Source organism: Gracilinanus agilis, chromosome 4, assembly GCF_016433145.1.
Source record: "Gracilinanus agilis isolate LMUSP501 chromosome 4, AgileGrace, whole genome shotgun sequence".
Lineage (NCBI taxonomy): Eukaryota > Metazoa > Chordata > Mammalia > Didelphimorphia > Didelphidae > Gracilinanus > Gracilinanus agilis.
Window position 1 is genome coordinate 928,735 of NC_058133.1, and position 70,257 is coordinate 998,991.

The window sequence follows — 70,257 nt, forward strand, 5'->3', positions numbered from 1 at the left end:
TTGGGGCATCTTCTGGCTTCTCGGAGTCCCACCGTGAGTGCCATCTCCCTCTTCAAATGGCCTTATTTGTGCTTACTTCGTGCCCCCTCCCTCAAGTAGAAAAGAGCCCCTCGAGGGCAGGAACAGTTTAGTGTTTGCCTCCCTCCCTCTTCTGTGCTTTCATACATCCCCCCCAGGACGTTTGACCTTGAGGCTTCCCACCGCCACAATGGTCTCCCATTGCCTTTAAGGCGGATTCCTCTGTTTAGCTCTTGGATCTCTTCCTAGTCGGGCCTCCTGCCTTTCCAGGGTCCTCAGTCCTCTCTGGGTTTGCGCCATATTGGACGCCCAACATGGTTCTCCATGGCGCTGTCCATGCCTGGAAGGTTCTCCTTGACCCCCGCTCTTGGAGGCCCCAAATTCCCTCAGACTGAACTCAAGGGTGGCCTTCTCCAGGATACCTTTCCTGGTCCTTCCACCCCCTTCCCCAGAGGTGGTTATCCTTTGTCAGTGAAGTGCCTTGAGGCAGAGACCTCAGCCTAGTGCCTGGCACGCGGTGCTTAATAGCTGCTCATTGATTCCGGTCTCTGGGCCTCAGTGTTTTTATCTGCAAAATGGGTCCTTCTAAACCTGTTGTCTCCTCTGTAAAATGAGTGTACTGAGACCTATAGAACCCATTTGGGGACGCCATTCAATTCCATTGAGAACCATTTTTCAGGATGTGCCATTCAGTGGAGGCCGGCCATTTCTGCCCAGGGGGAGCTGAAGGGGAAATGATGGTGTTCCTCTTCCAACCCTGCGTCCCTCGGGGGGCCCCTGACTGCTTCCACAGCAGCTCCCCAGGATGCTGCGCTTCTCTGGGACATTTCTAGGGCTTCGGGTGAGGCCATGCACTGCCCTCACCACTATCATCCCCCTGGAAAGGAGGAGGGGAGGCCTGGGGAGCAGAGGCCTGGACAGATGCCTCTGTGGCTGTTCTTCCAGAGCTCCTGCCGGGCCTCTTGGAATCTCCAGGAATGGGTTGGGAAAAGGCCCCAAGCCGGAAGCTAGCCAGAAGGAGGGGCTCTTGGGAGGCAATTTGAGAAGGCTCCGTCCTCCCCGGCCGCACGGGCGTCCTGAGCACAAGTCCTGTAAGCTTCACTCCCAGCCAGCTGCCAAAGGCATCTTCCTCATGGGCAGAGCAGCTCTGGCCAGGACACACCCTGCTTGGCGCCTTTCGGGGCTCCCTGGTCCCCCAGGGCCAAATGGCCCAAGCTGTGGCTTTTAAAGCTCCTTGTGCCCGGCCCCTCTGGCCCTTCCAGGCTCCCGAGCGGCCCCTCGGCCCTCGGTGGCCTCCCTGGCCCGGGGACGGCGGCCTCCTGGCCAACTCTTCTCTGGGTGGGGGGAGCCCCTTCTCCCCAGCTCCCTCTTTCTACGGGGGCGACCTTCCATGCTCCTCCTTCATTCTAGGTCCTCGTTCTCTGTTGAGTCTCTCCTAGTAACTTCTCAGCCATCCCGCCCAATGCTTTTCTGGGCCGGACGGCACGATCCTGGACTGACTTTTGTCTGTCTTTACACACTGCCTGTTCCATGGAGCCTGGCACGTAGGAGGTGCTTAGGAAGTGCCCGCCGATGGACCGGCTGAGCCCCGGAAGTCTGACACTGGCAGAGGGAACTCCCTCGTGAGGAATCTTTCTCTACCAGAGTAAGCCGATCCCTCCTTCATGGCTTCTCAGCTTGGAGAGCAGGACTTGAACTCGGCTCTTGATCCACCCTCCACCCACTGCCTCGTGGACACACAAGGACCCACACTTCCCCCACACAGGCGTATGCAGGAGGGGCCTTCGTACACTCTGTCCTAACTAGCGATGCCAGAAAACTCTCAAGCAAGTTCCAGCTAACACTCTGCGTCCCAGACACTGCCCAGGGCAGAGCTACAAAGAAAGGGACCAAATGCTGGTCTAACCACTGGCCTAACGCTCACGGGGCGAGCGAAAGAGGAAGGAGGCCGAGAAGGAGCCGCTGGGGAGAGAGGAGCAGAACTGGAGGAGGCACGAGAGGCCGGGGCGCTCATCGGGCCACAGGGAGGCCCAGAAAAGGAGGCCCGAGAAGAGGCCGTTGGCCTGGACCGAACAGGGCGAGTCAGAGGTCACTCTTGTCTGTGGAGCGGATGGTGGGAGGCCAGATGGCCGAGGCTTTAGAAGAGGGCCAGAGGGCCAGAGAGGGCTTCCTCAGGGAGCTTAACGAAGGGAGGGCCCTGGCAGAGATGGTTAGAACAGGGGCTTTGCTGTTGTGGCTTTCCTGGGTTGGGGGAAGAGGGGGGTGTCTGCAGGCAGCAGGAAGGGAGCCCAAGAAGCCTGGGGAGGGAGGGTGGGATAGTGGGGACAGTCTGCTGGGGAAGCTGGCTCAGGACCAGCACTCGAAGGAAAAGATGGAAGAGAAATGGGAGCTATGGAAGAAAGAATGGCAAAGGCAGTTCACAGTTTGGCACAAGAAGGCCAAAACCTTGCCTGAGAATTAGGATGGGCCCCCTCGAGGCACCTGGGGGCGCTGCAGGGGGGTGAGAGCCAGACCCAGAGGCAGGAAGCCCTGAGTTCAGCTCCAGCCTTGGATGGGTGACGCTGAGTAAGTCGCTTCAGAAGTGCTTTGTGTCTAATTCCTGTTTGCCTCCGTTTCCCCAAGGGAATTTTGTGGGGATTCAAGCTCAGCTTTGTGCCTGGCACAGCGTATTCCCTTCTGCCCTTCTTCCAAGCCTTCCTGCTGAGAAGACCAGAGCCCCATAGAAGCTCTGAAACAGCCACACGTAAGCAGGAATGAGCAGCGTCTGTTGTGCGACACGCGTGGGCACGATCCACGGGCCTCCTCCGAGCCCTGAGGTCGCGGGGGGCAGGGAGACGTGTGGGACGAGCCAGGGAGAGGAAGGGAAGAAGAGAAAGGGAGGGGAAGGGGCACGATTGCCTGGATCGGCCCAAGCAGGCACCCAGACAGACGAGGAGGAGAGGCCTTAGCGCGGGGCTGACCCTGGGACCCGCTGATCAGAGCCAAGGGAGGGAAGAGCCCAGACGCAGAGCTGGGCACAGAGATGCCTGCTGCTGGGCCGGGGTGCAGAGGCAAAGGAAAGAAAGGAGAAGAAGGGGTTCGGGGGCTCTTTGGCTTTTCACCTGTAATGCGGGATCCATGCAAGATCTTTTGCATTTGCAAACTCAGCTGAGGCAATCCGGGCAGTGAGGGGAGCGGAATGTTGACCCAGCAAGTGCCTGTCTCAAGAGCTGGGACTATAAACGTCCCTGGAGACCAACCTGGGGGTTCGGATTTCCTTGCTCTCTCCCAGACACCCAGCTACCCCCGGGAGGAGGGACTTGGTGGGAGGTGGAACGTGGGAAAATTAGTTAGCTTAACCTCGCCAGAACACCCCTAAACCAGGTCACGACCCTCCTTTATCAAGCTGGTTGGCCTCTACATCAGGGCAGTGGAATTTATCCCGGGCCGAGGGGCTGGTTCCCTCAGCCTGATCTTACCTTCTGAGACCCTCTGCCAGCACTGGCCATTCACCCATAGCAACAGCTTTTCCAGACTTCAACCCACGTCCCTCAGTTTATTTCTTATTTTTTTATTTTTTTTAAACCCTTAACTTCTGCGTATTGGCTCCTAGATGGGAGAGTTGTAAGGGAGGGCCATGGGGGTCAAGTGACTTGCCCAGGGTCACACAGCTGGGAAGTGTCTGAGGCCAGATTTGAACCCAGGACCTCCCGTCTCCGGGCCTGGCTCTCCATCCACTCTACCCAGCTGTCCCCTTCCCTCAGTTTCCCTTTGTGTTAATAAACCCCTTGGCCTGATTCTGAGAGTTTCAGTGATTCATTTATATCATCAACCAGGGCCAGGGGTGGAGGAGAAGGAGGGTAGTTATCACTTGTTTCCAGAGGGCTAGACCAGGCATCCATTTTATTCAGGAAGTGAACCAGGTTCACTTCCTGTGGGCTTCCGGTTGGTCACCTCCCTCCTCACGTTAAAGGAGCCTCCAGACAGCGGGGAGACTGGCTGGTCATCTCAGTTCCGGCCCTCGCGTCCCTGGCTGTCCCAAACAACAAATACTGGTGGCGGGGGCTCCCCGGCCCAGGAGACTTGCAGGCACCACCAGCCCCCCTCTGTTATCAGCCTTGTTGAGCCCCTTTATCGCACACTGCCAATGCTTTGGGATCCCAGTTGGGGTTTTCTTTGCAGAGACTGCAGGGATTGAGCCATTTTATAGCTGAAGAAACGGAGGCCCACAGGATAAAGTGACTCGCCCAGGGTCACCCAGCCAGGACGTGTCTGAGGCCAGATTTGAACACAGGAAGCTGAGTCTTCCTGGCTTCAGGCTGCACCGGGGTGGGGGCGGGGGGGGGTTAGTGAAATATGACAAAGGAGAGGCGCCGTCCACGCCGGAGGGTCGTCCAAATATTCGCATCGTTTGGAATTCTGCAAAGAAGGCCTTTGCTGGCGAGCTCCCATCAGGACGCCCATCCCCAGAGCGGAGGGTCGCCAGAAAGGCCTGTGGAGTCCCAGACGCTCAGGGCAGCCCTTCGGCCGTGCCGAACTGAGGACGAAGTAGATGCCGAGCGGCGGGGGGCGAAAACGGCCTGGGGTGCGCGATGGGCCGGGCCTGCCGGGAGCCCAAGAAGACTCGCAGACTTCCGCCGAGGAGGAACGTCAGCCAAGAGAAAGGGACGGCTCTGGCGGCTGTCGCAGCCGCGTAGCTCTGGGACGGGAGCTCGGGAGGAGGCTCGCTTCACCCGGCATCTTCTCTGCCCCCTCACCAAGCTCGGCGGGTGGCTGCGGGGCAGCGCCTGGAAAAGGAGACGGTCCCCAGCGGACGAGGCCGGCCACGAGAGCTGCGGGATGGCCGTCTCTGGGCAGCCGGACTCGGCGCTGGCGTCTAAAATCGCCCTCGAGGTGGGACGTTGGTCTGGGCGGCTGCGGGGCTGAGGAGGCTCGTGCCAGCCTGGGCTGTGTGGACGCCAGGGGGACGGTGATAGGCCAGGAGCCGAGGGGCATCTCTGAGCTGGCACGTGCCCGGCAGCAGGGGATGGCTAGGTGGCGGCTCGGAACACGCATCCTGACGGAAAAGACTGAAGGACGAGGCGGACGGCAGAAGGGGACGTCGGGACTCGGCGCGTCCGTCTGTCTGACTTGTTGGCCGGGGGTGGGGAGCCTTCGCCCACGCTGCATGGGCACTCCGCGGGCACCGCCAGGCACCCAGGCTGTTCCTGGGCCCTCCCTCCTGCCACAGGCCAGGCGTCTTCTTCGTGGCTCACACGTTTCCCTCCGGGCACCTTCTCAGGGCTCCCTCGTTGGCCAGAAGCCGGCCATAGTCCTAGAGCTGGAAGGGAAGCCCTTATTTCACAGAGGCAAGTCGTTGGGGTTCCCCCTTTGTTTCCAAGAAGACCCACAATGCCATGGGGCGGCGCAAGAAATGGTTTGGGGCGAGGCAGTCACACGAGGCCATCGGCCTCGCCCTCTCTCCTGCGGAGTCAGTAATGGGCCCGAGACTGGCCAGGCAGACTCACGGTGGGCAGCAGGATTTGAATCCAGACCTTCTGTCTCTAAGGCCGGTGCTCTTTCCACGCTACTCCGCTGGAGCCTCCTCGCACCTCCCAGGCGCTTCTCCGTTGCCTCTGGGGGCGCTGCCTGGGGTGTGCCCCGACTTGTGGGAAAAGTGTTCCATCCCCGAATCCCAGATTGGGAGGGACTTCGGCCGCTTCGACTCCGTCCCCTCCGGGAAAGGGAAATGGGCTGGAGCCGGTCAAAGGGAACGTCCCCCGCACGCCTCCTCCGCAGCGTCTGGGGCCTGGAGTTCAAATTCTCCCGCTCTGCTGCCTTATCTGGAAAATGGAAGCAATGCTGGCCCCGAGGCAGGCGGGCAAACCTCTGCACACTTTTAGGGCTTTACAATGTTGGGATGAATTCCGTAGAATTCCTGTTGTGGTTATCGTCGGTGACATCTGGAAGTCTGGGGCAGCCACCCCGGATCACGAGCCGTGTGCCCCTGGGCAAGTCACTTCCCCCCACCGCCTAGCCCTCACCTCTCCTCGGCCCTGGAATCTACGCACAGCAGCCATTCGAAGGCAGAAGGTGGGAGTGAAAAATTGTCTCCGATTTTAGCCCAGAAACATTTATTAAGGGCGGACCGTGTAGACGCTGGGAATGCAGACACAGGCAGGAGAGGAAGGAAGGAAGGAAGGAAGGAAGGAAGGAAGGAAGGAAGGAAGGAAGGGAGGGAGGAAGGAAAGAGAGAGAGGAAAAAGGAAAGAAAGGAGGGAAGAGAGGAAGGAAGGTGGCTGGTTCCTGCCCTCAAGTCGCTTCCCTTCTAAGGGAGAAGCCATTAAAACAAAGGGGGGGGGGAGAGCCAATGGAGCCGCCTGCAGAAGAGCCTGAGCAGCTTCCTTAAAAGGAGGCGCCCAGTGGACAGGGAAGGTGCTCGGCCCGAGCGGAAGGGAGCTTCCAGGCGGCCTGGAGAGGACGCGTGTCTGTACCGGCCTCTTAGCGGCTGCCTCAGAGAAGGGGTCCCTCGACGTCGCCAGGCGTGGCCGCTCGGGGCTCCAGGCCTCGTCCTTCCGGGCAGGCACAGGGAGCTTCTGCTGCCCCAGAGGTGCCGGGCGCCTGGGGCACTCACGGGAAGAAGTCCAGGCCAACCCCCGTCTCTTGCTTTGATGTCTGACACAACCCCAGAACCATACGGGAGCCTCGAACCCGAGCCTGGGACTCCTGGGAACTTCTTGGGGAGGAAAATGCAAGGTGGCAAAAAGCCTCCATGACTTAGAGTCACAAGAGGGGGGCCCGGAGCCTGGAAGAGGAAGGCTGGGCTGGGCCAAAGGGGAGACTTGAACTCATGTGGTAGAGCCTGAGGATGGTGAGCGGGGCAGCCCTCTCAGGTCAGTGCCTAGAGCTGCCTAGAGCACTGCTAAGTTAGGGGACTCGCCCAGGGTCACACAGCCAGGCTGTGGCAGGGGCAGGCCCTAAACTCTGCCCTCCATCTGGAGGAACTCCTCAATAGGGGCTGGCCACGCGCTCGGGCAGCTCTGGTGGGGCCCTCCGCCCCGTGCTCGACTGGCTCTGATCCTCGGCAGGGCCTTTGGCTTCTCCAGCCTCCTCTGCCTCTGGTCGTGCCCGGCGCCCCGCAGAGGCCATCTAAACCCTCGGGACGCCCGCTCCATCCATGGGCGCACATGCCGCTCCCTCTTCTCCAGGGCTTCTCTCCTGCGGAAGAAGGAAGGTTCCAAGGTTCCGTGTCCTCCGGCAGGCGAGTTGTTGGGGTCTGGCCGGCTCCCACGGCTCAGCCCAGCCTCTTCTCAGGAGCCGAAGGGCTCGCTGTCTTCCCCCCGTACAGCCTGGTGTTTGCCCCCTGCAGGAGGGGAGGCTCAGTGACGCCCCCTCCCTCCCCAGCTGGCTGCTCGCTCTCCACCCCTACCACCCCCGCCCCAGCGCATGCGCTGAGCACACCCCGGATTGGCCAACGTCAGAATGGGCCTGGGTGCTCCGCTCTGGGCCGGCCGCACCACCAAGCGTGGTAGAGGGTCTGGCCCTCCCCCAAAGCCGCTTCCTTCTTTCCAGGCTGGAGTCGCTTTTATCCACCCAGACTGGCTCGCCAGCCTGCAGGCAACATTCTCAGGGAGGACAAGAGCAGGCGAGCCAGGCCTGCCTTCCGGGCCTTCCAGCCTAGCCTGGCCACACAGCACAGAACTCCCCACTACGAAGGCCTCCCGTGACTAGGAGACACGAATCCCCCCTCCCACCTTCAAAGAGGACTGGCCCCTCCTCCCGGCTCTGGGCCCTTGTGGCACTCGGGAGGGGGGCAGCCAGTGAAGCTGGGACGCTTGAGAGAGGCCGCCTGGGAAGGATGAACTCATCAGGGGAGGAGAATTTCCATGGAGAGCAATTGAGAAATTCTCCAAGTGGAGCTGATCCACTTTACAGGTGCACCTGCAGGTGCACACACATGTACGTAGGTCCAGAACACGCATGTCACGTGGCACAAACATGCCACACATGTGCACGAGCATGTGTGGATGCCTGTGTGTGTCTCCCTCTTAGAGGTGGATAAAGGCCTGGAGTCAGGAGGGCTGACCTCGCTGGGGGACCCTGGGCCAGGCCTTGGGCTCTCTGGGGGGACAGCAGGAGCCCCCACGTTTCCCATGCTGACAGCGTCACGCATGAACCCCGGGGGGAGCCCTTTGCTGCCCTTTCAGGTCGGCCCGCTCGAGTTTCTGGAAGCGCATCTGGGCCTTCCTGGAGCTCCCACAGGGCACCCCTGGGAGCCGTGGAGGCGGTCAGCCGCTCCGGGCGGCCTCATTCTTGTCTTCTGCAGATGGAGGGGAGGAGCTGGGTCAGAGGCTCTCCTCAGGCCAGCCCTCCCCTTGTGTGCCTCCTCGGCCTCAGCGTCCTCGTCCGTGAAATGGGCCACCTCCCAGGGTTCCGGGCAGGCTCCCTCCGCTGAGATAACGGACATGAAGGGGTGAGCCTGAGGCGGCGCTGCAGGGACAGCCTGGCGCAGTGGCTGGAGAGGTCAGAAGGAGTCTGGCTCCAGCCCTTCTGGGGGCCCTGCACCATCCTAGCCTCCCGGGGCCCCGGTAGCCCTGCCTGCAGGCCGCAGAGGCCCAGAACCCATTATTTATTCCTCCCTTCCGAGGGTCTCCCTGGTCTCCCCGAGCTCCGGTCCGGCCTGCGCTCTTCCCGTCTTGGGCAACGGCGCCCGGCACGCTCGCCGGGTCCCCGGATGTTCAGCCATCCGCATGCCCCGGGGCATGCCCTACGCCCAGCACTGGGGGAGCTCGAAGGGCCGAGTCTGAGCCGAGGGGCCCCCCTTAAGCCGAGGCCCTCGAGCTGGTTTCCCGGGTCTTTGGGTGCGGCCCGAGTCGTGGCCCCGAGTTCGGAAAGCGTCGAAGGGCTCCAGGACCCGGGAGAGGGGAAGGGCTGCGTGACGGCTGCCCCCGCTTTCAGGAGGAAGTCCAGCCTGGCTAGAGGGGCCCCGAGAGCCACCCTGGGGTGGGGACGCCCAACACCCGCTAACCATGGCGGCAGCTGCTGCGACCTCCCGAGCTGCGCCCAGAACCGCTATTTCGAGGGTCCTTGTCACGTGACTTTTCTCGGGCGCTTCTTCCCACTGAAGGTTCCTCTTCTACCGGCCCATTTCTGGTGGCGCCCCTGGAAGCCCGGAAGGGTCTCCGCGCCGCCCCGGCCGGGCATCTGAGCTCCGGAAAGCGCAGAGGCGGGCACACGGGGGAGGCCCCGAGCGCCGAGCCGCCGGCCTCTCCACACCGGGAGCGTCATCACTGATCTGAGTGCGTGTCCGAGGGCGGCGCCCGGGCCGGAGGCTGGCCCTGGCGGTCTCCTGCACGGCCTCTGAGCGCGCCCCACATTTGGCTTTTTAACGGCTTAACCCAGTCCCTGCCCTCGCCATGCCGGCTCGCACACGGGGCCTCCTTTGGAAAAGGGATGCTGGACGGGCAGGAATTGGACCTGTTGTGATTCCGAGTCCTGGGAACGAGGAGAGAAGTCCAGGTGTCGAGGCAGGAAGACCTGAGTTCAAATCCTTCCTTGTGTTTCCTGGGTAGCCCCCGGCAAGTCGAGACCTCCAAACTGTCCACGTGGGCGAGGATGAGTCTAGAGAAGGCCGACTCCGCCCTGAGTCCCTGCCTCGGATGCTCTTTTCTTTCTTTTCTAACCCTCCCCTTCCCTCTTGGAGTCAGTACTGTGTATGGGCTCCTTGGTGGAAGAATGGTAAGGGCGGGCCATGGGGGTCAAGTGACCTGCCCAGGGTCACACAGCTGGGAAGTGTCTGAGGCTGGATTTGAACCCAGGACCTCCGTTTCTAGGCCTGGCTCTCCATCCACTGAGCCACCCAGCTGCCCCCTGGATGCTCTCTCCTTAAGGAGCCCCAGCTTACTAGTCCCTGCCCTCTGGGTCACCCTCTGGCCAGCAGCTCCTCCTTAGAAGCCTTCGTTTCCCTGAACCAGGAAGTCCCCGACGTGGCCGTTATTTTCTCAGCGTGAGGCATGGAGCAGGCCGAAGAAATGCTCTACTGGCTCAGCCAGCCAGCCGGGCCTCCCTCCCTCCATCCCCCACCGCCTTCGGTGCTTTCCTTGCGGGCACGCTGGGAGGCCCGAAGGAGGCGACGCACGTCCAGGGCTCTGCAGACCCGGCGGCCGTCACTCCTTCCGTGTGGGGGAAGGAACCCTGGAGGTCCCGGCGCCTGCCTTTTCTGGGAGGGGGCTGGGCTGGGGAGCCCGTTTCTGTGCCCTTCTGTCGCCCCATTAAATATGGAGGGAGAGGAAATGGGGAGCCATCTGTGTTCCACAGCGAGAGCAGCTTTTAGCGGCTGCAGCCGCGGGCGGCACGAGGTCACCTTCGCTTCTCCCACCGGTGGCGCGTCTGCCTTTCGGTATTTCACACGATCAACAGACCCTCCCGCAATGCCATCTCGGGGAGGGCAGGGGGAGACGAGTAACGGAGCCAGGCCGAAGCCCGGCTTCCCGACGAGCCAAGGCAGGTCTAGCTTCCCTGCCAGCACCCAGAGGCCCCGCCCACGCCTGCTCCCCCTTTTCCTTTTCCTTTGGGAGACCCTCAGAAGACCGGAACTGCTTTTGGCTGCATGGGGCACCCCATGATATCTACTAGCTAAGGAGGTGTGCAGGGGCGAGTGGGGCCAGGCTCGGGGACCTCCTCCCCCACCTCCCGTTCGTGCGGCTGGGAGGCCGGTCGAGACGCTTCCTTGCTGGTGTAGGCCAGCAGCACCAGCGCAGGAAGTGCACTCGGTCTGTGCTTTGGAAAGCATCAGATCCGGTGGGGAGCGTCTTGGAAACAACCTGTCGCTAGTCAGGAGAGGGCGGCTCTGGAGCAGCGATGGCGAACCTTTTAGAGGCCGAATGCCCAAACTGTGGGGGGAGGGAGGAAGCACGCCGTCGGGCTGCTGCTCAGAGGAGAGGTCACGTGAGAAACGTCCTCTGGCCTGCTCTGGCACGTGTGCCGTGGGTTCAGCAGCATGGCTGAAGGGAGTAGGGAGGGAAGCCTGGCGGCCACAGACAATAGCCGACAGGCCAGTAGCCATGCCGCCGCTTCAGGGGCCGCATGCTGACTTTCTCCCCAAGGGCAGCTAGATCAAGCTCATCTCTCTGAGGAAAGAGCCCGTTTTGGTTTGGGGTTGGCGACCCTCAGATCTTTTTTTTCCCTCCCAATAGCCCGGGGCTCCTCGCGGGAAAGTCTGGCTTAAATGCCCCCCTCCCCCCCCCCCCAGCACTCGTTATCGAATGAAAAAGGCAAAAAGAAGCACACAAGGACACGTCAGCTTAAAGGGAGCCTCCCCAAGCCATCAGCGACTTTCATTTGAGACAGAAAAAGAAAACCACAAGGCGAGAGTGTAGAAAAACCAAGCCAGCGCCGGCCTCGAGTGTCAGTAAAAACCCCTCGATAAAGAAATACTGTCGAATTGCGTGAAGAAAGTCGTGGAAATGAGCTCCTGGAAAGCCACCTCCGGGCTAGCCGAGGCCGCCTTCTCGACGCCCTACACACGCGGTTCAGAAAGATGGCGGGAGTCGGCTCTCAGGGTAGGACGCAGGCTGACGGGCCGCGTCCTCTTGGAGGTGTGACTGTCAAGGGATGGCGGAGGCCGGAGAGAGCCCGACTGTCGTCCACCTGGCGGCATCACTGGGCTGGATCCCATCCGGGTACGTTGGTGTAAAAAGGGCAAACAAGCCAGGCGCCGCCTTACTTGAGAGCCACACCTCGCACCTACGTATTCGTTCAGGGGTTTAACCTCTTGAGCGCTGGAGTGCCGGAGCCGTCCTCAGCCCCTCGGCCTGGCCAGCCCCGGGTGAAGTGGAAGAGGCCGAAGGCAGCAATCGAGGCGACGGCAATCACAGCTTTTGGCATTCGTTCTTCAGAACCCGGGTTTGGTCTCTGGGCGGTTGGTAGCAAGTGATTCTGGCTTCCAGTCCGGTTGAAAGAAGTGGATGTTGAATGCCCGGGCCCAGCTCTCAAAGACCCGCTTCTCCGTGATGAACCGGTGATGGCTCCCCTTCCGGCCCCGCTCGTGGGAGATGTACATCGTGCATTCGTCAGGCCCCGAAGGTTCGTAATAGTGATAAGGTACCGACGGGTGATTGGGGTCCCTGTGGGAAGGAGAAAACACCGAGAGTAAGAGGCTGAAGCCAGACAGCTTCCTGGGACGGGCGGGCAAAGGGTGTGCCCGTTAGGGAGCAGACCAGCTCGCGCAGTTTCCCCCCTCGTTAGACCAAGTGTTAGCAGCTGTCATATCAGACATTTAAGCAAGAAGCATGTGGAGGGATTCTGTGCCGGCAGCTCTCAGCAAGGAGAGATTCCAAGGGGATTGTTGGACATTGTGGCCGTCAGTGTACCACGAAACCCTACTCTACCAGTGGGGGAAGTCACCGATGCTGGCCCTTCTCTAGCGGCCAGGCGTGGCTCATGAAAACATCGGGAAGCACATTATGGAGGAAAGAGCAGAAGTGGAATATTCAGCCTGAAATGTGAGGATCTCGAGTCAGATCCCAAATGGAGCACATTTTGGATTTTTTAAATTTTTTTAGTTTTAGAAAAATTTCCCATGGTTCCATGATTCCTGTTTTTACTTTCCCTTCACCCCCTTCACCCCCCCCCCCAGCTAATGCGCATTTCCACTGGTTTTAACATGTGTCATCAATCAAGACTTATTTACATATTATTGATAGTTGCTCTGGTGTGGTAGTTTCGAGTCTACATCCCCAATCATGTCTGCCTCAACCCAAGTGTTTAAGCAGTTGTTTTTCTTCTGTGTTTCCACTCCTACAGTTCTTCCTCTGAATGTGGGCAGCGTCTTTTCCTTAAATCCCTCAGAATTGTCCTGGGTCATTGCATTGCTGCCAGTACAGACGTCCATTACATTCTATTTTACCACAGTGTATCGGTCTCTGTGTACAATGTTCTCCTGGTTCTGCTCCTTTCACTCTGCATCACTTCCTGGAGGGCTTTCCAGTTCACATGGAATTCCTCCAGTTTATTACTCCTTTGAGCACAATAGTATTCCATCACCAGCAGATACCACAATTTGTTCAGCCATTCCCCAATTGAAGGACATCCCCTCCTTTTCCAGTTTTTTGCCACCACAAAGAGCGCGGCTATAAATACTTTTGTACAAGTCTTTTTCCTTATGATCTCTTTGGGGTACAAACCCAACAATGGTAAGGCTGGATCAAAGGGCAGATATTCTTTTATAGCCCTTTGAGCATAGTTCTAAATTGCCAGCCAGAATGGTTGGATCAGTTCACAACTCCACCAGCAATGCATCAATGTCCCGATTTGGCCACATCCCCTCCAACATTCATTATTCTCCCCTTCTTTCATTTTAGCCAATCTGCTAGGTGTGAGGTGGTACCTCACAGTTGTTTTGATTTGCATTTCTCTAATTATTAGAGGTTAAAAGAGATAGGGAAGGTCATTACATCCTGATTAAAGTCAGTATAAACAATGAAGAAATATCAGTACTCAATATGTATGCACCAAACGGTATAGCTTCCAAATTTCCAAAGGAGAAGCTAGTGGAGCTCAAGGATGAAATAGATAGCAAAACCATACTAGTGGGGGACCTCAACCTTCCCCTATCAGATCTAGATAAATCAAACCAAAAAATAAATAAGAGATAAGAGAGGTGAATGAAACCCTAGAAAAATTAGAGTTAATAGATATATGGAGAAAAATAAAGATAGACAAAAAGGAATACACCTTCTTTTCAACAGCACATGGAATATTCACAAAGATAGACCATGTAATAGGGCATAGAAAAGTGGCAAACAAATGCAAAAAAGCAGAAATAATAAATGTAACCTTCTCAGATCATAATGCAATAAAAATAGTTATTAGTAAGAATACATGGAGAGGCAAACCAAAAACTAATTGGAAATTAAATAATATGATTCTCCAAAATAATTTAGTGAAAGAACAAATCATAGAAACAATGAATAATTTCATTGAAGACAATGACAATAATTAGACGTCTTACCCAAACCTATGGGATGGAGCCAAAGCAGTTCTAAGGGGAAAATTTATATCAACGAGTGCATATACTAACAAATTAGGAAGGGCAGAGGTTAATGAATTGGGCATGCAACTTAAAAAACTAGGAAATGAACAAATTAAAAATCCTCAGATGAAAACTAAATTAGAAATACTAAAAATCAAAGGAGAAATTAATAAAATCAAAAGTAAAAGAACTATTGAATTAATAAATAAGACTAGACGCTGGTATTTTGAAAAAAACAGATAAAATAGACAAAGTACTTGGTAAATCTAATAAAAAAAGGAAAGAAGAAAACCAAATTAACAGTATCAAAGAAGAAAAGGGAGACCTCACCTCCAATGAAGAGGAAATGAAAGCAATCATTAAAAACTATTTTGCCCAATTATATGGCAATGAATGTAGCAATCTAGGTGATGTGGATGAATATTTATAAAAATATAAATTGCCTAGATTAACAGTAGAAGAAATAGAATACTTAAATAATCCAATATCAGAAAAAGAAATCGAACAAGCCATTAAAGAACTCCCTAAGAGAAAATCACATTTTGGATTTTTGACCTTGGTCAAGACAATTAGCTATTAGAGCCTGACATTCTTCAGAAATGAGGGATGACTGGCACGTGGTAAGAAATCTGGGGTGACAAATCCAACATACTTGATAGACCACAGAGGAAGAATTACCGGAGGATCTAACCTAGAATCACCCAAGATGTGAGGGGAGGGTTAGGTTCTGACCTGAATTCTTGGAGGGAAATTTCACATCAATGTGCTCTCAGTTGCATTAAAGGGGGAGGAGTCAAGATGATGGCTTAGTAGCAGCAAAAGTTGAAACCTCTCTGACTCCTTCCAAACCAATCTTTAAAAAGAACTTCATAATGATAGGAGTCAAAAACCAGCATCAAGATGGAGTGAGAGGGCTCTCCCAGAGAACACAACATGAAAGATAGGCAGAGAGAGTTGATTCAGGACAAGGGGGAACTGGAAGCAAAACTACACATGGAGGAGTGTTGGCCAACCCTTCCCCCACCCCAACCACATCTGGTTCCTGGCCTGGGCATAGGCCAACGTTGGGACTCCAGGATGCAGGCTACATCAACAAAAGAGTACCTCGAACCCACCCCCTGAAGTCCCAGGTCCTGGCACCAGCCTACCAGAGAAGTCTGGAAGTCCATAGCTCTGGGCCCTTTCAAGCCTGCCTTGCTGAGGTAAAAGACCTAACCCATGGGCAAAAGAGCTCATGGTGCTGAACCCTGCAAGCCAGCAGCAGAGGAGACAGAATCAGCATTTTTCAGAATTCCCAGTCCACAGGAAAAAAAAGGATGGGAAAATGTGCAAACAGCAAAAGAAATTCCTAACCCTAAACAATTTCTATGACAACAAAGAGCAAAACACATAATCAATAGGGAATGGTGAGACCCAAGCAACCACATGCAAATCTTCAAAGGAAAAAAAATGGAAATTGGGCTCAAGTGCTGGAAGAACTCAAAAAATAATTCAAAAATCAAATAAGACAGGTTGAGGAAAAATAAGGAAAAGAAATGAAAGTAATGCAAAAGAAAATAACCGTTTAAAAGCAAATTTGGTCAACTGGAAAAAGAGACACAAAAATCCAATGAAGGAAAGAGTTCCATGAAAAGTAAAATGGACCAAATGGAAAAGAAAGATCAAAAGGTCATGGAAGAAATTCAGCCTTTAAAAATTAGAATTGGGCAAATAGAAGCTAATGACTTCATGAGACATCAAGAAACAATAAAATAAATCAAAAGAATTAAAAATATAAAATATAAAATATCTCATTATAAAAACAAACAACCTGGAAAATTGACCCAGGAGAGATCATTTAAGAATTCTTGGACTACCTGAAAGTCATGGTCATATACATTAGAATGTAATCCCCTTGAAATCAGGGACCATCTCTATTGTTCTCGCTCTGTCTCTAGTTTTTAGCCCTGATCCTGGCTCATGGGAGGCACTTAAAAGCTGGTCAACTGACTGACACACTCCAGCCAGGTAGTTCCTGAAAACATGGATGCAAGAGTTCTGCCTAGATTCTGCTGTACTTTCTTCCGGCCGACCCTGCCTTCTCTGTTGGGCTTGGATACTCTCACGAGAAGCATATTGGCATGGTGCAGAGCAGTCTGATGACACTCTCTCTTTCCTTTTTCTACTCTACTAATGGCTTACATTCATAGGGCGCTCACTATATACCAGGCACTACACTTTACAATGATAACTTCGTCTAATCCTCCCAGCAGCCTTGGTAAGTAGGTGCTATTATTATGCTCATTTTACTAAAGCAGAAACTGAGGCAAACAGAGGAGTATGAGATTGGATTTGAACTCGGGTTTTCCAAATTCCAAGCCAAGTGCTCTATCCGCTGTGCCATCCAGCTGCCCCTATCTTGTCCAGTCATATTATATTCTGAGGGCTGCTAGGGTGTGCATTGGATAGAGGGCTGGGCCTGAATGAAGTCAAGAAGACTCATCTTCATGAATTCAAATCCAGCCTCAGACACTTATTAGCTTTGTCTCCGTTTGCCTCAATTCCCGTTTGCTACAATTCCTGTAAATATGAGCTGGAGAGGAAACTGGCAAACCACTCCAGCATTCCTGTCAAGAAAACTCCAAATGAGGTCACCACGAGTCAGATGTGGCTGGAAAATGGCTAAACAACAACTAACTAACTTTTTCTAGCCTGCAGTGTTGAGTTACACCATGCCGGTCATTTCCGTCTCCATTTCTAACCAAGGAACTCGAATGAGCTTGGCGGCTTCCTCAGCCAGGTCATGATAACTCTTCTTTTTCTTTTTTTTTTTGAAGCCCTCACCTTCTGTCTTAGAATCAATACTGGGTATTGGCTCCAAGGCAGAAGAGTGCTAAGGTTTAGGCAACGGAAGTTGAGTGACTTGCCCAGGGTCACACAGCTGAGAAGTGTCTGAGGTTGGATTTGAACCCAGGACCTCCCGTCTCTGGGCCTGACTCTCCATCCACTGAGCCACCCAGCTGCCTGCTCCCCCCCCCCCCCATGATAACTCTTCTTGAAAATAACCCATGGATGGTTCTATCTGCCCTCTCAAGCCATTTAATTAGTGAACATCAAGGAAGTATTTATTAGACGCCTCAGCACCAAGCAGACAAATACAGGCCTTGCCCTTAAGGGCTTACATTGTAATGTTGCCTTAAAGGCAGACTTGGGAACAGTGACAGGAAGGTCCAGAGAGGCAGATGTAAGCCTAAAATGCTTACCGATGAGAGCGTCACCTCGTTCCAATGGCCGGGCTCTCCCTCATGGGGGGTTTCAAAGGCAAGGCTGGACGACACACACAATTCTGGCTCAGCCAATCCTTTTACGTGTGGCCGCAGCGCTTGGGGATCCCTCGTGGTCATAGGCAGGGCTATGCGACCTCTGGGGTCCTGATTCTGTGAGGGTTGGCAGCCCCTCCGTGTCTCCTAACGGTCCCCCTCTCTTCCTCTCATGCGACTTGGCTGCTGCCAGCCGCATTGTGCCACCCGTCCCTGCGCCGCCCCACAAGAGCACGAGCAGCAGAAAGACTCGGCACGTGGGAGGGGCCCAGAAACTCTCCGAGCCAGACCAGAGACTCTGAGTGCGCTTCTGTGGTCTCCCCGCAACCTCCCCAGCCTCCAGCCCAGAGCTGCTCACTTGGCTCAGGAGCGTCAACAATGCGCAGGCGGCTGTTAGAGGAGCCGCGGACAATTCCTGGGCCAAAGATGGGAGAGTTTCATCAAAAAGGGTGGCGGCTGCCTCGGACGGCAACAGACCTTGGACCGGCTTCTCCTTCTCGGCCGAGTTCCTGCCAGAAGATGCATCTTCATTCTATTGCCTTAGCCACATGCCGCCCTCATGAAAGGCGAACCAACAGCGTAGCAAATGTTCTCGAGAAAAGATGGAGCCCGGCAGCAGAGAAAGGTGGACGTCGAGGGGAGGCCCACCAGGCGGGGGGAGGCTGAACCAACTGGCATATGGCGGCGAGGGAATACGACTGCCCGGTGGGAAGCGACGAGCGGGCTAATGAACAAAATTGAGAAAGACGTTCATGAGATCACGGAGAGTGAAGCGAGCAGAACCCAGAGAACGTTCTCTACTGCAACGGACTTCAATTTGAAGCCTGACTCGTGAGTGGAGAAGGGACTGATGGAGAGAAACTCGCTAGACATACTTCCTATAGTTATCGTTGGTCACGGGGTGCCTCCTGGGGCGCGGGGAGGGGCGGAGATAGCTGGGAATAGATTCAGGCGTAACTTGTTCACATCAAAGTCAATAAAGTTTTATTGATTTAAACTAACTTTTATGGGTACGTTTTGTTTTTGAAGTCGCCCGCCGTTGCCATCGTGCCCTTTCCTCCTTTCCCGGAAAGCTATCCCTCAAGCAAAGAATAAAAAGGGGGGATTCGGTTTAACAAAACTCAGCAGAAATATTGACACACTCGGACAAAATGGACGCGCCCCAGACACAGCCCCCACTTTTGCTCTTACACCCCCTGAATTTCTTATTTGATCCCCCTCTCCACTCCCTTCTGTGGAATAGTTATTTATAAGGAATAACATCCCTTCTAAAAAGGAAAAGGAAGAGAATCAGTTCTACAAGATGAATGCAGATGCCGTCAAAGTCGGACACCTTTGGGAGTCTGCCTCATCCACGGTCTCCCGCCTCTGGGGACGAAAAAGGAGGCGAAAGTGTCTTCTCCTGGCAAAGCGCTTAGGGCTGCATTGGGTCATTCGATGCCATAGAATTCTGTTTGTTGTCAGTCGCCTCCGTTCGCATTATTGTGCTCATAGTTTTATTGTTTTCCTGCCTCTGCACCAGTTCATAAAAGTCTTCGGTGATTCTCTGAATTCCTTCCGGAGCAGCAAAGCTCCAACTGGACACCATTCGCTGAGGCCCAGGTGATGAGTTTTGATCTGATTTCCAGGTATTTGCTACTCTAGCAAGGCCAGCCAACATGTACCGAGTGCTGACCACCTATGTAGCGGGCTCTATGCTGGGCTTTAAGGACAAGAAGAACGGAAGCACAGCACACGCTCTAGCCTTGAGGAGCTTCCCGGGAAAGACGCACCAGGAGCATTAAGATCCTGAGAGACGACCCTGAAGGACCAAACAAACTTTAAGATGTCTCGAGCGCATCGTGGCCAAAGCAAACGTCCCCTCCTCCAGATTTCCCTGTCACTGTGAGGGCACCATCACCGCCCAGCTAGGCTTGCAGCCAAGGGGCCAACCTCACCTCCTCACTCTCTCACCCACCATATCCAATCCGTAGCCAAGGCGTGTTGATCTTACTTTGACAGCATCTCTCACATGAACCCTCTGCTCCAGTGCAGGCCTGTATTACCTCAGGGCTTTGAGGGCTCAGACCCTCTGGTACCACAGGCTCTTCCCACACCAGTCCAACCCTCAAGATCAGCTATCAAAAGGACTTTCCTAAAATGCGGAACTCCCATCCCCTACTCAGTAAACTCCAGTGGTTTCTTCTCACCTCCAGGATCCAACAGAAAATCCTCTGTTTGGCATTCAAAGCCCTTTATAGCCTGGTACCTCCTCCGCCCCGCCCCCATGATCTTTCCCGTCTTCTTACATCTTCTCCTTTCCCCCATCTCTATTGGTTATCTCCAATTTAGCCTCCACAGAGCTTCTTTGGACACCATCATTTGCATGTTGTCCCCCCATTAAGTGGTGAACTTCTTGAGTGCAGTGAGAGTCTTTTGTCGTTTGCACATAGTAGGCTTTTAAGAAATTCTAATTGACTGAATGACTTTAGTAGAAACTTGTCAGACAAATCCTACGTTGACTTCAATTTCACAAGTCATCCTGTTTGGGGTGCGAGCCGAAGTTGTGCTGCATTGGCACCCTGAAGAGGGAGGCTTTGACTCCCCCATGACTCGTGTTTTTAATTGGATCCATCAAAGTTTAGAACACATTGCTGGAAGGAGGCTGGTGACAGACACTTGATGTTTGTAAAAATAATGCGTGACTGACAGGGAGCAGATTGTCGAGAGGGTAACTGAGAACCAGCAGAAGGAAGCCAAAGCCGCCATGTCCTTCTCCGTGGAAATGATATCCTGCAAAACCGACCTCTGCGTTTATTTTTGAATGATGACAACGACCAAACTGACCCGTCGTGGCTTCCCATTTCTCGGGCTCCTGCCCATCCATGAACATCTTGCCCAACTCATGTCACCGTCCCCACAAAGTCTTCCCGAATCCATTCTCCAATCCATACAGCCATTAAAAAAGGCCTTTGGAATGATGAACTGGAGGAATTCCATGTGAACTGGAAAGGCCTCCAGGAACTGATGCAGAGTGAAAGGAGCAGAACCAGGAGAACATGGTACACAGAGATGGATACATTGTGGCACGATCGAATGTAACTGACTTTTCTACTAGCAGCAATGCAACGAGCCAGGACAATTCTGAGGGACTGATGGAAAAGATGCTGCCCACATTCAGAGGAAGAACTGCAGGAGTGGAAACACAGAAGAAAAACAACTGCTTGATCACATGGGTTGATGGGGATATGATTGGGGATGTAGCCTTGAAACGACAACTCTAGTCCAACTCTCAATAATATGGAATTGGGTCTTGATCAATGATGCATGTAAAACCCAGTGGAATTGCGTGTTTGCTACGGGGGCTTTGGGGGATTTCGGGGAAAGGGAAAGAACACGAAACATGTAACTAGGGGAAAATATTCAAAATAAAAATAAGTTCTAAAGATAGATTGAAATCAATAAAAGTAAAAGAGACCTTTGTCCTCTCGGGGCACTTAGCCATCGCCAAGGTATTTACGTGTCTCACTTTGGACTCTATTTATCGAGACTTGGGCCACGTCCTCTGCAGGACTGTGAGCATCATGCGGCCAGGGGGCGCATCTGTCCCGGTTGGGAATCTTCCCGCTGCCTGGCACAAGGATGTTTGGCAAGCAGAGTGGGCTCGCTCCTCTTCAGCGGAGGAGGGGCTACCCTGGTTGGCTCCGTCCCGGGGGTCACGACTGGCAGCCGTGGCTGGAGAGGCTAAAGCACATTTCCTAAGAATTAGAGTCGTCCAAATGAGCAGGCGCTGCCTCTGGAGGTTCTCGAGGCAGGACGACCAATCGCTGGGCTACATTAGAGAGGTTCTTGGTCAGGTAGACGTTGAACTGGATGGTCTTGGCCGTCACTTCCATCAAATGAGATGATTAAAAAGTGATTCTGTGAGAGCCACGGAAATAGCACGGCGCAATGGAAGGGGTACTGAACGTGGAGCCCCAGGACCCGAGTTCTAATCGTGGGGATGCCAGTGACTCCATGTGTGGCTGTGGGTGGGTCACTTCACTGTTGGCCTCGGTTTCCTTCTCTGCAAGATGAGGAGGTTGGCAGAGATGGCCCCGAGGATCCTTCCAGCTCTGAAGCCTGCATTGCGAATTGGAGGGGTTTGGAGCCATTTGCCAAGCTCTGGGCAGCTTCAGATCTTGGTAGTTCAGAGACGTTCTGGCACTTGACCGCCCAAAGGCTCCGGGGGCTCCCCCACCCCCACCTCCCTTTCCACAGACGTTTCGGGTTTCTAGACTGTGTCGATGAGCAGCATCGTTGCCTTGTCAAGGCCAGGAGAGACTCTGGGAGGAGAGAGAGGACGTGCGGAGCTCCTGGGGAAGATGGCAAGTCGTGCGGACAGGCTTTAGCCATCAGCCAACAGCAAGGAGGGCGGCAGAGGCACCGGGAGGGCACTTGTCAATCATCGGATTGCCGAGGCGTTTTGGACCTCCTCCGCCAGGCAGCCTTCAGGCCTTCTCGCTTTGTGGATGACCCAGAGAGGGCAGCGCTGGGCATGGCTGGGGAGACCTTCCAAGAGCCCCCCAGGCTGCTCCACACTCGCGAGCCGAAGGACAGCCAAGCTGCGGCTTCTCTGATTCTCCTTAGCATCTCCCTCCCGCCGGGGGACGGGATCGGCCAGAGCGTCCACCCCGGCAGCCATCCTGGAGGCAGCCGGCCAGAGTCTCCTGGCTAGTGAGCGACAGGACCTTCTCTAGGGTTCCCGCAGCTCTTGGCCGAAGCCCCCCTTCTCCGGGAAGCCTCCTCCTCGCCGAGATTCTGTCCCACTCCCCCCCCCCCCCAGCTTGTTCCTGCCATGCTGCATGGGAGCCTCAGGGCTTAGGCCAGGCTTCGCATAGTAGGTGCTTGACACGGCACTAGACCGGCTTAAAGCAATCCAGCACGCAATCAGTAAGAATTCAGTATTCAAACCTCTCACGGTGCGGGGGGTGGGGGGGTGGAGCATTTATTAAGCTCCTACTGTGTACCAGGCACTGAGCTAAACACTTCATCTCACTGGATCCTCACGACAATCATCAGGAGGTAGGTATAGTTCTTATCCCCGTTTCACAGTTGAGGAAACTGAGGCAAACCGAGGCGAGTGACTTCCCCAGGGTCACCTAGCTAGTGTCTGAGGTCTGATTTGAACTCAGATCTTCTGTGCTCTGTGCCACCAACTGCCTGAAGTACAGAGACAAAAATGAACTTATTTATGGAGTTTACATTTTATCAGGGGAGACGCGTGTGTGAGACCCACATATATGTAGGCACAAGACGCAACCAGAACAGAAACAACCAGGCACCTACGTGGAGACAAAGGCAAAAGGAGAAACCATTCCTGCCCTCGAGGAAGGGAAAGAACCCGTCCACACTCCAGAGAAAGGGAATTCTGTGCCCAAGACTGCATGGTCAGGAAGTAGCAGAGGTAGGACTGGAACTCGTATCCTTGGCCAAATCCCACGTTTCCTCAATAAAATTGTTTTGTTTTGGGGCATTCCCAGCCACTCACCCCTCACCAGACTCTGGACCAGTCCAAGAAGGGGTTCAAAAGGGAGCGGCAGAAAGATGTTGTTTGTTTCTCTTTCATCTGAGATTCTTTTATGGGGCCTGGAAGGCAAAGGGTTAAATTCCAGAGGAATGGAATAAGCAGAAAGGACCGCCCGCCCGGGGACCCAGGCTGCCGGGATGTGTCTGCACGGAGGCCTTTGTGTCCGGGTGTCCCCAGAAGGTGGCCGAGTGCTCTGCCCACGGCAGGCCCACCCTAAATGCTTCCATTTTCCTCATTGCCTGGAACCTGGACCCTGAGCCGTCTGGGAGATGCTTCCATTGGAATCCCAAAGCTGGCGCGGCCTCGTATGGAGTCCCCGAGAAGCGGGCGGCCAACCTTGGCTCGGAGCCCTCCTGCCCTCCCAAGGCAGCCCACTGGACTTCTGGAGTGACCGAATGGGGAGGAAGAATTAGTTGCATCCTCTCTTCCCCCAGGAAAGGCCTTCCAGGGCTGCCGGCCCTCCCTCGATGTGCCGTTCTCCGGGTTCATCTGGCGCAGTTCTTGCCACCCTTCTCCTGTGGCTCCCTTGCTGCCTCGTTCGGCTTGCTCTCCTGTATACCGACCGATGTCTTTCCAGAAACGTGGCATCTTGAACTCAGGACATGTGGCCTGACTGTGGCGGAGCCCAGTGGGAAGAGGGTGCCTTTTACTCCTGACGTTACCCCTCTTGTATCGGTGCATCAGCGATTAAAAAAGAAGTCCTGCTTCTCGTGGCCCCTAAAGCTGCGTTTCCACGAATGGCGGCCTGCCACGCCTCCCTCTTGGCAGCTGGGAAGCTGATTTCTTGGACCCAAGTGTGAGACTTGACATTGATGCTGCTCCCACTTCATCTTATGAGCTGCGGGCCAGCTCTCCAGCCTGCGGGGGTCTTGCTTTGCTTCTCTCTCTCTCTCTCTCTCTCCTGCTCTGTCTCTTCCTCTTTCTCCACATCTCTGCCTCTATTTTGGTCTCTCTCTCTCTGTCTGTCTCTCTGTCTCACTCTGTCTCTTCCTCTGTCTCTCCCTCCCTCTTTCAGTCTCTCTCTGTCTTCCTTCCCTGCTTCTTTGGCTTTGTCTCTCTTTCTCTCCGTCTCTGTCTTTCTCCTCCAAGTCTCGTTGAGGAAACCTCACATTCTTGGGGCTTGAGGCACTCAGAACACTTATGTGCAAACAGAAAGTTCATTGAAAAGAACTCCACCTTGGATGTCAGAAGACTTGGGTTCGAATCTTGCCTCTGTGTTGACTTCTCTCTCTCCACTGTCATGCAAGCATTTAGAGCTCATGGCCGCCGGGCCTCGGGCTCCCTGTCAGCCCAGTCCTAGCGCTCAGAACGAGCTCCCCCTCGTCTTCTTTGGGGATCCCCAGCCCGGAGCCCTGGCGCCCTCCCCTCCGGCTCCCATCGACCGGGTCTGTGGTCGTTGCTCTTCCCCCTTTCTCTGCCCCAACAGATGGGGAACCGCCGGAGGGCTGGCCGGGGCCTCCCCACTTTGGTCTTTGGGTCTCTGGAGCCCCCATCGGGGCTTCACGAGTGATGAATCGCTCGAGCCGCTGCTTGCAGCCACCTGGGGGACTCGGGCCTGTCCCCGAGCTCAGCTCCATGGGGTGAAGAGGCAGAACCAGGGGCAGAACCAGAGGCAGAACCAGGGGCAGAACCAGGGGCAGAACCAGGGGCAGAACCAGCGGCAGAACCAGAGGCAGAACCAGGGGCAGAAGCCAACGGCCCGGCAGCGCCCGAAGCAAAGCTCCAGATGGAAGAGAGAGCAGACGGAGGCCGATGCCCGGGCCGGGGCTGGCGGGGCCCCCGGGGGAGGATTCCTCGTGAAGGGGCACGTGTGGCCGCGGGCGCAGGGCCTGCTTCGTCACGTGTGACCCGATCGGGAATCCCACAAGAGAAGGGGCTCAGCCGGGCCACCCTCTGGCCCGAGATTCCCGCGGCTAGAAGGGACCCGGAGCGGTGGGCGACGAAGCTAACGACAAAGGAAGAGTGGCTGGATCGCGGCGTGGCCTGTATGTCACGGGTGTGGACAGGCTCTGGACTCTGTCATTGAGGACCCCTGCAGGACGCTGTGACATACAGAGTGCTGGAGGAAGGCCTGAGTTCGAGTCCAGACAGCTGACCCTGGACAAATTATTTCAACTCTCTCTGCCTCGGTTTCCTGATGTGTCTGAGGGATAAGGATTGGGAAGACCTGGGAGAGGCCTGGGAAAGGCCTGGGAGAGGCGAAGGCAAAGCAGGGGAGGCAGCATCGCCAGAACCCTGAGCACAATCGCCATCGCCATGGAAACGGTAGCACTAGGGAGAGGCCAGAAGCTCTGGTCACTGACGAGGGCAGCCTCCCTGCGTGGGGGACCGAGGAAAGCCTTCAGCTCGTTCCCCGGATGCTCTCCGAGGATTTAGGGGAAACCCCTCAGGGTAGAGGGCGGGAGAGCCCGGGCTCTGCACTGGCACAGGAGAGGCGGCCAGGCGGGCACTGGCACCCCGCGGCTGGCCCCCTGCAGCCTCTCTCCCAGTCGTCTTTGCAGCGGGCTCTGCGCCATCTGCCTCCCCAAAGGCCTGCAGGGCGCGCCTCGCACTCCCACCTCGGCAAGAGCTCCAGAGGCCGGCCTTTGTCCGGCCTCCTCCGGGCTGCCTTCCTGCTCCGGCGTCCTCTCCTGCCCGCAGGCTCGTCTCGCCTCCACGTGGCCGACCTTTTCTCGGATGACTCGTATTTCGGCCTCGGCACCGAGCTCCAGGCTGGCGTGCTCCGGCCCTCGCCTAGACCCGCAGAGGATGGGGCGCCCCACTGGAACGATGCGGAAGGTCCAAGCGCCAGCCGGCTGGAACCCTCGTCCAAGTCGGCGCCATCGCCACCAGCCGGCCCTCCATTGGAGCCGTGCGCCGAGGAGGGAGCTCCGCTCTGACCTCCCCCTTTCCCGCCTGGCCGAGCTCCCGGGGACGCCCCTGGCTTTGGCCCATCACCCCGCGAGGGCCCAGCGGACTCGGGGCTCCCTCTCGCCGCCACCCTCTTCCCCGTCTCACGAGGGACTGGGCTCGGGGCGGCTCTTCTCTCGCCCGGCCACCCTGCTTTCCGGCCCCCTTTGGGTGTCGTGGACTGTCACGTCCCGAGGGCAGGGCCAGCCCCCTTAGCTCCCCCCCAACCCCGGCCTAGCACACAGCAGGTGCTTAATCATTGCCCACCGGCAGGCCGATTGTTTCATTTCCCAGCAGAAGCAGCAACGAGGAGCCGAACCTGCCGAGCGAAATGGGCCCAACTCCGTGTTCGCCATCTGCTAGAGATGCCGACCGGGCACAGGGCAGGGACGAGGGGGAAGAGAACCAGCCGCCCGCCACAGTCCAGAGCCGTCACGCTTCCTGCACACACACATGCACTGCACAGAGGCACACACCAACACGCTTGCACACGCATCACGCAATGCTGAGGGTTGAACGTAAAAGAAAAGCTTCCTGAGCATGCTCCGTCAGAGCCCGTATTTCATGGCGTGCTCCGAGCCGTTCGGACAAGGGCGCCATCTGGGTGCAGCGGTCGTGCTCCGTGCGCCCGTCCCCCCTCCCTTGTCTTGGATCCGTGTCCAGCCTGATGGATGGACAGAAGGAACACAGACAACGTCGGCATTCAGCCCCTCCCTGTGCTGGGGCTGGTGGGGGGGGGGCTTCCCTATTGTCCTGGCGGCTTCCCGGACGCTCTCTGGCTCGTCCTTCCAGCAGGAGCGGCTCAGTGACCTCCACAACGCCTTGGAGCTGTCCTTCGCCTTGCAGAGGAGACGTGCATTCGGTTCCCTGACGCTGCTCGCGCTGAGCCTTCGTGCCACACATGAACAGCCTGGAACGGCGGGGAACAGAGGCCTGCAGACATGCTGGCACTCCTGGGATGGCCACGAAGCCGACTCTTGGGCAGATTTGAATGCGGCGCCCGTGACCAGGGCAAACGATTTACAGCAGAAGCCGCACTGGGAAGAGTCGCTCCGTCCCTTCCGTAGGAGAGCTGCCCCGGCACTGCCGAGTCCGCGCCAAGAGAAGGGCCTCCATCCCCAGGAGAGCTGCGCCTGGTCGGGGCTCTCCCTGCTGCCCACCTGTACGTCTCGGCAGTGTCTCTGGTGCTGTTTGCTGTCTGTGCCCAGGCAAAGGGCCCCGAGACCAGCCCAACACACCGATGAACTTCTCCTGACTAATGGGCGAAGGTCTGTAGTCGGAGGGCCTCGGGCCGGACCTCTGGTGCCCTCCCGACAAGCACCTGGCCAAGCAGTTCGCCCTGCTGGAGCTCGCCTCCGCTTCCCCCTTGGCAAAAGGAAGGCTTGCGAGAGCGGCCCCTGACTCTCTGGCCCCGGATCTTTGGCGGGTACCAGAAGACCCTGCCGGCTGGCTATGGCGAGCTGCCCTGAGCCCCCCAGAAGAGAAAGAACCGCTAAACAGAGTCGCCTCCCTCTGTGAGCCCGGCTGGAAGCGTGGGCAGCGTCTGGGCGCCGGAGCCTCCTCCCGTCTTTCCCGAGAGGCTGCAGGTGACCTTCCTCATGTTTCGGGGCCGGCCGTGACGCCCGGCTGCCCTCACTTCCTTGCTCGTGCCGGCTCCATTCTGTCTCCGTTCACGCGATTCTTCTGGTGATTCTCGGCATCCGCCGGTCATTTCTCAGCGATACTCTGCTGCCCGGATGCCCGACTGCCGCCATCCCTATTTCTCTGTCTTCCATTTTCTATTCTAACCCGGCAGTGCAAGAGGCGGCGCTGAAAGGGTCCTCTTTGGAGCCAGAAGACCCGGGTTCCCAAGCCGGCTCTGCTCCTTCCCGGCTGTGGCCCCCAGGTAGGTCCCTGAGAGGCCCCTCCGAGCCGCTGCTGACTTCTCTGTCAAGCGGGGAGAGCAGACTAGATCGCCGATGCCAGCTCCGAGTCGGAAGCCTCTCCCCAACCCCTTTGGACTCGCCAACGCACTCTTGAGGAAAGACCGCCTTTGGCAGCGGACGGGCCAGGCGGCTCTTAAACGGCCAGGGAGACGGTGAGCCTGGAGTCCTGCCTGAGAGGGAGACGCACGTGGCCTGGGCCTCGAGAGCTGGAGGCTCGGGCCTCGGACGCTCCTCCTGCCTGCGGTCCTCTTCAGCCATCTTTATAAAGCAGCGCGGATAAAGGGGTGGGATAAAGGGGTGGCCAGCACGCGGAGGAAGGCCCGGGAACCAGAGACTCCCAAGGGGGGAGGGCCTGGCGGCGTCCTGTGGGGCACCGTCCACACCCATGGTGCTTTGTGAGCTACGGGGGGAGAAAGACGGGCCCCAGCCCCATAGAGCCCCCTCGGAGCCTTGGAGGGAAAGAAGGAAGGGAGGAAGGAAGGGAGGAAGGAAGGAGGGGAAAAGGGAGGAGAAAGGAAAAAAGAGGGAAAGAAGGAAGGAAAGAAGCACCCATTAAATGCCTACTATGTGCCAGCCAGAGTGCCCCAAGTGCTTTGCACATCATTTGAGCCTCATTTGAGCCTCACAGACTCCTGCAAGGCAAGGAACGATTATGGCACCAATTTTACAAATGAGGAAACTGAGGATGAGAAAAGTTAAGGGACTTACTCAAGGTCCTCCAACCCCCTGGGGTTACCAGTTGCATGGCTTGAGGTAAGTCCTTTCAAGGAAGCCCCCAACGTGAGAGGCGAAGACGACCTCACCAGGCACTCTGTCCCCCCCCCCCCCGCCTTCCTCGACGGCCACCCTTCCCAGAAGCTCCCACTCAGGGGAGCGTCCGGATTGGACGGGAAGATCTCGGGGGAGGAAGGCCGTGTCGGGGGAGGCGCCGATTTCCGGGGGGGGGGGCGATCCGCTGCCCCACAACTTCCTCATTCGGGAGTCTGACTCCGGGGAAGGCGAGTCTGCTGCTCTCCTGCTCCGGGGCCATTCCAAGAGCTGAGGAGGCCGCGGGCCGCCCCCAAGGCTCCGCTTAGTGGCTGAACCTCCTCAGTTCTTCCAGCCGGTTCCCGGATGCTTCTCAGCTGGGTGGCTGGTTCTCCCCTTGCAAGCCCTCTCGGGCTCGCCCAGGGCTCCCCTAAAGGGCAGGCCCAGAAGGAATCGCCAGCCTGGACCTCCAGGCTCTAGAGGCCGGGCCTCGCCTCCTCCTCTGGCCCGAGGCTGCTGAGGCCTCTGCAGTGCACTCTTGGCTCCGGGCGCCTCCCGGCCGGCTCCCTTCTGTGGGGCTGCATTTCCTCATCTGGGAAATATGGGGGTGGAACTAGACAATTTCCCAGTCGCTTCCCTGCTCTGACTTGCCTGGCATGTGATTGGGCCCCTCTGGGGGATGGGCCGACGGGGGCCAGAATCTCTCCCCATCGGGGACACCCCAAGCTGCCCCAAACCAGCCAGACGGCTCAGATGAAATCCTTCCTTCGGGCTCCGGCGTCCGGGCAGAGACTGGTAAGAGGCTCGATTGATGTATCGCCTCACGGTTGGCCAAAGGCTTTACCTGCGTGATCTTGTTTAGAACCCCGGGAGGTCGGTGCTATTACTATCCCCATTTTCCAGATGGGCAAATGAGGCAGACAAAGGCCAAATGACCCGTCCAGGGTCAGCCAGCTAAACGGTGTCTGGGGCTGCCTTTGAACTTGAGTCTTCCCGACTCCAGGCCTGGTTCTCGGCCCACTGCACTGACGGGTTCCCTGGCAGCTGCTGCTTCCTCAGAAGGGAAAGGCCAGCCGGCCTCCAGGAGACTCTTTCAATGGAGCCCAATCTTTGGCCAAGAGGGGACGGAACCTGGAACCCTCGTGGGGGCTCTGGGCTCCCTCCGGCCCGAAGCAGTTAAAGTGCCGAGAACGAGGGCCTGGGAATGCGCCCGTCGCACTGGAAGAGCCGGGCCCAGCGTGGATAATTCTTTGGCTTCCGATGAGAGATTTGGGAATGTGCAGCGGCGCCAGGGCGGCATCTAATAGGCAGCCACCCGCCATCGCTCTGTGCGGGCCGGCCGCTAAGCGGATGGGCGGCCAACGGCCCGTCGGAGGCCAATTCGGAAAGGAGAAGCCACACGGGACCGATTCACGGAACGAACGAACGAATGCACGAATGCACGCACGAACGCACGCACGCTCCTCGTCTCCGGACCGGGGGCTCCGCGTGGCCCCGCCATCGTGCTCGGGCAACAGCTCGGCCCTCCGGGGGCCCCAGTGCGAGAGCCTCTCAGCACCCCCAGGAGGGAGGCAGCCGCCCCCTGCCCCAAGCCCTCATCACCCTCTCCTGGCTCTGCTCCTTCTCAGGAGGCCTGTGTGCCTCCCCTGGAAGGTGGGGGGAGCCTCGCCGTGTGTCTGTCTGAATGCAGATGCCAAGGCGATGGGCAGCGGGCAGATCAATGGGCTCATCACCAGGCAGAGGGTTACCATGGAAACTTGTGAAATCTAGACTGGTGAGGAGCTAAAGAAGCAGCGTCCTTCCCTCGGCTCCCCCGAGGGGTCTCTGGGCGAGTTTTCAGAAAACCCCAAGAAATCAGGCTGCACCCTTGGGGGGGGGCGGGGCCGAGGCGGCCCACTGAAGGAGATGGCTGGGATTCCAGGCCCATAAAAACTCGAATAAAGGCAAGGGGGCAGACGAGAGGGGCAGGGAGAGACAGAGGCAGAGACACAGAGAGACAGAGACAGAGACAGAGACAGAGACAGAGAGAGAGAGACAGAGAGAGAAAGAGAGACAGAGACANAGACAGAGAGAGAGACAGAGAGAGACAGAGAGAGACAGAGACAGAGAGAGAGCACGATGGCAGAGAGGAGCCGGGCAGGGAGCCAGGCTCTGCTGAGAAAACGGTCCCGAGTGTCCTGGTCCGAGGACTTGCCTGGATTCCCTCCAAGGAGAAGAAAAGGACGACGCTCCCTGCTGGCGGCCCATCCTGGCCTGCCTTCAGCCGATGAGGATTTGGGGACTCTGCGGCAGCCCCAACAAGGCCTTCCCCGTTTTCTGGCCCATAACTAAATGCTCTGCTGCCGCCAGCCGGGGCCTTGGGGGGGCTCATTGATGGCTTCCCGAAGTCCCGTTGGGGGATCAGGCTGGGGCCCCGAGTGCCCTACCTGCAGAAGTCGGGGGGCACCATGCCGTAGACATTTATTCGGTCGCAGAGCTCTAACGCGATCGTCATGGTGAACCAGCCGGTGCTGAGCCAAGTGTTGGAGATCCTCCTGAAAGGAAAAGACACGGAAGCTTCCAGGTTGGGGAAGGAGAGGAGAGACCCGAAAGCTGCGGCCGCCGCCCCCCCCCCCCAGTCGGCTCTTACTAGGACCTTCCCTGCGGCCGCCGCCGCCACCCTGAGATCTGACCAATGAGGCAACGAGGAGAAGGGAACCGACAGACCGGGAGCTCACTCCCGACAGCAGGCAGAGCCCGGCCAGCGCCCTGCCCGAGCGGGCCGGAAGGAGGCCGAGTCCCTCGTGTCTTCCCGGAGGGCCTTCCTGGGCGCGGGGCATCTGCTCGCAGTCCGCGTGTTGGCAATGAGGCGCGCACAGAGCGGTTCGGCTCCGCGTCTTCAGCACCTCGGACAGCGCCCGGCCCAGAGCCCAAGTGCTTCGGGCCTGAGAGGATCTGGAGGCAGATCCAGCCGCTCTAAGCCCCGCCCCCAATTCCCTCCCGACTTCGGGGGAGGGCGATGACACGGAGACTCTCTGCAGGCCAGACCCTTCGGACAGCCCGAGCCACACCAGAGCCCAGGCTTTGTGGGAGGAACCCGAGCCAGGGGTCAAAGGGCACGGCTGGCGCTCCCCAGGAAACGGGCCTCTTCCCCGCCCCTGGCGGGTCGCGCCTGAGCTGCCTTCCTAAAGGCTGGCCCCAGGGGCTGCTGGGAATCGGAAGGGAGGCGCCTGGAAGCAGTGCCCGAGAATGCTTTGGGGTTTGGGCTGGCCGCGGTGGAGCCCCTCCCAGGGAGCCGGCATCGTCCCGGAGGCGACTCTGCTGGGGACAAGCCCGGCCTTTGGCCTGAACAGCGGAGGGCCCAGCTCCGGGCCGTGGCTCCCTCCTTCATTTCGTTGGAGTCTCGGCTGCCCGGGCCGCCTCCTTAGCCAAAGGCCTCACCCCCAAGGTCAGCCCGCGGGGCTTCCCTGGTGGACAGGCGGCTGAAGGGCCGGGCCCAGGCGGCAGGGCCCGGCAGGGCAACAGAGAGAGGCCTGGGGGGGGGGGAGGGGCCGCTACAGTCAGGCTTCCCTGAAGGGCTGCCGGGAGGATCAGAGAGCAAACATCTAGAATGGTGAAGGGCCTTCGAAATAACCCGGGGCGGCCGTGCAGCTGAAGGGGGCCTTGGGGATCGTCCACTGTGGCCCTCCGAGAGAGGGCCTGGCGGGGAGCTGTCCAGTGGGTAAGAAGGGAGGCGGACACTGGAGAATCTCGGAGCCTTCCTGGAGGTGGGGGCGAGGGCCGGCCAAGTCTGTCTCTGCCGGTTCAACTGGGCTCGGGGTGTGGACGGTGCTGGAGAGGGAGATTCGGGGGATGGGAGCTCATTTAGGTGCCCTCCACCAGCCCCCCCACACCTTGGCTCACTAGGGAGGAGCGCCGATGGCCACGGCCCCCCCCCCCTGCCATTTCCCGGGCTGGGGCAAAGGGGAAGAGCCCGAAGGGACGGCAAAGGCCACAAGCCATCAGCCCTGGCTAAGCTCCTTTTCCACGGCTCAGTCCTATCTTTGCAGGCCGAGATGCTCCGGAGAGCCGCCGCCCTTCTGGGAGGACGGCAGGCCCGTCATTCGCAGGCTCCATGAGCCCGATTGGGCCGACGCTCCTCCCTGGCCTGCCTTCCTGAGCCCGAGGCCTTGCATGGGCTCAGGGACATTCCCCATGGCTGGCCCGGGCCGGCCGGCAGCAGGGTGACATCTAGCGAGCCTTCCTCGGAAGAAGCAGCTGAGACAGAACAAGAATTCAGGCCGCCGGGCTGGAGAGGAGCCGGCCGTGACCAAGTGCCGCAGCCGCCGGGCCGGCGACCTCCTGGGCCAGCTTTCCACGCTGAAGGGATTTCGTAGTTGCTGGGCTGGCCCAGGCGGACGCCCGCTCCCTGCCGGCACGGCCCACCTCGGTACCCGCGACGGGACGCCTGCCCGCTGCGTCGGATGGAATTGGAAGAGCTCGGCGGCGGCGGCGGCGGCGGCTCGCTGTGTGGCCTTCGCCAAGTCACCGCGTCCTCCCTGTGAGCTGGATGGGCTGCTCAGGAACAGGCGCCTCCTTCGCATCGCTGTGGGCTTCACCGAGGCCCCAAGGGTGGCTGCTGAGCGCCTTCCGGAAGCTCTTCCGCCCCACAGGCTGAGGCCGTCGCTGCCCTTCCAGGCCCTGAAAGAGGCTCCGCTCGCTTTTTCATCTTCGTTTCCACCAATCAGCCGAAAAGTAATTCTGAATGTGCGACTTTCCAGTGAAATCGGCAACCCCCACCTCTGTCTCTGTGTCTCTGTGTCTCTCTGGCATTAGAATCAGGAACTTGCAAGAATCCGCTCTTCCCTCCCCCACTTATGAGCTGTGTGATCTTGTGCAAGTCCTTTGCCTCGTCTGGGCCTGAATGCTCTCCTCTGCAAACTGGAGATCATAAAGCCTCTCGTTCCCACCTCAGAGAGTGGGTAGCCGAGATTTGAACTCAGTCCCCGGCATTCCCCATCCAGCACGTGTTTGGCCTCCTTAGCCTCAGAAGGGTGCCTAGATCTCCCTCTCCCCAACAGGGCTTCTGGCTTTGGTGGTCTCCAAGCCAGTGGCCATTGTGGCATCTCCTGCTCCCCGGTTTAGGGGGACAGCAGCAGGGGAGGAGGCAAAGCTAGGAGCGGTCTAAGGGTCCCCTCCACAGCCCCCCCCCCCACTCAGAGGTTTCCCACAGGAGCTCGCCAAAGAGAGGGCTCTTTAGGTCTGCCTTTGGCCTTCACAGTACTCAGAGCTTCATAAATTCTGCTCATCCATCGATTGGTTCTAGCCACTGACCTGCTTCTAAACAGCTCTAGGACGTGGCACAAAAGGTCCAGGAAGACCTGGTTTCAAGTCTCCCCTCCCCCTCAGCGTCTAGAAGGTATCTGTGGGAGCTTTGGGAGGTGGCGGGGGAGGAGTCGGGCTCCCCTCCATCTCTAAATGGATGAGTTCAGAGGACCTTCCAGCTCGGCCTTTCTGCGGCTCCGGGAAGCTGTGCTTCCACTGAGTCACAGGGTTGTCCTTCCTCTGAGCTGGGAGGGACCCAAGAGATGCTCTTGTCACAGAAGCCCAGCACGTCAGAGCCCATCCAGCTGAGACCCGGGGACTTCAGGACATGTGTCCGTCCGTCCGGCAGGCAGGCGTCCAGGATGCCCTCCCGCCCCGGGGCTCCCCTTACCTGTCTTTGCCAGTTTCCTGTTTGAAGAGGTCATCGAAGTGGAGCATCTTGTGCCTCGTGACCATGAAGACTTTGAGGCGAGGGAGGACCTGGTTCATGAGCTGGAGGTTGTTGTAGACCAGCCCTTTGCCATCCCTGCGCATGTAGCTGCTGGGCCCCCAGAAGATGAACACCGTGCCCTGGCTCATGTTCAGGAGCTCCTGGCGCTTGTGCAGAATCCTCTGGATGCTGGAATGGGCGATGACGCGCAGGCTGGTCCTGTTGCCCACATCGGGGCCGTAGCCGCGGGTGGGCGCGTCGTTCATGCGGATCACGCATTCCGTCTGGTCGATGCGCTCTCCCTGGCGGCTCCCTAGAAGGTGTCCCGAGCTTGTCACCAGGGCACAGTCTTTGCAGTGCATCTTCAGAGACTGGAAAGCATCAGAGAAATGGAAACGGTTAATAGGGACTCTTTCACTAATCCCTAGCAGAGGGGGAATGCCCAGTGTGGCCACCTCCCTCTGGACAGCGACTGAAGGAGCCAGCCTGGGGTTTCCATTCTGCAATCAACAACGACTAAGTGCTAGGGATGGGCTTCTAAGTGTTTAACAACCAGCCCTCTGGGAAAAAAATGTAAGCATTTTAATTGTAATCTGCATTACCGGCATCTTCTCCAAATACATTGAGCCCTTGGTGGGTAGCATTTGCCAGCTTCTGAGGCATAAATGCTCACCTGGAAGACTTGATGGTGGTCTCTGGTGAGCTGATTGGAGCTGCTTCCAACACCCCCACCCTTAAAAGTGCCTACTATGGGCAAGACACATAATCAGTAGATCATATACGCAGATAAAGACCAAGATATCCGGTGATTTCAGGAGGAGGAATTCACTGACAACTGGGGTCATCGTGGATGGCTACTATGGGAGGCCCAATCCTCGCCTGACTTTTAAAATCCAAGAACTACAGACTAGACAAAAGAGAGAATTCTTCTACTGTCAATTTCTGGATTGTTTATTCTCAGGCTCAAGTCTCTCAATTCTTAGCCTCAATTTCCTCATCTGTAAAATGGGGACAACAACCCCATCCTCACAGGGTGGCTATGAGGACTAATGAGATAGCTCAGGTAGAGAGATTTGCAGGCCTTCCTCTGTGGGTCTTTACTGGAACTTTATAAAGGGGCCCAGAGCGTAGAGCCAGCAACCATGAATTAAGGATGCAAAGAGGAAAACTGAGGCCTGTGGCTGGGAAGAGGGTCCACATAACTGGAGTTTCCCAGGGGATGAGCCAACGTCCTGCGAGGCTCCAGAGCCACTTGTGGGGGATGCCAAAGGAGATCCCTTTCCTGGCCTGAGCTGCCCAAGATGGCGCTGAGGCCCTGCGGCTTGGAAGGTCTCGCAGGCAGCGATTTCCCTCCATCTGCCGGCTGGTTCAAGAGAAGTGATTTCTCTGGATTCGTGGCTTTAAGCCTTCGGGGCCGTCTGACCAGCGAAGCCTCTTCTCCTTCTGCCGTGCCGCCTGGCTGCTGATTTCCGGGTCCGCAGGCTCCTCCTCTGCTCTCCCATCGCAGAGGAATCCAAGGAGCCGGAGAGGGCGGGCTGCCCCCCGTGTGTCTCCATATGGGCCCGCGAACGGAGGAATGATGGCACCGAGCGAGAGAAAGGCTTCCTGGCGGTGAAGCCGCCGCTCGAGAGGCCCACGGCAGGCCTTGCACCATTTGGCCAGATGGAAGCTCCCGGAGGGCCCTGTGGGGACCCAGGTTTCCATTTGGACCGAATTCGATGAACTGAAGTTGAGGTGGGCAAAGCTCGCCGGAAGTACTGGGGCGGGAGTTGAGAGCAGAGCTGGGTTCCCAGGATCGAGAGCCCGGAGGCTTGTCTGGCTTCCTCAGGGCCTCCTCGCCAAATCGGCTAAGTTGGCCCAGCGACCACGGAAAGCAAGACGGAGCGGCTCGGGTTGACCCTGCCGACTCGGGGGGGCTTCCAAAGAGACGGAGGCCGAGCGGAGCGTCTGGTCACGGAGCCCCATGGAGTCAGGAGATCCAGACCCAAGTGCAGCTGCCGAGCTTTACTAGGGGGCGACCACGGCAGGGCACGAGCGCTTTCTGATGCTTGGACTCCTCCGGATAACCCTCTGCTCTGTAAAATGGGGATAATCGTGCTCGTAGGGCATCACGGGCTGTCGGTAGGCTCGTGGGGTACCGTTTCTGGGAGTCTTTTGTGAACAGAACCCTCACGTCATAAATGCCAGAGAGGATAATGGCCGTTATTAGGCTTCTGCTGTAGGCTGGGCTCTGCCCAGGAGCCCGATCCAGGGTTCCCAAGATCCCAGGTCAATCCTCCTCTTCAGCCAAGCTCTCCATTTCCTCCATTCCAGCCTCCTTTCCCCGCCTGTCCTGCCTTGTCCACCCTGCAGGCAGGGACTACTCTGGGCTTGTACCCCCACAGCCTGGCCAGTGCCGAGTAGACAGCCAGCCCTTAATAAGTGCTTGCTGGCTGACTGACTAATCCCACCCCAGTTACAAGCTGACCCCTTAGCCGCTTCCTCCTCCTCCGAGAATGGCTGGAATAGCAATACCTATGCCACAGGCTTATTTGAAGGAAAGAGGAAAAGGAGCAAGCATTTATTAATCACCTACTATGTCCCAGGCGCTGGGCTAAGCACGGGGAGGTACCTGGGGGAAACTGAGGCATATAGAGGTGAAGTGACCTGTCCAGGACCACAGAGCTAGTAAGTGCCCGAGGCAGGATTTGAATTCCTCACTCCAGTGCTCCAGGCTTCTTTTGAGAATAAAGTAACCCTGATGTCATGAAACAGTTCGCAGACTTTTCTGTTCTCTAATGGGGAGTCAGTGTTGAATCGCTCTAGAGGGCTCCTTCAGCTCCAGAGATGGAAGAGGCCATTTTGTCCAGTCCCTTCTTTGTTCCGGCGAGGAAACTGAGGCCCAGGCCGGCTGAGGAACTTGTTCAATGTTAGTAGGAAGGACTAGAGTCAGAATTCAAACTCGGGTCCTCCATGCGTCCCCGGTTGTGCCCAGTCTCTCCCTGAAGGGCCTGGCATCTGAAGCCTTGGGCTGGAGTCTCACTTTGGAGACGGGGGGCCTCGGGCAAATGCTTCTTCTGCCTGGTTCTCGGCCTTCTCTTCTGCCCATCTCTGCCTCAGTGGTGCCAAAGGGCTGCTCCACCTCCAAAGTTCTCAGGCTTAGATCCATGTTAGGACGGGGCCGTTGCTGGAGCTCTTCGAGTAGTCTTCCAAGAAGAAGCCACGGCACACAATGAGAGCACTCGAGGCGAGGCGGCGGGAGAGACCGAGCGGCCGGCCTTGGCTCTGCCCTGCCATGGAGCGGCCGGGTCGCTCTCGGAACCTCGGTTTCCTCAGCTGCAAAGGCGCGTAATCCCAGAACACCAGTTAGGAGAGGCCAACTCCGGAGCCAAAGTCCCTCAGAGATGACGACAGGGATGGTACCGGCGGCAGGTGGCCATCCGCAGGCGCCTAGAAGTGGTGCTGAGTGGGAGCCCCCCCCCCACCTCCCACCTCCCAAGGCAGCCGGGCCAGGCAGGGAGATTCCTGGCAGCAATGCTAACTCTGCCTTTTGGCCACTCCAGTTCTGACCTCGGGGGGCCAGATAGGAAGCATCCAGCAGGGAATGAACAGCAGGAGTTACTGCTGGTCTCCCTTCAAGCTCTCCAAAGCCATTGTGGACACCGTCGACTTACACTATGTCTGAGGCGGGTGGTCTTGTTTTACCCATTTTACAGACGAAGCTGAGAGGACGAGGGACTTCTCAGGGCAGTGGCGGACACGGTGCCTCGGCGTCAGTGGACTTCGGCTCTTAACTCACTCCTAACACTTGAGCCTTCTTTTCTCCAGCCTAAAGATCTGCATGTTCTTTCACCAGTGACCACACCGCGTGATCTCCAGGCCGTCCCCTCCCCCAACTGCAGCCCCTCTCTCGGCTCCCGAGGAGGCGTTCTTTCCCTGCTACGGCCATCACCTCCTTGGTCCTCGTTTCCCCGAAACCTCCCCCTCCTGCTGGCCTCCTTCTCCCAGGAGTTGGTGAGTTCTCTCCAGAGCCACCATTTGGGGAAGGGCCCAGCTGGCCAACTTTCCTTCTACTCCGGGATCCTTGGCTGCCTTTCTGCAGTGCCACCTTTTATTCGGAAGTAGACTTTTGAAGCAAGGGATGATTGGGATTGAGGGGAAGAGAAAGAGGGCGGCTGGCCTCTTCTGGGGCGCTTTCATGGTGCTGAATAGGGAGGCAGACGCTGTGGCTCCGGCTGGCTCCTGCGCTTTGGTGTACGTGCCTCGGTCTCCCCAAGTGCCCGGGCTGGGCCAGTCCAGTCCGAGGTACTTCCCGGCCGGCATTCCCGATTCCAGAACGTCCTTATAAGCCAAAGAGGAGGCGGGAGCGAGTGCTGGCTAGTCCCAGGCTCTGCGCCAAGCGCGGGTAGAAGGAGGAGAAGCAGAGTCCTGCCCTCCCGAGCTCCGGCCCGAAGCCCCCTCGGCACGGCTAAAAGCACACCCTGGTAGGGCCAGGCTGGCGGCCGGCGAGCCCTTCTCTGCTCTGCGCAGGACGCGAAGGCTTCGGCCCGGAGAAGCCGCTGCCCGGCCCCGTCTCCAGGGTTGCGCCTGGAGTGACGTCTGAGCGGGGTGTGTGGCCAGGGCTCCCGGGCTCCGCTTCTATCCGGCTTTGGGTTGGCCGCAGACAGGACGGGCGGCCCCTCTTTCTCAAGGGTCGCCCCCTGGACCCCGCCGTTCCCAGGGCTCTCGGGTGCAGGGGTGTCTCCAGCGCTTCTGAGGGGAGATGATTGGCGCCGTGGCATTGCCTGGCATTGCCTGGCACAGGCCACCTTCGGGCTCTCCCTTTCGCTTTCTCATTGCTTTAGCTGCTTGGTCTGGGTGCCTCGCGGCTGGCGGTCGCTGGGGAAGGCCCGGCCTCTCTCTGCACTCCTCACCTCCCGGCTGCTGCTTTCAGGAGCTGAGCTTGAGGCAGGGCCAGCCACGCGGGCGGCATCGGCCTTCCTGGAACGTGTGGGCCGGCTCGCTTGTCCGCGGCCTGTTGCTAACACGCCTTTCCCTTCCAATTTCAGCGTGTATTTTGAACCCGGCGCCCTCCCGAGAGGAAGAGAATCGGCCCGACAGGACGCTCGCTGCTCCCGAATGCCGTCCTGTCACCCTCCACCCAGCAGCCTCCGGACAGCCCATCAGATGTTGGCGTTTGACTTGCTGTGGCGCCTCGAGGCCCCTCGATGCTCCTTCGGGGCTGACCTTTCCGCCTGCCCTGCACCTCCGGCCTCCCATCTTTCCTGCCTCCTTCCGGGCCGGGGCTGGCCTGGCTTCCTGCTGGGCCTCCAGGGCTTGGCGCACAGCCAGTGGCGGCTTACCACGTGCTTTTTCGTTCATCCAAGTTGGGGAACAGCTTGGCGTCCGGCATTAGTGTGGGGGGGCCTTTCAGGGAGCTCCTCAGGCCACAGACGCAGACCGATACCCCCCCCCATTTGTGTGTGCACGTGCCTAGTCTCGCCCCCTCCCAAAAGGGCCGAAAGGGCAGCTCCCTGCCCTCAGCCCTGTTCAGCCCAGCTGCCGCAGAGCTGGGAGCTACTGTCTGGGGCAACTTGTACGTGACCAGGAATCCCCTTGACAACGTATTCAACAAGAAGCACTCCTGCCTCTCTAGAAGCCTCGGACGAGAGGAAGCCAAGCTCCGACAGCCTCTGGCAGCCCTTCCTGTGCTTAGCAAGGGCTTTCCCCCTGAGGTCAAAGGCAGGTTTGCCTTTTGGCAGCTCCCACCTGTCTATGGCTCCTCGTCCTTTCTTCTGAAGCCAGAGAACATGAGCATCCCTGGCTTTCCAGGAGGTCACCGCTGCAGGCCACGAGGAGGGCAATGACATCGCCACTAAGTCAGTCTCCTGAGCTTTCCTGGTTCGGACCCTCCCAGTGATCCTCCCATAGAATCCCCTCCACTCCCCCCCCCCCCCCCCGCCCCATATCATTTATGGGTGAACTGCCTTCTGGCTCTGTGTCTCCTGTGTTGTGATTGGGAACTGGGCTGAGTGCTTGAACCCAAGGGAAAGACCTCCTGTGGGGCCCTAGTCAACATCTTACTTGCTTTGTCCCCATGTTACAGCCAAGCAAGATCTCTCCTCTCCTCCAGAGAGTGAGCAACCATCCATCCCAGGTTCACGTTAACTCTATATGTGATCAATGTAGCATATGGGCTCTTGGTTAATCAGTCAGTCAATTATTCAGCCAACCAAGAAGTGCTCACTGAGTTCTAAATCCCTCCTGATTAGAGAACTGCAAATTCAAACAACTCTGAGGTACCACCTCACGCCTAGCAGATTGGCCAATGTGGCAAAGGAAAGTGATGAATGTTGGAGGGCATGTGATGAAATTGAGACACTAATGCGCTGCTGGTGGAGTTGTGAATTGGGCCAACCATTCTGGAGGGTAATTTGGAGCTATGCCTAAAGGACTTTAAAGGACTGGCTGCCCTTTCATCCAGCCATGCCGCTGCTGGGTTTATACCCGAAAGAGATAATAGGGAAAAATATGTGTACAAAAACATTTATAGCTGCGCTCTTTGTAGTGGCGAAAAATTGAAAAATGAGAGGGTGTCCTTCATGGGGGAATGGCTGAACAAATTGTGGTGTCTGTTGGTGATGGAGTACTATTGTGCTGAAAGGAATAAAGAACTGGAGGAATTCCATGTGAACCAGAACGATCTCCAGGAAGTGACGCAGAGTGAAAGGAGCAGAGTCAGGAGAACATTGTACACAGAGACGGATACATTGTAACATAATCAAATGTAACTGAATTTGCTACTAACAGCAATGCAATGACCCAGGACAGTCCAGAGGAACTTAGGAGGAAGAAGCTATCCACATCCAGAGAAAGAACTGTGGGAGCAGAAATGCAGTAGAAAAATATATGATTGATCAAGATTGAGGTGAGGGGCCTGGGGAAGGAAGCCCTTTCTGCTGTCTTGGCTCTTCTCTCCTTCCCTGTTGCCCATCAGATGGGACCACCCTTTATTTACACTCCCATGTATCTATGCCCATTCTACATACTCCTACATTGTCCCGTGTACCCAGCCCCATACACATACATGCACACAAGGACATGAAGCAGACCGAGAATTCCATTGGAAGAGGAAACCATCTCCAATAATGTAAGTTGGACTGTCTCCATACTTTGGAGTTCTGAGTGGGCCACGGCAAACTCAGAGAGAAAGAGGACCCTCTAATGGAGCCTAAGGATCCCCGAGGGCCACACATTGGCCTCATTTGAAAATGAACAGGGGGCGCAGCTGGGTGGCTCAGTGGATTGAGAACCAGGCCTAGAGATGGAAGGTCCTAGGTTCAAATCTGGCCTCAGACACTTCCCAGCTATGTGACCCTGGGCAAGACACTTGACCCCTATTGCCCACCCTTACCATGCTTCTGCCTTGGAGCCAATACACAGTATTGACTCCAAGATGGAAAGTAAGGGTTTTTTAAAAAAAAAAACAAAAAGAAAAAAAAAGAAAATGAACAGGCTCCACTTTTTCTTTCCTGCTGTAATCCACATGGTAGGTGTTCTTGTTGTCTCTCCTCTCTTTTCCTCTCCATCTCTACAGTAATTTTCTTTGGGATCTGCTCAGACGGAGGCCATGATCTTTTCTCTACAGGGGATTCTTAGATGTATTTGTGCCCTGAGCCCTCCTGCTGACAGAGTTGCATTTCCACTTGTCTGTTGAATATCTCAAACTGGGTGCCCCACAGCCATCTTCAACTTGACATAGCCAAACCAGAAGTCACTGTGGGTCCCCTCAACCCTTCCCCTCTCCTAAACTTCCTTGTTGCTGGTAGAAGGCACTATTCTCTTCCCAAGTCATCCTGGACTCCTTACTTTCTTTTGTCTCCCAAATTCAATATGGCGCCAAGACCTAATGATTTCAGCTCTGCAACACTTCTCCAATATGGCTCCTTCTCTGCTCTGACACGGCTACCACCTGCTCAGAGGCCCTCATGCCTTCACGCCTGGAGGACAGCACTAGCTGCTAGGGGAGCGGTAGGTCTGCCTGCTTCAAATCTCTCCCCACTCAGATCCATCCTCCATTCAGGCACCAAACTGACTTTGCTAACGTGCAGGCCTGATGCAGTCAGTAAGCCATTGGCCACTAAATTTAGAGTTAAAGACAAAGTCTTCCCATTGGCTCTTCAGGCCCTTCATGACTCGGCCCCCTTTCTGGGCTTCTTATGCCTCACTCCCCCTTCCCAAATGCTATGACCTGCATCATGGAGCTTTTCCTGACTCTTTTCCCATCAGCTGCCTCCCGAAGAAATACATTTGAGACTGTGGTGTGAGTCTAAGGGGTTGGCTTTACACCCCACATTTTGGAGTTGGTAAAAACTTTCCCTCATCTTTTCTTGGCATCCTTCCAACCGGGCCCTTAAAGGTGCTTAAGATGACTTTGCTTGTTTGGATCTCTTGCCAAACTTCCCTTAAGCTGGCTCTATCCTCTGTGGCCTCTCTCTGTGATGAGGCGATTCTGTTCCTAATCTCTCGAGCCTCTCCCTGGAAGATTTTACAGCAGCGCGTACCTCACAGGCCGCTTTCCTTTCCTCGGGGGTCGTCTCTTCTTTTGTCTGCCGCTTGGCAAGTTAGTTGTGTTGATGGATTAAGGAGCTATTCAGGCTCATTTGGTCTCTTCATTATGGCAATTGAGTTTACATTGACTGAATTTATGTAGGAAATGATCGTAATCAATGTCTATGTCATCTCCTCTGTCCGCATCCCATTTCCTCCTCATCAATAACTTGTTTAATTAGGTCAGAGTTGGTGCCGGTTGTCATTGTACGCCGTATTTTTTCTCCATCTTATTCTCTCTCCTACCTTTGTCCTTCTTTTGTTCTTGTTCTAACAAGTCGCTGGGCTGACCGTCCAGACGCTGGCTGAAGAATGACTGTCCCGTCAGTCAGGAGTGATTTCCCGCCATCAGTAAATAATCGGCTCGTTATTTTGATGTGCTTTACTGCTCACCATACCCAGTGCCTCCGCAGCGTTGGGGATTCAGAAGGCTAAGACTCCGGAAGCTGGGCCGCCGCCATTCCTTCGCCCTGCTTCCCGTCCCGCCCTCGCCGCGTTCTCAGGCCCGGCCCGGCTGCGGCACAGTCAGTCTATGGCCATTGAATGCGGGGGCTCCCCTGGCTCTCCTCTTCTCCTGCAGCGGGCGGTGGTGCTCAAGGTCCAAGCCCTGTTCAGGACGGCGGGGAACAGAAGGAGCTGCTGGCCGCTTCCACCCAACATGGCCACCCCCTTCGGTGGTGTTTCTGCTCGGCCTCGGCCCACCTCCCTCCCAGGCATGTCTCTGGCCTCTCCTTCCTTCGAGCCCATTCGCCTCCATCTGGTTCCGTGGGTTGTGCCAATGCCCAGAACGCCATCCAGTTTCTCCAGCAGCAGGTCTCGCGTGCGTCCTCGGCCTGGGAGTGCCAGCGGAGCGACGCTACCGGCAATGGGGCATCGTTGCCCGAGGATGGGGGGCCTGGAAGACAGTGTCGGGACAACCACGAAGTCTGAGCGTTTGCCTTGTTGGAACCGGCCCCTCCCAGACTTCAACAGGTCCTTGATTGGCCCGGAGGGCCAGCCAAGATTTAGTCGTTGGGGCTGAGCGCAGGAGGGGATGCTTCCTGCCAGGCAGATTAGTGTCAGTCCCGCCTTATTGCCCAGGGAGAGGGGCTACTAGACGGCCTGGACGTGGCCCCGGGGAGCGCAGGGGCACAGGCTGGGGCTGTCCGGCCACTCCTCCCCCCACAGGGCAGCCTGCGCCCCCGGCCTTCTAAAGCCTCCTTCTGGCCTGTCCAACGTCCCCAGTGGATCCCGCGGTGCTGCGTTCTCATCCTTCCCGCTGGAAGCTGGGGCAGCCCCGGGCGGGTGGCCTTTGGGAGTTCATTCACGCTGGCAGCCTCAGCCAGGGATGCCAAGCTGGGAGGGATGGAGGGGGAGCGCATCAGCCTGGTCCTTCTACAGATCAGGCAACAAACGGAGGCCCTAGGAATGGGCCCAGGGAAAGGCAGAGGTGGGATCCGAACCCGGGGCCTGCGACCCCAGCGGCTCTTCTTTCCACTGGAGCACTGACAGAGAAGTTGGAAGTGGCTCCCTGGCGCCAGGGAGCCGAGCTTCTTGGGAAGAAAACCGAAGTTTGAGGAGAGCCAAGGGAGAGCCGAGGCTGAGGCTGAGGGACACGAGACCCGGCCCAGGCGTGTTTCTGTTCCTAGAAACTGTGCTGGAAGCATCTCCACGCAGTGAGCCGGGCAGCCGGGCATGCTGAGGCCCAAGAGCTGAAGTGCCCTTCCCAAGGCCACCCTGGGGGCAGATAGGAGGTCTGAGCCCAGCCTCTCCCTCAAGGAACTGATGGGCAGAAGGGAAATGCGACTTCTTCAGCGGGACCCCAGAGAGCCACCCCAGTGGAGGGCGGAAATTGCAGGGAGAAATTAGAGAAGGAACATTCGTTGGAGTCTTTGTACAGAACATGGACTTTTAGTCTCAGTGGATAGTGCAGTGGTGGGAGCTTCAGACTAAGAATCCAGAAGAGCTGAGTTCAGATCTGCCTTCACCGCTGCCTGCCTCAGTTTCCTCAACTGTAAAATGGGGACAATCCTAGCGCCTACCTTCCTGGGGTAGCTGTGAGACCCTTTGAGGCAGTGTCTGTAAAGCCCTTAGCTGGCACACCAAAGGCACCCCAGAAGTGCTTGTTCTCTTCTCCCTGCTGCCATCTCAGAGTGGTGCCTTTGGTGTGCCAGCCACTGTTGGCCTCTGGGTTCCTCAGAGCCTGACTCAGCGATCTTCTCACTTGTCTTTGTTTTTCTGCTTATGTGACAGCATCCGTTCAGAGAACTCTTCCTGTGATTCTCTGAAGTCCCCATATTTATCCCCCACTTCTTATGCATCATCACATTCCACTCCCATCATATACATTTGTCTATGGTTTCCAGGCCAACAGTGGCCCCAGAGAATGGTGAGGGACGTGTCCTTCCAGGCTCTTAGCTGAAGCCCCCCCCAACCCCCCCCCCCCCAGGCCATTTCACTCTTGGGCAGAGCTAACTGTCAGCAGTTTCACCCGACATCCAGCCTAAGCTGGCCTCTCTGCAGCGGCCATCATTGTTCCCGGATCTGCTCTCTGGGCCAAGCAAAAAAGTTAACCCCCTGCCCAGGACGGCCCATATCTGAGCCTTCCTTTCTCCATTCTCACTACTTCTAGTTCCTTTAACTGACCCTCAGAGGACATGGACTCGAGGCCTCGCCCCGTTGCCCTCTTCAAGATACTCTCCAAGTGGCTCGTGTCCTTCTCCCTTGTGCTGCTCAGAAATGATCACCGTCCCCCGGATGCAGGCCGGCGAGGGCAGAGCTCCCTGTGCTTGGCAGCTCGCTCCCTCTTAGTGCCATCCAAGCTAGTGAGAACATCTGGGGGGGGGGGTAGGAGGGGACCATCACAGCCCCTGCCGAGTCACCTTCTTCAGAACAAACGTAGACGCTCGCCTCCCTCAGCGTACGCCTGGGAAGCTGCTTTGGGCGCCAGGGAATCGGGAAGGGGTTCACTGAGGAGGTGGAAGCTGGGCTGAGCCGGGAAGGAGCTAAATTCCGACGGGGGGGCGGCTCCATCCCTGATTTGCCAGAGGCCACTGCTTTGGCTCGCTCAGGGCCCGTTTTCCTCCAGGATCTCCCCCTTACCCCAAGTCAGGCCCAGATCACCAAGAATGGAGCCCGAATGGTTATTAGCTGAGAAATGACTGAGAGTTTGGATCCGCCAGCTTGTCGGGAGCTTCAAACCGGAACGCGAAGAAAGTTTCTGCTATGATTAATTGCCTCGTTTAAAAAAATGATCACTAATTTCACACCTATTCTGAGCCAATCCAACTAGCATTTGTCAAGGGTCTGCAACGAGTGTGTGTGTGTGTGCGTGTGCGAGTGCGTGTGTGTGTGTGTGTGTGTGTGTGTGTGTGTGCGTGCGCGCACGCGCGTGGAGCCAGGTGAGAGCGACGCAACAGGGAATGGAAAGGATTTGGCAAACCTTATGGCCCCCTACAAATGTGAATGATGATGATTATTAATGATGAAATGCTGAGCTTGCAGAGGCTCAGGGAAGAACAGCCCCTGCTCGCATGAGGGAGGAGATGCAGCGGGGGAACAGAAGAGTATGTGAGTTGATTTAAAAGTGATGGACAGCTTGCTTTTGGGTATCTGCAGCTCTGCTGTGTCCCCCTCCCTCTGCTGCCCCCAAATGGGCCTCTTATACCTGCTCATTGGAAAAGGACAAAAGCACTAACAACACCAATTCCTTCTCCCCCTCCCTCCTTTCCTCCTTCCTTCCTTCACTCCTTTCCTCCCTCCTTCCCTCCTTCCCTCCTTCCTTCCTTCCTTCCCTCCTTCCTTCCTTCCTTCCCTCCTTCCTTCCTTCCTTCCTTCCTTCCTTCCTTCCCTCCTTCCCTCCTTCCNAAAACAACAACAGCAACAAACAATAAAGAAAGCCAAGTTCAAAAGTATCCAAAAGAGGATGGCTAGGTGATTCAGTGGATTGAGAGCCAGGCCTGCAGATGGGAAGTCCTGGGTTCAAATGTGATCTCAGACACTTAGCTGTGTGACCCCGGGCAAGACCTCAATTAACCCCAATTGTCTAGCCCGCTTCTGCACTCTTCTGCCTTGGAACTGTAAAGGTGAGGCACCAGGGATGTTGTTATTATTATTAAAATATAACCTAAATGTTTGTGGGTCCACACTGGGTTGAAGGAGAGACAGGACCAACCAGGATAGGGAGTCCAGGGTTCACTGTTTTAACTGACACAGGAATGGCAGTTGGCCCAATAGTCACCCAGCTCACCCTAGGCCAGGGTCTATCGAGCCAAAAGGCAAAGGTAAAAGTTTATAACAGAAAGATATCTGCAGCCCAACCAATTCAGAGACATAACTTGCTCTGGCCCTGTGTTTTCATGTGTACTTTTGAGCCTGAGGTCATCCTGAAAACATTTCTGGCTTCCTAGCTATGTGTGTGACCCTAGACAAGTTACTTTATCTCTGTTTGCCTTAATTTCTTCAACTGTAAAATGTGGATAAAAATAACACCTATATCCCAGGGTTGTTGTGAAACTCAAATGAGATAATATTTGTAAATCCCTTAGCAAAGTATCTGGCACATAAAAGATGCTTAATAAAAACTTATTTCCCTCCCTCCTTCCTTCCTTCCTTCCTTCTTTCCTTCCTTCCTTCCTTCCTTCCTTCCTTCCTTCCTTCCTTCCTTCAGACCCTAAGCCAGCTCTAGAAGAAGGAGAGGGAAAGTTTCCATGTCGACCAGCCTGTCACCCCTCTCTCACGCAGTGCTAGAAATCAGGAGAGGGACGAGGAGCCGGCCAATGGGATGGCGCCAGATCGCTCAGGAAAAGCAAATGCATTTTCTGCAGAAATGGAAGCCGACAAAGGAACCCAAGGAGGGCTCGGCTTTGGGCACCGCTGGACGCTGCCCCCCCCCCTCTGGACACACTCTCTTCTCTTGCCTTGGATGAGAGTTCCCCTGCTGCCACGCCCACTCTTTCTTGGTCTCCTTGGCTAGATCTCCATCTCTACCCCCAGAGGGTAAGCCTCAAGGCTCTCATCTATCCATAATCTTGTTCCTGTGCTTGGGGACTGCCAGGCGGGCATCACTTCAATTGCATTCAGTGAGCAGCTTTGGGTGCCTATCTAGAGCGGGCACTTTGATGCCATTAAGGAATCTCTAATGCCCATCCCAGCCATACTTCCTCATCTGCTCTTCTAGACTGCCCGTCCTCTAAATTTCCCTATTTCTGTCGAGTGTTCCGCCGTTCTTCTTGTGCCCCAGGATGGCATCTTAGTGTCAGCCTTGACTCTTTCCTTTCTCTTATCGTCGTATCCATCCACCCAGCTGCCACATCCTGCATTTCCCACTCTGGCCCCCTCGTCCCCCCCCCCCCCCCCCCACGTCCTTCCTTCCCCAGTTCAAGTCCCCATCGCCTCTTCTTGGATTCCCCGAATCGTCCCGCTTGGCCCAGAGCTTAGGGACTCTGACCTCTCTCGGCCTTTCTCTGGACAGCCGCCACCTTACTTTCCGGAGCCTCGGTCCGATTGTGTCACTCACCGCCTGCCCAAGAATCTGGGGCGACCCATTATTAGCTCGAGGATGAGTGTTTGGCTTCTAAAGGCCTTCGTCTCTGGCACCAGCCGAGGCGGCCCGGCTCATTTCCTATTATTCCTCTTCGGCACTCCAGCCAAACAGGCCTCCTCGCCAGCCCCCGAACTCGCTTCTCCATCTCCGGCCTCTGCGTCTGGACCGCGTTCACGTCTCACCTCCGCTGAGCGGCAGAATGCTTAGATCCCTTCCAGCCTCCACGATGGAGCGCGCCCAAGGAGAGGGCCTTCCCATTCTGCCCAGGCCATGGTGCGCTTCCCTTCTTCACGTTCTCTTGCATTTGCTTACTCTCCCAGGAGAGCACGTGCTTCTCGGGGATAGGGCCTAGCTTTCTCCCTGCTTCCCTTTTGTCTTCGTTAGCCCCTTGCCTTGCACAGAGACGACGCTTGCTGCATGCTGCGAGCCAGAAATAAAGCGAAAATACCAGATTTCTGCTGACCGTCTGGAACATCCATCACCAGGCGAGCCGGCCTTGGGAGCAAAGAGCGTCCTCCGTTCTTTCCCAGCACCTTGGGGAGCGCCACAGCCAGAGGAGCCTCTCGTGATCACGCGTGGAAGGAATGGCCGAAAATGTCCTGCGACAGCGTAGGGAGGCCGCCTCGTCCTGTTGTACGTGTAATAAAGGACTCTGTGGTCATGGTTGGAGGCCGGAATGGGCCCTGCGAGCTCGTTTGGTTTGGCCCTTTTTCATCTTGCGTGTGAGGACGCTTGGGCCAAAGCAGGCTTGATGGGATGGAAGCTCCCAGAGGTCAGGAATGCTTTTCTCGTCGTCTTGGGTCCCAAGTGCCTGGTGCCATGCCCGGCACATAGTAGGTTCGAGAAGACTGTTGCCGAATTGGCCGACAGAGCCAGTGGGGCAAGAAGTGAAATTCAAACGCAGCTCTTTGCTGTCAAAGCCCTCAGACTTCCCAGTGTGTCAGGATTGATTCTCCTCCACTCTCTAGACTTTCCTAAGAGAATTAATGATCTCTTTAAGGTTTTCTACTACTGAGAGCTGTTTTTGGAAGCCTAGGACGGGTCTGGAGAAAGGGCTCCTCCTTCCTGTCGGGACTCCACCTCCCTCGACCCTGGAGAACAAGGGGGAGCATGAGCTGTAGTCGTCATGTTTGCCAAGATTGTATGAAATAAGGAGGAGGGAGACCCAGTTTCCTGCTATTTGGGAACGAGGACCACATGGGTTTTCCTGCCTTAACTGGCCAAGGTCTTAGTGACGGTTGGGGGCGGAGAGTAGCTTCCTGGAAACTGAGAACGATGGCGGAGGGCCAATGGGTCCTGGTCGATCTCATTCTACGAGAGAATTCAGTTCAGTGCAAGAAGCATTTCTGCCATCATGCAGTTTTCCATCTCCTGGAGGGACACCCCAGGAGGAGGGACAAGCAAATACAGAATATGTAAAAAGGAACTCTGGGAGGGGATTAATCATGAAGGAAGGAAGGAAGGAAGGACAAAAGACATTTATTAAGCACCCACTGTGTGCCAGGATCTGTGCTGGGCTCTGTACAGAAATGACTGCAATTGGGCCTCATTACAACCTGGGAAGTGGGGACTGTTATTATCCCCGTTTTAGCTGAGGAGGAAGCTGAGGCAGACAGACATTCACTTGTCCGCAGTCCCACAGGAAGGATGTGTCTGAGGCCATGTTTGAATCTAGGTCTTCCCCAAGTACAGGCCCAACACTCTGTGCACTCTGCTAAGGTTTCAGAAAGGTGGTGTGAAGGACGGATGCTTTGTAGGTATGGGGGGACGGCTTGTGTGCAGAGACCTGGAAGGAGGAAATAGACCGGAACTAGGAAAATGGCGCCCAATCAAAATCTGCCTATGCTGTGATTTTCTATCTTTTTCCACCAGCGTATGGGTGACGACAGCCGACACAAATGGGATTTCTGGGGCCTCACGCCAACGTCTGACCCCCCCATCTGCCAGCCTTCCTTTGGGTATAATTGTCCAACGCTCTTTGGTAATAAGCTCTGGCCTGGCTCCAGCAGACAGCTGCATCATGTCAACTGCCCACAAAGAAGGGACATGCGAGGGGAACTTGTTTACTTCATATAAAGCAGTAAATTAAAATGTCCCTGAACAAGGCAAAGCCTGACTTCCTGGCCTGGTGCCCTGGGTTCTTCCATGATCCAAAGAGCTTTCCTTGACCTCCACTTTTTTTTTTTTTTAAACGCTGACCTTTTGGCCCAGAATTGATTCTAAATCAAAAGAGAGGTGAGGGCTGGGCAATTGGGGTTAAGTCACTCGCCCAGGGTCACACAGCTAGGAAGTGAGGCCGAATTTGAACCCAAGTTTGACCTGGCCTGGCTCTGTATCTACTGTACCGCCTCGCTGCCCCTTGACCTCAACTTTGAACTCAGAAGGCACACAAAGATGGTAGCGGGCACTCTCCTGTGAAACAGAATGGGAGGAGCTTGGCTAATCCTGCCAGAGTTTATGGGGGACTCGCTGGCCCCTGACACGTTCTAGTACGTTTCTGTGACTGGCCGCTGTGTTGGGGAAGACAAGCGGTGACTGACTCAGGATGTCAGGAGAGCTATGGAAAAGCCGGGCCTCTCTTTGCCGGCGAGTGGCCTGTTGGCTGGGACCCAGCCAATGACTGCTTTTCCTTAGGCTTCCGGGGAAGAGGAGAGGGGCTTTTCTTCTTGCCTCCCAACCCCCAAGGCAGCAGCAACTGCATGGCTACCGGTGGCCTCCCGAGGTTGGTCGGGGGAGGGTCTTTCCCTACACTCAGCCAGCCAAAGGACAATCCCGAGAGACGCATCTCTGCAGCTTTGGCAGAGGGAGACCTCGCGTGGTGGAGAGGGCGGGAGCTGGGGAGGCGGCAGGTTCTTGGAGATGAGCAGCCCCCGCCCCGGAGAATGCTAGAGAGGGAAAGTTGGAGAAGACCCGAGCTGGGCCCTGGACGCCAGGAGGCTCTGGATTCGGGGCTGGATAGCATGGATCCAAAATGGACACGAAGCATGGCCTGAGCAGCTCTACGCTTGTCTTTACGGCCCACGAGAAGGTACCTTGAAAGACGGCTTCCTGGTTCCTGTTTTCTGTTTTTCTTAATGTTTGTTTATGGCTTTCCTTTGTGGTGGAAGAAATAAAGAGCTGTGAAAAATCGCTTGAGAGCAAAAAGAAATCATATGGAAACAGGTATCTAGTGATAACATCCGTACAACCCAGTGGAATTGCTTGTTGGCTCTGGGAGCGAGGAGGAAAGAGGGGAGGGCGAGAACATGAACCATGGAATCATGGGAAAATATTTAAAAATAAATAAATGAGGGGGCAGCTGCGTAGCTCAGTGGATGGAGAGCCAGACCTAGAGACGGGAAGTCCTAGGTTCAAATCCGGCCTCAGACACTTCCCAGCTGTGTGACCCTGGGCAAGTCACTTGACCCCCATGGCCTACCCTTGCCAATCTTCCACCTAGGAGCCAATACACAGAAGTTAAGGGTTTAAAAAAATAAAAAATAAATAAATGAATAAACTTTTTTCAAAAAACAAAAGAAAGCAAGAAATAGCTGGCTTATACTTGTTAGCTACTCTACTACAGAATGAGGGTCTTCCTCTAAGGGACTCTGGGAATACTCTGGGAAACCCTAACCAGAAGCCATAACTAAGCCTTGTTTTAAATGTCCACTGGAGTTCTATTGTGGAATGAGGCCAATAACTCAGAAAGGGTGAGGAAAGCCTAACTCCCTGCTATTAAGGGGGCAGGCTCTCAAGGACTAAAAAGAGTTTTCTTTAGGCTCTTCTCTGATAGAAACAACAGACAGAACAATGGATCTCGAACCAGGAAGACCTGAGTTCAAATTCAGCATCATTAGTTATGTGACCTTTGGAAAGTAATTTTTTTCAGTAGTATTTGACTCTTCATGATCATCCCATTTGGGGTATTTTTGCCAGAGATACTGGAGTGGCTTGCCATTTCCTTCTCCAGCTTGTTTGACAGATGATGAAACTGAGGCAGAAAGAGATTGAGTGACTTGCTAAAGTTTACACAGCTAGTAAAAGTCTGAAACTAGATTTGAACTCTGGAAGATGAGGCTTCCTGACTCCAGGCCCAGCACTCTATCCACGGTACCATCTAGTGGTACTAGGAAAATAATTTAGCCTCTGCCTCCTCAGTTTCCTCAACTGGATAGTGTGGATAACAACAGTATCTCTCTCCCAGGGTTTGTGAAGATCAAATAAGATCATATGTTTAAAGTGGTCAGCATTGCGCCCGGCACATTAGCAGGACTTCAAGAGATGTCTGTTTCTTTCCCCTCCCCATCCTTACCCTGGGTTGTCAGTGACAAAAGGGAAAAGAAGTTCATTTTTTAAAGGCCAGCTGCAACAACAGTCCCAATAATTTCCAAGTCTTTCATAGTCTGTACACCTGTGACTCAGTTACCTCCACTAGCAACATCTGTAGACCTGGGCAGCCCTAATCAATGCTTGAACCCAAGGATGGCTCTTTCTGATGCTGAATCTCCAATGGGATGACCCATTCCACACTGAGAGTTCTTTCAAAACTTCCAGGACATCTATGGGACACTGTGAGTGTGAAGACTCCTTTCCCTGACACAACCTGAAAGCTAGATGGTCTTTGAAAGTTGCTGTGGATGGAAAATCCTTCATCTGGTGGCCTGCTAGACAATGAGCTTCCCTGAAATGAACCTGAGATTGTCTATCAGACAATAAACATGCCTTACCATGGGGTGGTCATGTAAAATACTGTTTAGAAACATTTGGTGATTCATGTTGAAGTAGTGTGTATGTGTGTTAGTGAGTGTGATGTGGAGTTCATAGGATCAGAGATTTAGCTTCCTGGATGTGAGCTTAAAATGAGCCCCTTGGACTTCTGGGCTAAGATGGCTGCAGCATAAAAGGAACTTCACAACTCTTCCTGCTACCAATCACAACAAAGTGTCTCAAAAGGACAAAATACAAAATCAGATGAGGAAAGGGGCTCTACCTGTAGGGGGCAACCTTAAAGGTAGGCAGGGTTTGGGCAGTTCCACACTATAAGTGGGTAAAATTACACCTACCAAAGTGCAAGCTGATCACCCCCCCACACACATACACACCACCTATCACACCACAGTCAGAGTGAAGTCCTGGCAATCTCTTAAGTTCTTGGGAGCTGACTGAGGGTACCACAGTCTTACCCTTGAGGATAGTGCAAAGTCTTGGTGGTGTAAAAGGGAATTCTTTGTTCTCTTTATCTATTCTGAGTTTACAATTGGTTAACAATAACTTAAGTACCCCTACTTAGTATCTTACCAGATTATGAAGACAGGATTAACTCTCCTTTGTCTACTTTTGAATTGAATCAACAAAAGCTTGAACACGCTACTTAGCACTAGGTGGAGGAGCTCACAAACTACTTAGTGAATTGACACCTTCAGAATCTCAATTAGCCAGGAAACTGTGAACCTTTTTGATGAGTATGCACCTATCCAGAAGGTGAGAAGTGGTTCTCACAAATACTAAACCCTCGGCAGTGCTGGACAATTTGGAAACTGTGACTGGCCCTTGTGAAAAGGGGAAGGAACAAGAAGCCACTATAAAAATCCCTGAATTTCTGGGTCTAGGGAAGTAGACTTCAAGAAGGAAGTTGGCTTCGAAAAGAAGGTTGGCTCAAGGAAGAAAGTCAGTCTCAGGAGTAACCTTCAGCTCGAGTCATCAACCTGACCTGCCTCTTAGTGGGAACTTGGGTGAGTCGATAGATGGCTTTCCCTTCCTGTCTTCTGGAGAGAGTTTAATTCCAGTTGAAGGTCAACAAGTCCTGGCTGCTTTGAGCACCAAAGTAATATTTAGTTAGATAGGCTAATGTGTTCTCTGCCCTTTTGCATTTCTCTGCTTTCAGTCTTTCCACCTATTTTGTAAATAAAAGCTATTAAAAGTAATTTCGACTTTGAGCAATAATACTTTGAATTGGTGATGTTATATTTAAAGGAGGTCACTAGTATCTATTTGAGGTAGTAGAAATGATGTACAGAGAGGATAAGATGGCACTTCTCCTTTATAACAGTTGCCCAGGCAGGATCCTTCAGGTCAAAGAGGTTTATCCCTTCAGGACCCACCTGGGGTTAATTGATATATTAATTGGGCTCTTCAGCTGGGATAACGTATCTGATATTCTGACTGCGTTGTCTCCCTTCCCAAAACAAGTGTTGAAACGGATTTAGGAAGGTACTTTAAACTTTATATATATATGGTAAGAAGGATAAGGGTAAAGGATTGGGGTAATAGGAGACCCTATTTAAATTGCTACTAATGAAACTCTAACTGCAGGCAAATGAAGAAACAATGTTAGCTTCCCTCTGGTTCAGCCTGGCCAGGACTAAACCAGAGTAGGTAAACTGCTGGGAAATCTTCGGCTTCTTCTTCTGTAGATCTTAAGCCTTAACAGTTGAGATATATCCACTCTTTCCACCCTCTTCTTCATCTCTTGCCCACTTCCCAGATCCCTCCCAGGCCCTGGAAACCTAGATATCTAGATGATGAAACTCCTAATATCTAGGGCAGTAGACACCGAGGTGGTGGTCAAGTACAGGTTGATAACGGTATATGAAGGACAGGAATAGCTTGCAGAGTGGTGTTTGCAACTCTCTCACTCCAAGACCAGGATCCATACCAATCTCTAGCCTCAGGACAGGTAAAAGACCCAGAACTTCTCCTCAGGGTTCTCAACCGACCCCTCCTGCCTTTCATATGCCTCTCTGGGAACATTCTATCCAACTGACTTATCTGTCAATCATTGAATTAACTTCAAGCTCCCAGAGATTCAATATAACAGCGACCACCATATTATTTATAACTTTCATATATTTTAGTGAAACTATTAAAATTTAATTCTTACAGCAGCAAGATTTCAGACGTGCAGAGTGCAGCAGTGGAGATAGCGCAGAGATGAGCTTCCCACAGCAGACACCACAGACTCAGAAAAAATATCCTCAGTGCTTATACTAGTGCTGCCTGCCCTCCTCACTCAGACTTCTGGATGAGAAGGGAAGATAAAACTAACACAGCAATGGCCACCAATGCCCAATAACGACAATCCACAAATACAAAAAAAGTAAGCTACAGCAGAGAAAGCCTCTAATATTGGGTAACTTCTATTGAGAAAAGGAGCAGAGTACAGAGGCAACAGCAGAGTGAAAAACAAGCAAACACATCCAAATTTTTAAAAAAATGGAAATTGGTCACAAGCTCTTGAGGAACTCAAATTGGAGTTCAAGAACCAAGTAAGAAAGATGGAGGAACAATAGGAAGAAAATGGGAGAAAGGAATACAAGTAATTCAAAAGAAAAATAACAGTTTAAAAGGCAGAATCTCTCACTTGGAAAAAGAGGCACATAAATCACATGAAATAATAAGCAAATTGGAGAACAGAACTGACCTACTTAAAGCAATGAAAAGCAGGATAGATCAAACTAAAAAGGAAAATCAAAAGATCATAGCCAAAAAATCAGTCTTTAAAGACTAGAATTTGGCAAGTAGAAGCTAATGATCTCATGAGACAGCAAGAATAAATAAAGCAAAGTTAAAAGAACGACAAAATAGAAAGAAACATGAAAACGGGTCCAGGAGAGACAATTTGAGAATCATTGGTTTACCAGAAAACCTAGAAAAAAAACAGAAGTCTTGACGTCATATTACAAGAAATTATCGAATAAAATTGCCCTCACATTCTTGAACAAGAGGGCAAAACAGACATTGAAAGAGTCCAGAGATCACCCTCTATTTTAAATTATCTAAAGACAACCCCCAGAAATGTAATTGCCAAATTCTAGAGCTTCCACGCCAAGGAGAAAATATTGCAAGAAGCCAGAAAGAGACAATTCAGATATCAAGGAGCCCCAGTCAGGAATACACAGTATCAGGCAGCTTCCACACTAAAAGACTGCAAGACTTGGAATATGATATTCAGAAAGGTAAGAGAATTGGGTCTACAACCAAGGATCACCTACCCATCAAAACTGACTATATACTTCCAGGGGAAAGTATATTCAACAAAACAGAAGATTTTGTTGAGGTATGTGTATAGAAAAGACCAGAACTAAATAGAAAATTTCATGTCCAAATACAAAACTCAAGAGAAACATGAAAAGGTAAGAAAGAGGGGAAAAATTTTTAAGGGGTTCAGTACGCTCAAATTATTTATATTTCTATATGGAAAAATGATATTTGTAACTCAAAAACTGTTTTCACCATCATAGTAGTTAAAAGAATTATTCATAGGTAGAGGTTGGGGTACTAAGTGGTTTAAGATGATATGTAAAAAAAGGGAGGGAAATAGAAGATGGGACCAAGAGAAACTTGAAGGAAGAAGAAAAATAGGATAAATTATACCACATAAAGAGGTTCATGGGATGGGGAGGGGAAGAATACTATTATAAGAAGGAGAGGAAGAGAGTGCTAATAGGTAATACTTAAACTTTACTCTCAGTGGAATCGAGTCTGAGAGAGAATAGTATCTAGAGCCATTGGGGTATTGAATTCAACCTTATCCTATAGGAAAGTAGAGAGGGAAAAAGCAAGGGAGTGGGTAGAGAGTACAAAAAAGGAAGAAAAGTGTGTGTGGGGGGGAATTTAATAGACCCTAAAGAAAAATTAGAGGGGAATAAGAAGGGAGGGATGGGAAGGGAAGTAAAATAAAGGTGGGGATTAGAGAGACTGATTAAAAGCAAAACATTGGTGTAGAAGGAAATAGTGAAAGAAGAAAGGGCAGAACTAGGAGAGGAAATCAAAATGATGGGGCATACACAGGTGGTAATAATAACTCTGAATGTGAATGGGATAAACTCACCCATAAAATGGAAGCAAATACCAGAGTGGATTAGAAACCAAAATCCTACCATATGTTGTCTACAAGAAACACACATGAGGCAGGTAGACACACACACATGGTAAAGGTAAGAGGATGGAGAAAAATCTATTGGTCATCAACTGAGAAAAAGAAGGCAGGAGTCACAATCATGATATCTGACAAAACCAAAGTAAAAATAGATCTGATCGAAAGAGATAGGGAAGGTAATTACATCCTGATAAAAGACAGTATAGACAATGAGGAAATATCAGTACTCAACATGTATGCACCAAATGGCATAGCATCCAAATTTTTTAAAGGAGAAACTCTTAGAGCTTAAGGAGGAAATAGATAGTAAAACTATACTAGTGGGAGACCTGAACCTTCCTTTATCAGATCTAGATAAATTAAGCCAAAAAATAAAAAGAAAGAGGTAAGAGATGTAAATGAAATCTTAGAAAAATTAGAGTTAATAGATATATGGAGAAAAATAAATAGGGATAAAAAGAAATACACCTTTTCAGCAGCACATGGTACATTCACAAAGACTGGCCATGTACTAGGGCATAAAAACATGTCAAACAAGTGCAAAAGAGCAGAAATAATAAATGCAAGCATTTCAGATAATAATACAATAAAATAATAATTCGTAAGAGTATGTGGAGAGGTAAATAAAAATTAATTGTAAATTAAATAATATGATTCTCCAAAATTGGTTGGTTAAAGAACAAATCATAGAAAGAATTAATAATTTCATTGCAGAGAATGACAATGATGAGACATCCTATTAAAATCTATGGGATGCAGCCAAGGCAGTACTCAGGGGAAAATTTACATTCCTGAGTGAATATATCAACAAATCGGAGGGGGAAGAGGTCAATGAATTGGGCATGCAAATTAAAAAAAAACTAGAAAGAGAACAAATTAAAAACCCCCAAATAAAAACTAAATTGGAAATCTTAAAATTAAAGGAGAAAGGGGGCAGCTGGGTAGCTCAGTGGAGTGAGAGTCAGGCCTAGAGACAGGAGGTCCTAGGTTCAAACCCGGCCTCAGCCACTTCCCAGCTGGGTGACCCTGGGCAAGTCACTTGACCCCCATTGCCCACCCTTACCACTCTTCCACCTATGAGACAATACACCGAAGTACAAGGGTTTAAAAAAAAATTAAAGGAGAAATTAATAAAATTGAAAGTAAAAGAACTATTGAATTAATAAATAAAACTAGGAGCTAGTACTTTGAAAAAACAAATAAAATAGATAAAGTACTCATTAATCTAATAAAATAAAGGAAAGAAGAAGACCAAATTAACAGTATCAAAGATGAAAAGGGTGACCTCACCTCTAATGAAGAGGAAATTAAGGTAATTATTAAGAACGATTTTGCCATTGGGACATTAATGCATTGCTGGTGGACTTGTGAATTGATCCAACCATCTGGATGGCAATTTGGAACTATGTCCAAAGGGTTTTAAAAGACAATCTGCCTTTTGATCCAGCCATAGCACTACTTGGTTTATACCCCAAAGAGATAATAAGGAAAAAGACTTGTATAAAAATATTTATAGCCAAGCTCTTTGTGGTAGCAAAAAAATTGGAAAACGAGAGAATGTCCTTCGATTGGGGAATGGCTGAACAAATTGTGGTATCTGTTGGTGATGGAATACTATTGTGCTCAAAGGAATAATAAACTGGAGGAATTCCATGTGAACTGGAATGACCTCCAGGAACTGATGCAGAGTGAAAGGTGCAGATCCAGGAGAACATTGTACACAGAAACTGATATACTGTGGTACAATCGAATATAGAGAGCCAGCCTCTATATGGTTTTGGGGTCCTGAGTGGCGTTTTGGTGGCATCTGATTGTTAAGACAGGAAAAAGAAAATGAGAACAACCAGACTAGTGGTTAGCCCATCCTGTCCTGAACTCTGCGGGCTTTGGAGTTTATTATATACTGATTTCAAACAAAGAACACAAAGAAAGAGTCACAGCTGTGAAGGGGTAACAAATCATACATAACCCATTAAAGTCTAAAGAGTAAAGGTATAAGTACAAAGACAATGGCCAAATTCCAACCATCAATTAGTAGGGGATAATTCTGGGAGCAGAAATATTTTATGGAGATGCTCACTAATTGAGTTGTCTTCCTGGATTATAGGCACCTGGTCAAATAAAGTCCAGACTAAAGGCTCCATTCTTATCTAAGCATGCAGTCTTATCTAAGTAATGTTTGTTAGGGTTCAGGCTTCTTAATTCTCAAGGAGATAAATTTTTAACTCAGAAGTTGTTGGTCTGCTAAAGACTCAAAGCTTTTCAATAAGTCTATAATGTTTTTCCAATAAGAAAAGGTATGGATCATAAGAGGTATCAAAAGAGGGGTCTCAGATTTTTATCTATTCTCTTATTGGCTTCCCACAATCGAACATAATGGACTTCTCCACTAGCAGCAATTTAAGGATCTAGAGCAAGGCTGAGGGACTTATGAGAAAGAAAAGTAATCATATTCAGAGGAAGAACTGTGGGAGGAGAAACACAGAAGAAAAACAATTGCTTGAACAAATGGGCTGATGGGGATATTATTGGGGATGAAGACGCTAAACGATAACTCTAGTCCAACTATCAATAATATGGAATTAGATCTTGACCAAGAATACATGTAAACCCAGTGGAATTGCGCGTTGGCTAAGGCGGGTTAGGGGGTTTGGGGAGAGGGAAAGAACATGAAACATGTAACTAGGGGAAAATATTCAAAAAAATAAAAGAACCATTTTGCTCAATTATATGGCAACAAATATGGCTATCTAGGTGATATGGATAAATATTTACACAAATCTAAACTGCCTAGATTAATAGAAGAGGAAATAGAATACTTAAACAATCCAATATCAGAAAAAGAAACTGAATAAGCTATCAAAGAACTCCCTAAGAAAAAATCCTCAGGGCCAGATGGATTCACAAGTGAATTCTATCAGACATTTAAAGAACAACTAATCCCAATACTATGCAAACTATTTGACAAAATAAGCAAAGAAGGAATTCTACCAAACTCCTTTTATGACACAAATATAGTAATGATCCCAAAGCCAGGCAGACCAAAAATAGAGAAAGAAAACTACAGACCAATCTCCTTAATGATCATAGATGCAAAAATCTTAAATAGAATACTAGCAAAAAGACTCCAGCAAGTGATCATTAGAATTATTCACTATGATCAGGTGGGATTTATACCAGAAATGCAAGGATGGTTTAATATTAGGAAAACCATCCACATAATTGGCCATATTGACAACCAAATCAACAGAATTCACATAATTATCTCAATAGATGCAGAAAAGGCCTTTGATAAAATACAACACTCATTCCTATTGAAAACACTAGAAAGGATAGGTATAGAAGGACCCTTCCTAAAAATAATAAACAGTATATATCTAAAACCATCAACAAGCATCATATGCAATGGGGATAAATTAGAAGCCTTCCCAATAAGATCAAGAATGAAACAAGGATGCCCATTATTACCTCTATTATTCAACATAGTACTAGAAACACTAGCAATAGCAATTAGAGAAGAAAAAGAAATTGAAGGCATTAAAATAGGCAATAAGGAGACTAAACTATCACACTTTGCAGATGATATGATGGTCTACTTAAAGAATCCTAAAGAATCAATTAAAAAGCTAGTGTAAATAATCAACAATTTTAGCAAAATTGAAGGATACAAATTAAACCCACATAAATCATCAGCATTTCTATATATTTCCAATACAACTCACCAATATTTAGGAATCTATTTGCCAAGACAAACAGGAATTATATGAACACAACTACAAAACAGTTTTCACATAATTAAAACTAGATTTAAATAATTGGAAAAACATTAACTGCTCATGGGTAGGACAAGCTACTATAATCAAAATGACAATCCTAACCAAATTAATTTACTTATTCAGTGCCATACTTATCAAACTACAAAGAAATTTTTTTTACCGAATTAGAAAAAATTATAATAAAGTTAATTTGGAAGAACAAAAGATCAAGAATATCAAGGGAAATAATAAAAAAATGTGAAGGAAGGGGGTCTAGCAGTACCAGATATTAAACTATACTATAAAGCAGCAGTTATCAATACAATATGGTACTGGCTAAGAGACAGAAGGGAGGATCAGTGGAATAGACTTGGGGTAAATGACCTCAGCAAGCTAGTGTACAATATGCCCAAAGATTCCTAGCTTTTGGGACAAGGCTCCACTATTTGACAAAAATTGCTGGGAATATTAGAAAACAGTATGGGAGAGATTAGGTTTAGATCAACAACTCAACACCCTACACCAAGATAAATTCAGAATGAGTGAATGAATAAAGAAGGAAACTTAAGCTAATTAGATGAACACAGAAGCATATACCTGTCTGATCTCTTGGAAAGAAAAGATTTTAAGACCAAGCAAGAGATAGAGAATATTACACAATGTAAAATGAATAATTTTGATTACATTAAATTAAAAAGTTTTTGTACGAACAAAACCAATGCAACCAGAATTAGAAGGGAAGCAACAAATTGGGAGAAAATCTTTATAAGGGGGCAGCTGGGTAGCTCAGTGGATTGAGAGCCAGGCCTAGCGATGGGAGGTCCTAGGTTCAAATCTGGCCTCAGACACTTCCCAGCTGTGTGACCCTGGGCAAGTCACTTGACCCCCATTGCCTAGCCCTTTCCACTCTTCTGCCTTGGAGCCAATACACAGTATTGACTCGAAGACAGAAGGTAAGGGTTTTAAAAAAATCTTTATAAGAAAATACTCTGACAATGGTCTAATAATTACTCAGATTTATAAGGAGCTAAATCAAATGTACAAAAAAGTCAAGCCATTCCCCAATTGATAAATGGTCAAGGGACATGAATAGGCAATTTTCAGATAAAGAAATCAAAACTATCAATAAGGACATGAAAAAGTGTTCTAAATCTTTTATAATTAGAGAAATGAAAATCAAAACAACTCTGAGGTACCACTTTCCTGTCGAGATCTCTTTATCATCTCTGATAATCTGATAGGGACAGTTTAGTCAATAAGGAAATAACGGGACACTGAACATCTTTTACCTCACGCTTCCAGCTCTGGCTCCAGGAGCCTGAAGTTTATTATATATATTTCAGAATTCATTTCACACAAAAGAACCCCCCTGAGGGGCAGCTGGGTAGCTCAGTGGAGTGAGAGTCAGGCCTAGAGACGGGAGATCCTAGGTTCAAACCCAGCCTCAGCCACTTCCCAGCTGTGTGACCCTGGGCAAGTCACTTGACCCCCATTGCCCACCCTTACCAATCTTCCACCTATGAGACAATACACCGAAGTACAAGGGTTTTTTTAAAAAAAAAAGAACCCCCCTGAAACTTTGCAGATACGCAGAAGTTACAAATTATGTCACATCAAAACACAAAACATTGGCTTCAGAATAGACCAAGGCCAAGGCTGAATTTTGACTGGGTTCTTATCAGAAAGCCAAGTCAGGGAATATTTTTCTCAGGGTTGAATTGCCCCTGTTAAAGTTTTGGCCTTGGCTGTAGCTGCATTCCTGGGTAAAGGGGAATAGTGTTAACCCTTTAAATTCAGGTTTGCTAGGACCTTAAAGTTTTTCAATAAGGCCACAATACTTTTCAACAAGAAATTACAAGGATGAAAAAAGGGGTCAATAGAGGAGTCTCAGATTTTTATCTATTCTCTTATTGGCTCCCCACACTTTCCCCCCTAGCAGATTGGCTAAAACGACAGCAAAGAAAAGTCATAAATGTTGGAGGGGATGTGACAAAATTGGGACATTAATGCATTGCTGGTGGAGTTGTGAACTGATCGAACCATTCTGGATGGCGATTTGGAACTATGTCCAAAGGGCTTTAAAAGACTATCTGCCTTTTGATCCAGCCCTAGCACTGCTTGGTTTATACCCCAAAGAGATAATAAGAAAAAAGACTTGTACAAAAATATTTGTAGCTGTGCTCTTTGTGGTAGCAAAAAGTTGGAAAATGAGAGAATGTCCTTCGACTGCAGAATGGCTAAACAAGTTGTGGTATCTGTTGTGATGGAATACTATTGTGCTGAAAGGAATGATGAACTGGAGGAATCCCATGTGAACTGGAAAGAGCTCCACGAATTGATGCAGAGTGAAAGGAGTAGAATCAGGAGAACATTGTACACAGAGGATGATACACTGTGGTACAATCTAACATAATGGACTTCTCTACTAGTGGCAATGCAATGATCCAAGTCAGTTCTGAGGGACTTAGGAGAAAGAACACTATCCACATCCAGAGAAAGAACTGTGGGAGCAGAAACACAGAAGAGAAACAACTTCTTGATCACATGGTTCAATGGGGATAGGATTGAGGATGTAGACTCTAAGCAATCACCCTACTGCAAATACCAATAATATGAAAATAGGTCTTGATCAACGACACATGTAAGACCCAGTGGAATTGCTCTTTGGCTATGGGAGGGGGTGGGAGGAGGGGAGAGAAAGAATGTGAATCCTGTAACCATGGAAAAATATTCTAAATCAAATCAATCAATAAATAAATTTAATTTTAAAAATAAAACGAGCCCCTTGTTTTATAGAGGATGCCACTGACACTGGAGAGGCTAGATGACCACTTGCCTCAAGTTGCCCAGGTAGTGTGGAGAAGAGCCAGGCTTGGAAGTCAGGTCTTCTGATGATGAATCCATAAACTCATGTCATTGGGCACCTCATCCTCACCAGTACAGTAATTAGAGTGTTAGTGCTTGCCTGGGGCTGCTTCCTTTGCTCTGAGCTCCATGTGTTCACCATCTCCAACCCCCTTCCCTGAGGCTCTTCCTCCTCCCTGGCTTCCCAATTTCCTCTTTTCCACTTCTCACTGTGTCAGATGTAAACTTTCAGGGAATATATCTATTTCCATAAAATGTAATATCTTTGAGGACAGACAGAGCTGGCTTTGGTTTTGCCTTCTTGTTCCCAGGTCTTAGTACAGTGACAAGAGCATACCAGGGGCCTAATAGTAAATGAAATGCATTGAGAGAAAGTGCTTTGTGGTACTTCCATGGGCATTATGGAAACGGCAACCTTTAGATTATTCACACTTGCCAAATGCTTGTTGAATTTATGTGGAGTCCCATCTAGTTCTCTGTCTCTGATCCCCTGGTCCTGTGCCGTATTCTACCCCAGACACCTCTGAGTTGACGACTTATTCCTCTACAAGCTCCTTTAACTGGAGGCTGTGTCAGAATCATAATGATCAAATGGTGGCATTTATAGAGGACTGCAGAGCACTTCACATCAACTACCTCATCTGACCCTCCTAAGCAATCCTGGGAGGAAGGTTCTAATTATATCTCCATTTTACAGATGAGGAAACTGAGGTAGAAAGGGGTTGAGTGATGACCAGGATGACCACACATCTAGTTAGTAAGACCTGAAGCAGAGTTCCAGCTTAGGTCTTCCTGCCTCTAGGGTCATCTAACAAACTTCTCATCTCCTTGACCATTGCCCTCCTCATGGCAAGCACTAGAAACATGCTGTTGGTCCTGAATCGCCCAATAGATTAGCTGAGGATGAAAGTAAGGGCCTTTCTCCATCTTCCTTAGGAGTCCCGACAACCTTTGGAGACTATCACAGAGCTGGTGTGCAGAAGGATGACCTTTAGCCTTACTAATGTCCCCAAGGCAAGCAGATGAGGAAGTGGGACAAATGCAGACAGAGCATTTATTAAGCATGTATTAAACTCCTCAACCATGCTGGGTGCCAGGGATAGAAATTCAAACAAATCTGATGTCCTCTTCTATCAAGAATTGAATATTTGAAAAGGGGAAGATCGTCCTGAAAGGGTGACTGGAAAGTGGAGGAGGCCAGTGTGAAGGGAGAATAGTCCTGTGGGCCAAGGCAGTCGGTGTGAAGGCAGAGCAGGCCAGAATGATCAGCAGACAACCACCAGCAAGATGGATTGAGGTAACTAAATGACTGTTTAGAGGTGCTCCCACAGGGCTGTTACCTCCTCAGGCTTTCATCGAGGAGATCCTCCATATGCCAGTAGACCATCGTCCCAAAGACTTTGTAAACCTGAGCTTGGGTATACGTCAACAGTTCCTGATGTTTTTCTATCCCAGCATAATAGTAATCGTAAAAGCAACGATAACATTGAGAATGATAATAGCTGGCATTTCCGGTTTGCCAAGTGTTTTTCATGGCAATGTCTGGGTGTAACATCAGCCAGGGTTTCCCCCATCTCTGCTCTTATAAAATGACTTCTTGACACATTCAAGATTGTGTTGCTTTAGATTGTGATATATAGAAATAGTCAGCCATTTTCTATAGGTACAAAAAAGCAGTTTGCCACTTTTGAACTCAGAACCTGGCAAAGCAGTCCTGGGCATATGCCAATCTGACAGTTGGGACAGGGGTAAAAATTGAAGTGTACAGACCTCTCAGGGACCACTACTTCTTCTTGGGTTGGGAAGCAGGGAGGTGCCTGCTGTCTAGGCCCTGGCAGGTGGGAGTTTGGTATAGGCAGGCAGGCAGGGTTAACCTCTATTGCTAGCCATATCAATCACCTTCACACTAGCAAAGCCATCGAGCTTCTATTCTATTTCAAGGTCATTCATCAAATCAACAAGATTTACAGCAGCCTCTGACCCAGGTGATTTTAGTCCGTGGGTTCAGCATCTCACAGATTCCATATTAAGTCTCAGAGTCAGAGGGAGACCCTCGAGGTCCCTTTGAGTTCTGCTCCTAGGACATCTTTATATTTTGAAATAGTATTTAAACTTATCATAATTTAGGCAAGATTAATCAGGGTTTGCCGACTCCCCTCTCTCCTACTCCCAGTTTACCTTCCCATCAATTTACCCAATAAACCCAGTTAATCTTCAAGCCTTCAGTAGTCATTTAAGAGTTCAGCAACTTACTTTTGAAGTCAACATCTTTGATATACATAGTCAGCTCGGGGTAACAGCTTGGCTGATCACATCTAGATCAGGCTAGTGCTTAACTATTAGTCATCGCTAAGGTTTCAGGAAGTCACCCTACTTCCGAGTTACTCCTAACCCAACTGACAGCCCAGGGCTGTCTCTAGGGCTTTGTGGTTAAGCTGGAGAATTCTAACCCTTCAAGGAAGCTTTGCCAAGCTGGTGTGGGAAGCAAATCTCTACTCCCATACCTAGCTCTAAACTGAGCTTCTCTTGAATTACCCTGAACAAGATCTTGACCTCTAATGGTCATAACAAGATCAATGGGCACTCAGCTAATACCGACTTGACAACAAGTATTTATGAAGTCCTTGCTATGTGCCAGGCACATTCCGAGGGTTGGGCACACAAATACAAGCACAAAGAAAGACAGTTCTAGTCCTCAAGGAGCTTCCATTCAAATAGGGGCAGATGGCATCCAAGGAAGGTGAAGGGACCTTCCTTAAATGCTCCTCTCACAGTACAGAAGATATTGCACTGACTGCTGCCTTCTTTGGACTTGCATCCTCAGGGCCATCACAGTGCTCGGCACACAGTAGGTGCTCAATAAATACATGTTCGTTGATCCATTACCTCTACTGCTTGGTTTCTTTTGTGGGAACTTGGTCTGGTCCAGATTTCTTCCTTATTTCCCAAATTATCATTTCCACTTCTTAGCATACAATTTGGGCGAAAAGGTATCAGAGACCTAATTTGTTCATCTTCCTGTCACCGATGATGGAAATGATCTTAAAAAACAGAAACGCCGCTCAACTTGTCCTGTTGTTTTTTTTTTTTAAACCCTTGTACTTCGGTGTATTGTCTCATAGGTGGAAGATTGGTAAGGGTGGGCAATGGGGGTCAAGTGACTTGCCCAGGGTCACCCAGCTGGGAAGTGGCTGAGGCCGGGTTTGAACCTAGGACCTCCCGTCTCTAGGCCTGACTCTCACTCCACTGAGCTACCCAGCTGCCCCCTCAACTTGCCCTGTTTTAAGGCACTTTGTTACCTCTTACCAGTTTCACTAGGGCAGCTGGCAATTCACTAGACAGAGTGCCAGAGCTGGAATCAGAAAGCCCCGAGTTCAAATCCAGCCTCTGACACACCCTAGCTGTGTGATTCTGGGCAAGATACTTCATCTCTCTCTGTCTTAGTTTCCTTCTCTAAAATGGGGATAATAATAGCACCTTCCTGGCAAGGTTGTTGTGAGGATCAGTGCTTGGCACATACTAAGCCCTAGAAAGAAGTTGGCTCTTTTTAGCTGTCATTTAGGGATGCTTTGGGGTATAGGGCCCGTTTGGGCCTCATCTCAAGCTTGCCTTAGACTTTCCCCTTCTCCCGTGTTCACAAGATGATACAGCTCTGAGGTCTAGCGGTTGGCAAACGAGTTGGCATTCTCAATCCATCCAACCCCAGCGGCTACGGCATCCTCCTCTTGACAGTGAGGTCAGGTGCTTCTCGGCAAGGGTAGTTTCTGGGCTCTTTGGGCCTCGTCCTTGTGGCAGCTCCTTTACTTTGCTTAAACGTTGGAAAGAACCAGGAATAATTAGGGTCAATATCTTTGTCTTTTTCCATTTCCCTCTTGAACAACTCGCTTGAATCGGTTTCCATGTCAACCAGTCCCTTGAATAATTCACAGCGAAGCTTAGCAAATGTCCTGGGTCTCCTCACAATTAGCCTCTCTTCCTGCCGTCTGCTTGCTGCTCTGTCCTTTGCTTTCATGCCTCGCTCCTCTGACTGCACTCAGAACGGAGGATTCCCGGATCCGTCGCCCCGAGTTCCCGCCTCCCAAGACGGGGGGATTTCTTTAAGGCTTGCAGGGCCACCACCAGACCCTCTTCTGGAAGAGAGCTAGGAATGAAATGGAACTAGAGGGCCTTCCAGTGGTCCGTCGGCTTCATTTGAGCCCCAGCGTGAGCCGCGTTTTTCAGCATGGCTCATTTTTTTGGCCATTCGGCCTCGCTAGGAGCACATGCCCTCCCCCGCCTTCGTCTTGGCCACCTTCAGCTCCGCACCCAGGCTTCGGGGGCTTCGCCTTGGGAACCTGCCCGGCAGTCCTGCTGGGGTGGAGCTGAGTCATAGCACTCGCTGCTCCCTCAGCTAGTCTCAGCCCTGCTGCCGCCTCTTCTGCATCCATGCTTGGCGCTTCCTCCTTTGAGAATTGCCATCCAGTCTCCTTTGCCACGGCCTCTGGGAAAGGCCCAGACTCTCCTGTTGTGGGGGAAGGGAAGAGAAGGGAGGAAGCTGGGCAAAGGTTGGACAAGACGCTCTCCACCAAGTCAGGCTACCTGCGATAGGAATGAGTGACTGAGTGAAGAAAACCTGGGAAGCACCTGCAGGCTGCCAGACCCGGCGCTCGCTGAGCTTCCTGGAGATCCCAGGAGGACCTTCTCCCTCATGAGGAAGCCAGGCCAGAGGGGGAGGCGGTAGCTCTCTCCCGCCTCCCTCTGCATGAAGACGCTTATCGTCACCCCGGCAGGGCATGGCCTCACCAGCCTGGCAGTCCCAGGAGAGTTGAAAGTGTGTCCTCAAGCGGCGCCCGCCAAGGCCTCTGGCCGCCCGCTACGCCGGCGTGTGCTGGATGAAGGGCCCGTCGCTCTGCGCGCCATCCAGGACTTGGAGCGTCTGTAATATGGCAGCCTGCAGGCGGTCGGAGGCTGGCGCTACCACGCGGGAGTCATTTGCAAAGTTTCACTCCCAGACGGCAGCAGCTGGCCTCGGGGCTGAGCTCCGAGTCCCGGCAGAGGCCAGGCAGGGCCGTCTGTCTGATGGCAGCCATAGGAGGGGCAGCCCAGGGACAGCATTTGGCGAGAGCTTCGGGTCTGTGAGGTGCTGCCACTGGCACTGCAGGACGAGCGAGCCCCCTCCGGCCTCCTCTCGGAGGCTCTCGGGAGGGGGCGGGTGACGCGCTTTGCTGTAGCAGCAGCAGTTCTCAAACCAGGGCCATAAGCAGCCCCCAATTCGATGCGTGTTCTTGGAGGTCACGAGTTGCCTTTAGTCCTCGGGACCTTTTCTTATCCATTTAAAAGCAGCATCGTGAGGATGGCCCACAGGCTTCGCTGGCGGGAGAAGGGCTCCACCACACAAAGAATGTCACACATTCCTCCCCATCCGCCTTGGGCCGCCCCCACGGCAAAGCTGTCCAGATGGGCCCAGGGCCAGAGACTCCACTGAAAGGACCTCTGGAGGCACTGAGTCCCGGCTTCCCGTTTTACACGGGACGAATCTCGGATGTAGAGAGCCTCAGAGGCGCTTCCTGTGCTCGAGGTGGAGTCCAAATCCAGGTCCCAATTCAGGTCTTCCCAACTCCACGGCCACCATTTGGGGGCGAGACGCGGCTCTCACACTGCTACGGCCTCCTTGAGAAATGGCTGTGTTTCGTATGTGTGTATTCACGGACAGCCTGGAAGCGTCTTGAGGGCGAGCAGCGCTTCCTTCTGGCTGAAGAAGACGGCCCTTCCTCCCCTCCCTTGCAGGCCCTGGTGATGAGTCAGTCTTCACTCTCCAGGAGCCCATCCCTGGGCTCCTTGGGACGTCTCCTGCACGGATCGGCCACGCACGTCCATGCCCCTTGGGTGGCGCGGGGGAGGGGAGGAGGTGGCAGAAGCGAGCAGTTGGCCTGAACGTGAGGTCTACTCTGGGGCCCCTCCCTTAGCCCCCTCCCCCCCGCGTGTCGGCCCTGGAGGCTTATTTCCTTCTGGCTTTCTCAAGCGAGGGGGCTTCACAGTTGGAGAAGGGACTCCTTTACAAAGTCGGGCCGTTTCCCAGGCAGGGCTGTGGGCTCGAGCTCCAGGCGGGGATGCCAGCCTGCCCGGCTCTTTGGGCTGTGGCCCAGCTCGAGTCCGCACGCCGCCAGGGGAGGGCCCCGGGGGCTCGCCTTTTCCACAAGCTCCGTGCCGGGCACCTCGTGCTGCCTGACCCCCTCCAAGGATAGAACGGCGGAGCTGGGAGGGCACTTAGCCAAGACCGTTGGGCACGGCTCACGCTGCAGAGGAATCCTGGGCGCAGCTCTCGGGGCAGCCGTTGCCCTCTTCAGTGACGAGGGAGCTGCCCTCCCCACCTCTAGCTCTGGGCCTCGCTGGGCCCGGCTCTGCTGCTGCTTCTTTCCTCCGGAGCCTCCCTCACATGGCCAGCGACGGCAAGGCCCAGCGCCCCCCTGGCTGCCCTCCCCGATGGCACGGAGGGGCGACGCTCGAGAAGGCAGCCAACGTTCTCCGTTCTCGGGGGACCCCCTGAGCCCCAGCTTCCTCCTCTGGCCCACTCCAGCGG

The 70,257-nt window shown here is 53.0% G+C and overlaps 1 protein-coding gene across 1 annotated transcript; it reads right to left on the bottom strand.

Moving 5' to 3' along the window:
- Positions 1–11,869: 11,869 nt before the first annotated feature.
- On the bottom strand, positions 11,870–34,737 carry ST6GALNAC5 (ST6 N-acetylgalactosaminide alpha-2,6-sialyltransferase 5). Its single transcript, XM_044673391.1, has 4 exons — positions 34,732–34,737; positions 34,091–34,500; positions 30,843–30,950; positions 11,870–12,101 (listed from the first exon to the last, which is right to left on the bottom strand). Exons 1-4 carry the CDS (start codon positions 34,735–34,737, stop codon positions 11,870–11,872), a joined length of 756 nt encoding a protein of 251 aa, XP_044529326.1.
- Between the last annotated feature and the right edge of the window lie 35,520 nt (positions 34,738–70,257).

What these genes read in the sequence shown, in the direction of transcription:
- ST6GALNAC5 (XM_044673391.1), bottom strand. An exon ending in CAGGAAACTGGCAAAGACAG is followed by an intron (nt 30,951 to 34,090) that starts GTAAGGGGAGCC and finishes TTTTCCTTTCAG; the next exon opens with GAGGATCTCCAACACTTGGC. An exon ending in GTGCCCCCCGACTTCTGCAG is followed by an intron (nt 12,102 to 30,842) that starts GTAGGGCACTCG and finishes TCCTTCCCACAG; the next exon opens with GGACCCCAATCACCCGTCGG.